This window comes from Pinus tabuliformis, chromosome J, assembly GCF_031772625.1.
Source record: "Pinus tabuliformis cultivar Carrire ecotype Pingquan chromosome J, CPIR1, whole genome shotgun sequence".
In the NCBI taxonomy this organism is placed as follows: Eukaryota; Viridiplantae; Streptophyta; class Pinopsida; order Pinales; family Pinaceae; genus Pinus; species Pinus tabuliformis.
In genome coordinates, this window is record NC_142295.1 from 1,613,595,198 (window position 1) to 1,613,667,286 (window position 72,089).

The following is a 72,089-nucleotide window of genomic DNA, read 5'->3' on the forward strand; positions in this document are numbered from 1 at the left end:
ATGTGCTGTGGTCGGTAAGCCTAGCCACTTCACGACCTCTGCCAAAATGAGGTTCTTTTGGCTGCTGCTGTCGACAATGAACTGTAGCAGGGAGCCCTTTACCCACATCTGGGAGTGGAAGAGACGCTCCTCCTCCTCTGGATCTTCGGGTTCCTCCTTCTAGATTTTCGTGGTGGCAACGGTGGCATTGGGCTCCGCATCAATAATCTGCTTCCCTTTGTCATACCCCTTCTCAGGTTCTGACTCAAAGTCGAAACCTGTATCTAATTCTGAAACCTTTACCTCAACCACCAGGGACTATTTGGCCCAACACTCACTTGTGTTGTGAGTGGAGCTCTTATGGAATTCACACCACTTTCCCATGTCCTTTTTTGGCTTCGTGGCATTGTTATTTTCTTACAAATTCGGCGGGTTGTCTTAGGCCACCCTGCCTTGGCTTTGTCCTTTATTCTGCGGTTTGGGGGCACCTTTCACTTGCTTCGGATTCGTAGATCCAAAGTCTCACTTCTTCTATTTAAACTTTTGCTTGAACCTGATGGCATATCGGTATGCAATGCCGAGCAAGGAGATGTTCAAGAATTCTATTTCTTCCTAGATGTACTTGTACAGAAAACCATGGTATTTGAGTACCAAATGCTACTATGAATCCTTGATACCCAACTTTGTGTGAAGGGTATGGAAAATATTGGTGAACTCCGGCACGTCTTGGTCCCTTCCTTGCTGCAACGTGGTCCACTTTATGTATTGATCCTCATAGCTTCTGACAGGGTAGTATTGCTCCTTGATGGCATCCCGGAATGAATTCCAAGTGGGTGCAGCCGAAAATAGTGAGCCTGTAATTTCATCCTTATGCTCGCAGTAAGTTTCCCACCAGTCCTTGACGTGGGGGCCTGCTTTGAGAAGAGAAAAAATAATCTTTTCCCGACTAGAAAAATCATGAACAGAAAATTAATACTCTAGTAGATTTAACCATTTATCAACGACATCTGTGTCTATCTGATCCTCGAATACGGGGATTTCAAAATTAACTTGTACCTTAAACGGTGTGGCATTTCCATAGTAGTTGTTGGAAGCCGATGTGTCGCCCCTAGGTAGCCGCTGAAGGATCTGGGCAAAGTTGTCCATCATCACGTTCCTTTGTCACTTGAGGGCTTCTTCGAGCAAGATTTTGATAGGCTCTCCTACCCCCTCATCTTTCTTTTCATCCGCCATGGGAGGTCGTCAGGATTTGCAAGGATGGTCGTGCAAAGGTTCGCCAATTCAAGCCCTAACTCCTTGTATCCCAACCTCATTGGGGACATGCAAAGAAAAACAGAGAAAAAAGCAAACTGTTCTAATACCACTGATCCAGATTTAAATAAGAACGCAACAAAATATAGAGATAACCATATACACAAAGATGCATCGGAAATAATACTTCATTTCATTACTGTAAAATACTGAAATATGATTACAAATAGAAATGGAAATAAACCAGCTAGGGCGATGGTAGCTTATCTCTGAGAAGAGATGTGGAGGCTACATGCCTCTGAACTGTGTTACAATGAGGCTGGAAGGCCTATTTATTGTTGAGAATAATGGAAAACCCTAAACATCCAAAAACCTAACCCTAGAAGATGAAACACCAAACTATGGGCCCCGTTTGGGTAAATTGGTACATCAACTTCCTGGGGTCGTAACTTTGGCATACAATCTTTGTTTGACGCACATAGTATCTTGCTAGAAAGATCTATCCGAGAACTACAACTTTGGGAAGAGAAACATTGAACCCATTTTGTTCCCAATTTTCCCAAAAAAATTCGTTTAGGGCCTCAAAACGGCTCCGGATGTTCACGACCTAAAAAGATGCTAAAAATAGTAAACTATGCTACAATTAAGGAAACTGAAAAGCCAAAAGAAACAATGGTGGGGGTCCAAGTGGACTTGGCAGGTGGCCACCAATATCCACCTGGATCACAACTTCAATTCCACTAACTCTAAAATGCTTATCCTATAAGGTTCCTTAGATGTTGGTGTTTCTCTCAGCATCAACTCAATAGAAAATTCCACTTCCCTATGAGGTGGTAACTCTAAAATCTTTGCTGGAAATATATTCTGAAACTTTAAAAAAAACTAGATACCTCTTCAAGAATTCATTATCCTCAACATCCTTCCCTTTGCCACCTACAAACAACACATTTCCTTTCCTACTACTGTGTGTTTCTTGCATAATGGTAATAATTCTCACAAATGTAGGCTTCTTCTTACCCTATAATATTCTCCTCTCTCCATCATCATCTAGGCACTCAATAGACTTATCATAGTAATCTACCTTAGTCCTATGAATGTACAACAAATTCATGCCCAAAATCATACTGTATGATTCCAATAGAAGCACATTTAGTTGCATTGATGTAGACATACCATTTAGCTCAAATGCACAAGATCTCACCCAATGGTGAAATCTTTTCTTAGTACCTATAGCCAACTGCACCAACCAAGACTCTGCATGAACTTCTTTATTCAAGCAACATGTATCCACCATGTAAGGACGAAGTAAATATAGTTAGATCCAGGTTCAATCAAAATTGAAACAACTTAATTACAAAGCTTACCTTCCATCTCGATAATACATGCCTAATGATAAGCCTGCGTATTACCCAATGTTGGATAAATCCGAGGAATACCCGTTCCAACATCCTGAACTATCTATGCCTCCTGAGCACTATAAATATGAGGTATGCCACCCTGATGTTGTGGAAAATCTCTCCTACGATGATCCTTGCCACAATTCCATCACCGCAAAGGCTTCCTTCCTTCACCCTTGTTCTACTCCTCAAACTAAAATCCTATCCTCTATCAACTACATTGGATTTCTTATATCGCATTGCATTCTATTTGTTACCTGCATCCTAAGGTCTTCCTCGCTTCTTATCCCATTTTCCTTTAGTATTTTCATTACCTTTCCAACCCTTCTTAGGTTCATATTTACACTTAGACTACTCATTACAATGCTTCAACTTACCAATTACTTCCTCCATTTTCTAAGGCTCATCATACTCAATCTAATCCTTAAATGATAATGGAAATCCACTAACAAACCTTTGAACCTTTATCTTATCATCCTTAATATATGGTACATACCTCAATAGCTCTATAAACTTGGTCATGTACTCTTCATCTGTCATAGATCCCATCTTCAATTCGTAGAACTCCTTAACCTTACCATCATAGTATCTCTCTAACAAGTACTGCTTCCTGAAGAGTATTTTGAATTCATTCCAACTCAACTCCTCTATTCCCACCAGATGTTTTCTTTTCCCTTAAGACTAAAAATAGTTATCCTAGCCTTCATATTATTTGTATAATCATGTGGCTCAAAGAACTTCTTCATCCCAAGCAGCCATGCTTCTGCATCTTTTGGTTTGTTTAGTTCTCCATCAAATGTAGGAGGCTTGGATTTCTTGAAATCATCTAGAAAGTACTCCTTCTCACCCCTGTAAGGATGATAATGATGATGACCATGATGTCTCTATGATCCAGAACTAGAATAGGACCCATAACCACTACCTCTCCTATCAGGTGTATCCAACCATATGCCACCTCTAACTATGTCATCCCTTTCTGAACTATGTTCTCCATGAGACTTGATACCATATGCCCCATTTGTCCTTTCCTCCTATCCATAACTGATATGTTAATGTCCCTATCTCTGCAAATTTGATAAACTTTGAAGGATCACTACATTGACCTCTGCTTTTTTTTTTGGTGCTCTGGCAAGTCTTTCCTGTGACTGAATGATTATGTCATTATCTACCTTGAAACTTCTCATCTCTACCTTTAAACTTCTCAAGATGTTTTCTATGTTAGGAGAGTAATCATCTTTGTTCTTCTCATTTGATCCATAAGGAGAATCATATGAACTATAATCCATGATTTTGCTTTCATCTCTGTTCATCTCCTTGTAAACATACCATGTCAAATAAACCAAACATAAACTTAATCAACATACCTCAATGAAGTTCAGCGTAGGCTATCTTGTCTGCACAAATCAATCTAAATTATCATTATATATATATATATATATATATATATATATATATATATATATATATATATAGATATATATATATATATATATATATATATATATATATATATATATATATATATATATACATCAACATATCATTCATCTCAACATACCAATATCATTAACCTCTACATGATGACACAACTGTGACAATGACCATCACAATGCATGCAGAACAAACACATAGATAACTAACATGCATATATGAACATCATTCATCACAAGATACCAACATCATTAACCTCTACATGATGACACAATTGTGACAATGACCATAAAAATACATTCATAACAAACACAAAGACAACTAACATGCATATATGAAAAACAAATTTCACCCATCCAGTTCAAGTGTTTGAACCTAGAAGCTCTGATACCATGTTGTTGTATCACATATCACCCAAAGAGAATGAAACTCTCCCTAATACCACCCTGTAATCATCCCCTCCCACATTTACCCAATTTCACTAGCCTGCAAGGCTAAAAATGAGATGAATAGTTACTATGACATGAACCAACATCCAATCTTCATTTATGAAAGTGGGTTCAACAATTGACTTCTCACAAACATCACTCGAGGCTACAGGACACTCAGGGACCAAAGGATCACCCTAGATGACCATACCCTGAGCTGGGGTTTCTTTTCTCACATATTAATCCCCAACCACTTGCACAAAAAGGCAAGTGTGTGGTTATAGGGATCCAACTACATGCATGACACTTATTCCATGTGGTTGTAGCCAAAAATATCTAGTTCAAAGGGTGCAGTCCTGAGATCTGAGCCACTTTTCCAAGCTAGCCTCTAGAACACTACCCAGAACTACTTGTAATTCCTCATAATGATAAATAACATAATGAAAATGGGTTGAAAGTGTTAGAATTTCCAACATTCAAAGGGGTATCCTCAATATGTGGTGCCAATTAGACCTCACACAGTTTGGTATAGGAGCCCCACCTGGAATACAACCTTGTTTTCAGTTTCTTAAAGGTTTTCCTTGGTTTTAGCTGACAGCAAGAGTGAGAATCACATATGTGCCTTCGAAAAGAAGGTAGGTGTGCCTAGTGAATGTTCTATTGTAGGTGTGTCAAGGTTCTTCTACTTGTTACACTAAAAAATGTCACCTTGACTACTTACAGTTAGTATGGCTCAAATCAACAGTCATGCTACCCTCTTAGGCAAGTCTCATGCCTCTGTTATCCATCTCAAACTCAAAGAAGAGAGAAAGTCTTGTAAAAACTATGTTTATCTCTGGGGTCACAGGTTCTCTCTAGCCTTACCTGCGGGGACGCTGACCATGTTCACAAAATCTGCGTCCATGGACGCTCTGTATGTTAAGGGACAGGTGCGTCCCTCTGTAAAAGGAAAAATGCGCGAGTTTTATCTTGAAAAAGTTACTTGTGGTTACTTCTAGAACATTCTAGAGGTCGGTTTGATGAAATGGATGCGCCTCCAGTTGGTTCATGTATCTCTATTAAGGGGGAACTTATCCCATCAATAAGGGAGCTATCCCACCCAAAGAGGGGGATGATCCCATTGATAGTGGACCTGAATAACCTCTTTACAACACTATAAATAAAGGCATTGAGCCAGAAGGAGAGGAGGTTGGAGCTATACATTTTCTTTGGGTAAATGCTGCAGGATTTAGGTCTTCCATTAGAGCCTTTGTGAGGAGAGATTGTCTTCACTTGATTCTACTTGGGAGAGGGTGAGCTTTGTCAAAGTAGAGGAAAACCCTTGATGGACCCTGGGAGGAACTTGCACAACACCAAGGCCAGGTTGTAAGAGTTTCTTTGTTTCGTTATTAATACAAACTGGTTTATTTTTCTCAATAGCTTGTGTTAATGAGTTATTTCATGTGTTCCTTGGTCTGCATGTTGAATATATGTTTTATTATATGAAATGCAAGTGCTTGGTAATTGTTTGATTGTTTGTGGTTGCAGGAATTGACTTGAAGGAGGAGCTCATCCGGATCGTCAAGAACGGACTTCAACAACAGCGTTTTGGAATAAGGTAAGCCTAAACACTTGTAGTTTTCATGTTGTAAAAGGTGTATTTAGAGAAAGATCACTCCATTTTGTCTTGTTTGTCATTAGAATGTCTTAGACTTCTAGGAAGGTCAGTCGTGTCCGCACCCTTGACAAATTCCGTGTGACAAATTGGCGACTCCGCTGGGGAATCCATTAATGAGAGAGTCTTTTCCTTTATATGAACTTTGCTTTGAGAAAATCATTTTTATTTTCTGGTTTTTGACTGTGAGAATTAGTATTTGGGTGGCTTAGCTTTAGATTTAGTTAGATTTGGTTTTTCTTCATTTTTCCAGAAGGACGCACCCTCTGAGTACTGCACAGTGCGTCTTTGGACGCGCTGTTGCCGTTTGCACAGAGCGGGCCCGCGCCTGTTCTAACGGGTTGCCTGCGTCTTCCTGTAAAAATTTAGGAAAACTCCATTTTTGCTTTAATTGCTTTTAGATTTTGGTTTTTCTTAGTGTTTTCTGCCCAGATCCTTTAGTACCCTGTCAAAAATTTTCACCTGAACTTGTTTCATTAGCATTCCTGCTTTTAGCTTTCATCAATTGGGTGTTTTGAGTCTCTTTTTGAGAAATTCTTAATTTGATTTCCTTTGGTCATTACTTGGAGGTTTCTCTCAGTCTTTTCACAATTTTGCATCTTTTTGCTTTTGTTTTTGCAAAAAAAATTTCCCCCTCATTCGCCGGGGGGGGCTAAATTGTGTATGAGTGTTAATCGCCTTTGAGTGTTTTTATGTTTTGATCTTTGGAACTCTCACCCAATTTTCTCGACTTGCACTTGATTGGTTCTTAGATTACATTAGACTCATCTTGTGTTTGAGAATTCTCTTGCATAGATCACATTTGCATAATTAGAGTTCTCAGTTTCAGAATATGAATGAAAAATGTGCATAGATTACATTTGCATACTTTTCATGTGAATTGTGCATAGATTACAATTGCATAGTTTACATTCTGAAAAATCAATCATAGATTTAGATCAGCTTTCTTTGATTTGAATTTATACAAAAAAAAAATAAAACAAAAAATGGTTTGGAATTGATTTGCATTAGTTTTTCTTGATAAAATTAGTGCATTAGAGAATTTGTTAAATTTTCTCTTAATGATCAATTTTTTGCATTGTTGGAAGTGAATGGAAACTCTCTCCTTACTTTAGTTAGGATTCATCGAATTGAAAAGATTACATTATCATATTCGATTGCATTCAGTTGAGTCGGGTCATAACACCATTGGTTTCATCTCCATTTACCCATTTGAGTAATAACAGCCTTAATAACACAGCGCTTAATTAAAATTCATCTAGTAATTTTTACATTTCTAGGGCTCTGAAACACCAACATAGCTTAGGCTAGGGTCTTGGAGTAGGTGAGTACTTAACTCTCCAAGACTACAAAACCAAACAGATAGTTTATCTTGAGTAGAATAAATCCAATTGTTTCAATTGCACTCTGGGAAAGCTCCTCTTAAAGGAGAAGCACGAGCTCGTGTCCGAACCAGTGAGGGGATCATTCCCCCCTCGTTGGGAACGACGCCAGACAGTACGTATTACAAACGGTAAACCTCGGATTAACCATTGTCGAGGAGCCAGGGGTCACTTATCGGTAAACCTTGGATTGTTGTCAAGGAACCGGTAAGGGGATTGAGCTTGCTACTCTGCCCTTGCGTGCTGTCGGAGTTTAGACTGTTCCCCCAGGTGTATTTGTTACTGTTGGTGACCTTAGTGACCATAATCTTTAGGGTTCTACCGAGGTGACGGTGGAGGGAAGGTCCCACTGTACCTGGAGCAGACGTCGGTTATACTCACTTGGATTTTCCGGGGGGTTCACTTCACTTCGAGACGGTTAAAGTGGAGGAACTTGGTCCGGTCTATTCATTAAGCAGGTTGCCGGGGTAACTGTTCCACCCACCACTTCTGTACTGAATTCGGCGATGTTGGGCTTCATCACCAACTAGTGTTTTCGGTCCGGAAGGCTACTGTTTGTGTATGGTTTGACTCCTAGATTTGATAGCGCGTGTTAATTTGTTTGTTTTTACTTTTAGAGACCATAGGTGTGAGTTGTGAATTTTAATTGTTAGGTGTGAATTGTGAATTGTTAATTTTAGTTTTAAATTGTTAATAAAATTCACTGAAGTTGAATATAATGGCAAATGTTCCGGAATTTATCAACCTAGGAACCCCTCCTAATGAGAATCCTAGTACTTTTCCTTACTTTGGAAATGTTGGTCCTCCTTATATGGCTACTTTGTCATTACCTGGATTTACAATAGGTTTACCGATATGGTTATTTTCAACTTCGTTGGCCCAAAATACTCCAATTGTTCTATCTCAACCGGATGCTTCACCTCAACAGAGTTCACCATCTCAACATCACCAACCTTCTGTTGACCCTTTACCTTCTTCGCCTAATCTTTCTTCCTCCATTTCTTCCTCTTCGCCTGGTAAAAGCCTTGATGTTAGTAACCAGGAGGCTAAGAAGAAGAAGAAAGGGAAGAAGAAGAAGAAGAAGAAGAAGAAGCAAGATAAGAAAGAAGTCAACCAACCAACCATGGTTGTAAGTGTTAGTTGTGTTGAGGAAAATTCCGACATGCATCGTAAACCCAAATACCCTTGCAGGCTTTGTAAGGGTGACCACTTCCTTGTCAATTGTCCTGGTATTCCAAAGGTCTTGGAAGTATGGTCAGAAAAATCTCATCAACTTTCCATTGATCCATCAACCAGTGATAGTCAGGTTCCTGGGAAAAAGGGTAAAGTTAGGTTTCCTTGTAAGTTATGCAAAGGGAGTCATCAAACTCACATTTGCCCTCACATGGATGAAGCCTCAACATTGTTGGAAAACCTTACTGTTCCACAGCAAGAATTTCCAACTGGTTACCGTAAACTTTCTCCCAACCTACCGTCAACTGACGGAGTGATTGATCTAAATTCAAGAACAGTCGATCACACTCTCCCATTGGAGAGTGAAACTCATGTCACTCAGGTTGATGATCCATTAGTTGATCAAGTGGTCGATTCAATTTCACATTCGGTCGATCACACTCTCCTTTTCGAGAGTAAATTTCATACCGCTGATGTTCTTCTTGTTACATCAGATTCTTCTATGCCGGGGGGCATTTCACCTGTTTCTACAGAACCCCCTCCAAGTACTGAGGTCTTTTCCTTTGATTGGAATAGACTGACAGAACCTCGTCTTCCTTCCTCCATCCCTTTCCAAATCATTGTCAAGGCTGGTGGTAGGGACATACATCGTACTCAGGTAGATGAAGGTGCTTCTGTTAGTATTTTATCCTCAGCTGTTTGGAAAGCTTTGGGTTCCCCTCAGCTTGTGCCTATTACGCAGAATCTGAAAGCTTTTAACAGAACAATTAGTGAACCTTTAGGGATCCTTCCTAAGTTTTCCATTACATTGGAAGGTAAAACTGTCTGTATTGATCTTATGGTAGTTCGAGGTCCCTTGGATTTCAATTTACTCCTTGGGCGAGACTATGTTTATGCAATGAAAGCTGTCGTATCGACACTCTTTCGCGTGATGTCTTTCCCTCACAATGGCAGTATTGTGACTGTAGACCAGCTTTCGTTCCCTAGTCTTGTCTCAACTACCAATAATATGACACCCCTAAATGTTCCTGATTCTAAAGTGGTATCTACCCTGCCACGGGTTAATTATGTGGCAACCGGTCCCATGATTTCAGTTACCGATGTAAGTGAGCCTCTCACTGTTTGCTCATCTTCCTTTGATTTAGCTCCGGTAATTGACATGGAAAACTCTATGGGATTACTTGAACACGATGTTCTTATCCCTTTTGAGTCCCTTGACATGTGTTCCTTCCCAAGAAGTATTCTTCCTTCGGATGAAGACCTCTTGGAAGCCATGATCAAGGTGTGTCCATTGACATGTCTTTCCTCCAGTTGGAAGCCATGATCAATGTTACGAGGATAGTTTTTTCTTGTATCAACCTCGTTAAAAAATGAAATAGGCTAGCATGAGGACAGTTCTTTTACTGAGTCAACCTCATTTAAAAATGAATCAGCTAGATTTTAGGATATGTAGGTAGATTGTAGAAAGTAGGGTTTGAGGACAGTTCATGTTACTGAGTCAACCTCATTAAAAAATGAATCAGGTTTGAGGATAGTTCCTGTTACCGAGTCAACCTCGTTAAAAAATGAATCAGGTATGAGGATAGTTCTTTTCTTGTGTCAACCTCTTTAAAAATGAAACAACTCCCTTTTCAAGTTAAATATTGAAAGTAAACCTTCATTTCATCCAGTCGGTTGAATGCAATGAAGCCTGGGGGGCATGTACCTCATTTCGCATCATTATGCTGGGGGCATGCGAACTTTTTGAGCATAGTTCCTTGTCTTGTGTCAAGCTCGTTAAAAAATGAAACAAGGGTAGGTTAAGTAGGTAGATTGTAGAGAGTAGTCATGAGCATAGTTCTTTGTCTTGTGTCAAGCTCGTTAAAAAATGAATCAAGGTTTTTAGAGCACAGTTCCTTGTCTTGTGTCAAGCTCGTTAAAAAATGAATCAAGGTTTTTTAGAGCATAGTTCCTTGTCTTGTGTCAAGCTCATTAAAAAATGAATCAAGGTTTTTAGAGCACAGTTCCTTGTCTTGTGTCAAGCTCGTTAAAAAATGAATCAAGGTTTTTTAGAGTATAGTTTTTTGTTAGGTAGATTGTAGAAAGTAGTTATGAGCATAGTTCCTTGTCTTGTGTCAAGCTCACTAAAAAATGAACCAACTCCCGCAAGTCTTTCCAATATGTTGAAAGTAAAGCTTCCTTCCATCCACCTCATTGAATGCAATGAAGCTTGGGGGGCATGTACCTCGTTTTGCGTCATTATGCTGGGGGCATGCGAACTTATAACAAGCATAGTTTTTCGTTTCAAGCTTGCGTAAACATGAAACTGAATTCGAGCATAGTTCTTTTCATGTGTCAAGCTCGTTAAAAAATGAAACAAATCCTCCTCTACTTGAGTCGAGAGATTGACTAGATCTCATAAATGTTAAGTTGTATATTTAGGTTAGTTGTTTCGGTGTTTTGCATAATTTTCTTACAGTTTTAGGTCAAAGTCTTTTAAATGATCTCGTCACTAAACCTTCATTTCATCCAAATGGTTGAATGAAATGAAGCTAGGGGGGCATGCACTCTAGCAGTTATGCTTAGGGGGCATCAAGCACAGTTTTATCTCTGTTTCAAGCTTGTGTAAAAATGAAACTACTTTGAAGCATAGTTTTTCTCTGTTTCAAGCTTTTGTAAAAATGAAACCTATCTTGAGTCAATTTTAGTTATTTTCAAGACTCGTTAAACTCATGAAAATACCGAGATTATTTTGCTATCTTTCATTCTCGTAAAACAAATGAAAATGCCGAGTTCTTTCCATCTTTTCTTGCTCGTAAATAAAATTGAAAGTCGGCCATATGAGTACATTTTTATCATTTTTTCGAACTCGTTAAAACTTACGAAAAAGTGAAAACCATGAGTACATTTTTATCCCTTTTTCGAACTCGTTAAAACTTACGAAAAAGTGAAACCTTGGAGTTCTCTTTTAAGCCCTTTTCAGACTCCTAAAACATGAAAAGATCGCCGAGCGTTTCTTTTACACTCGTTAAAACGGAATTAAAAGACGGTCCCCTTTTAGCTCTTTTCTGACCGCAAAATCAGGAAAAGATTGCCGGGTTTTTGTCGTTTCGAACTCGATAAGGAAATAAAACGACGTGTCCTTGATCGCTTTTTACTTTTCAGGTCAACGACACTATTATGAAAGTACTCCTTGGTCGCAAGATCAAGCGGTTCCCCCAGGTATTATTTTATACTTTTTCGGGCTTGAGGGACACAAATATACGAAAAAAGTTCAACGTGGAGTCTCCTTTAGTTTTTTCAGACTCTCTAAAATTGAAAAACGCCGAGTTTCTCCTATACTGGGCTCGTTAAACTTTTACAGTAGAGGACCTGTTCAATTACAAACAGGAACGAACCACTCCTTCCTAGGGTTCGAATTTAAACTAGGTTGGACTCGTCCGAAGGATGAGCTTATAATCAAGCATATGTTATCCTCCTCAAGCTTGTTAAAAATAAAGAGGTACTTGCCAGAAATGGTGGGGGAAAAGAGAGAAGAATGAACCTATTTGTCACCTTTTGTCTCAGAAGAAACTTTATTACCACTCTTGAACACGACACTTTTCATTCACCTGGGTTGGGAAATCTTTTACCTCACAGTTGACCAAATCACTTTGAAAGTCTTTAACCGGGTTTCAGGGATTAACTTTGAGTTATTCGTCACCAAGCCATCTGTTGTGTCGTTATGTGTTCAAGAGGTCTGCAAGCAAAACTTTCATCTGCAAAATACTTGTCATCCATTTGATCATCCCTGAGTCAGTCCTTACAGCAACATTTCTTCAACTTGAACAATGATTTCGTGTTGCGGGCTTGCCTGCAACGGGTCGCTTTCTATCGACATCGACACATTATCTAGAAAGATGACTTAGGAATCGACAGTACCTTGAAGTCTGCATGCATCAATGGCAGGTTTCTCGCCTTTGACGTCAGTTTACATCATTGACTTTCGATCAAAGGATTCCGTGAAGTGTTCGACATCAAAACATCTATTCACATTTCACGGGTTGTGCTTGGTACTTTGAGAACCATTGACATTACTGGTGGTTTCTCTCACGCTTGTTAACAGTTTACATCATTGACTGGTAATCAAGTGGTTTCTATCATGTTCGACATCGAATCATTTAATCACATGGCTAGAATCGTACCAATTCGGGAAGTAGAAGTGAAGACCCTGGATCTAGTTTCTACCATCCAGGCTGCGAGGAGTTTTGTATTCATTATCTATGTAGACTAATCATAAACAGATGGCTGCGTCCATACTGTGTCTACAAAAGTCTATTGAAATGATGTACTGCAAGATCATTCCTGTATCAGAATAGTTAGTCCATTAGTTAAAGTTTTGAATCTGAGTATGGGAATGCCTACCTCAGTGATGATATAATCTTATCCATGTATTTTGTGTTGAAAATTGCAGGTTCCAACCAGGCCATCCACAAGACAATCCTTGAAATGATAAAGCGCTTCACCCTTCCTAGAATTACAAAACCCTACTCTATTCCAGGCTTCGCACTTTAGGGGGCAATCTGTTACACTAAAAAATGTCACCTTGACTACTTACAGTTAGTATGGCTCAAATCAACAGTCATGCTACCCTCTTAGGCAAGTCTCATGCCTCTGTTATCCATCTCAAACTCAAAGAAGAGAGAAAGTCTTGTAAAAACTATGTTTATCTCTGGGGTCGCAGGTTCTCTCTAGCCTTACCTGCGGGGACGCTGACCATGTTCACAAAATCTGCGTCCATGGACGCTCTGTATGTTAAGGGACAGGTGCGTCCCTCTGTAAAAGGCAAAATGCGCGAGTTTTATCTTGAAAAAGTTACTTGTGGTTACTTCTAGAACATTCTAGAGGTCGGTTTGATGAAATGGATGCGCCTCCAGTTGGTTCATGTATCTCTATTAAGGGGGAACTTATCCCATCAATAAGGGAGCTATCCCACCCAAAGAGGGGGATGATCCCATTGATAGTGGACCTAAATAACCTCTTTACAGCACTATAAATAAAGGCATTGAGCCAGAAGGAGAGGAGGTTGGAGCTATACATTTTCTTTGGGTAAATGCTGCAGGATTTAGGTCTTCCATTAGAGCCTTTGTGAGGAGAGATTGTCTTCACTTGATTCTACTTGGGAGAGGGTGAGCTTTGTCAAAGTAGAGGAAAACCCTTGATGGACCCTGGGAGGAACTTGCACAACACCAAGGCCAGGTTGTAAGAGTTTCTTTGTTTCGTTATTAATACAAACTGGTTTATTTTTCTCAATAGCTTGTGTTAATGAGTTATTTCATGTGTTCCTTGGTCTGCATGTTGAATATATGTTTTATTATATGAAATGCAAGTGCTTGGTAATTGTTTGATTGTTTGTGGTTGCAGGAATTGACTTGAAGGAGGAGCTCATCCGGATCGTCAAGAACGGACTTCAACAACAGCGTTTTGGAATAAGGTAAGCCTAAACACTTGTAGTTTTCATGTTGTAAAAGGTGTATTTAGAGAAAGATCACTCCATTTTGTCTTGTTTGTCATTAGAATGTCTTAGACTTCTAGGAAGGTCAGTCGTGTCCGCACCCTTGACAAATTCCGTGTGACACTACTGTGGAGGGAAAAGGAAGTGAGCCTCTAAGAGAGAGGTAATAGTACCACCCTAGTAGAAATGCACACAAATAGGAAATATTTTCCTAACATCTAGTGGAATAGTCCATAAGGATGTGGAAATCATTATAAACATTACAACACATTCTCAATATGATAAGCACTCAAATAACCGAAATAGTTCAACTAATATAGTACATGTGGAAATAAACATGAACCATAAATATTTACATAACAGTCTTACAAATATTCATAGTCCATGCATGAAGAACATGTTGGCCATCATGCTTCAAATACCAAGTAAAATTCCAAATACACATGTATACGACAAACACCACTATCTCCAATAGTGGAGCATTGGAGCCACTACTTACTCCCCGAAAGAAATAACTTGTGTATATATTGTTGAAAAATGCAGCAATAAATTCTCAATTTGATTTTGCCTTGATTAAATTAAGGAAATTCTAATTTCCACATCATTAGACAACTTGGATGATGTTAACTTGTGGGAAATGGCTTGTTTCACTCAGATTACTCAGTTAATTTGATTTAGGAGCATGAAGTTCAATTGTATGTAGTGATTCCTAAATTTTAGGAGCTTACGTTGAGTTAATTTTAGTTGTAATTAGTTAAACTAGTTCTAACTATTAATATAACTAGTTGGTGGTCAGTTAAGTAGTGGGACATCAGCCTAACTTAGAGATCATCTAGTGAAATGATCAATCAACTAATAATTAGCTCATGCATGCAAATTTCCAAGGAAGTTAACCAGTAGTTGTAAACTAGTTGAGTGTACAGTTGTTGCAAGACGTTAGGCGGACCATCCTTGGGAATTGCACAATGAATTAGAGGAATTTCCTATTTAATAGGGTCTTAATTACTTAGGAATAGTGCAAGAAAATAGGGTCTCAAATAGAGGCATAAATTTACTAAGTCTGGGTCATATCTTCTCAATGAGCATAAAGATAGGTTATGCACTTGCAGGGTGTGCTCAGTTGAGCAAAGCAATTGTAACACATCTCTATTCTTCTTATTTAATGCATGAAAACATTGGGACTTTTAGCAGTTTGATTTCCCTAGGAAAAATATTGTGTTCATGTGTGTTATTTCTTATTGCATGTCTGAAATTTTTGTTCTAAGTTGCAAATTATCTTCCGCAGAGCAATAAAGTATATTTGTGTCTTGAGATTTTGATTAAAATTTCATGAGTCATTGCAAATATACACCATAATTTCTATATAGTATCAGAGCAAGATTCATATTAGAAAAATTATTCAACCTATGTATTGTGTTTTGGATGCATGTTAGTGGTTGTCTATTTTCCCTAAGCGTTGTGGACAAGTGGCAGTCTTGTCACAACAAGTGGGTTGTATTTTTATACCCTAAGGATTGGCTTTTTAAGCAGCCAAGAGAACTCAAGTGGGTTGGTTTCTCTTCCCTAGTTCATTGGCTTGGTGTTTGAAAAATCATAGATAATAGGGCTCATTTTATAAGTTATAGATCAATCAAGAAGTGACCATATGTGGGCAGATCTAAAATCCATAAGAAGAGTAATATTGGTAGTTGATATGTCACGGAGATAGGAAAGATCTAGAAGGTTGAGCACTATTCACAAACATAGTTGTGAACAATGAATTTCGTATGCAATGTGAAAAAATTTGAATACCTCAAGTACAGTACACATGAAAGGAGCCATGGGTGTTGGGAGGTAGATTGATGGAGCCCTAATTCAGGGCAGATTTAGAAGACCCTATGTGCAAACTTCTTAATGTAGCTAGGAGGTTTGCTAGTGGGTAGATCAATGAGCCAATTTTTAGTGACACAAAATGTAGGAATTTATAGGGTAAGTTCCTCAGATATAACACCAAAGGACACTGCTCACAAATAGATCACAAATCAATACACGAGTATTCTTGACATGGTTAAAACCCTAAAAGAGGGAAATAGTCCATGGCTTGCGCCAACGCGGCCACTTCAGGAAATTTATTAATAAAAGAAAGAAAATTTACATAATCTTTTCTCATGAATGGTCACACTACAAATGACCCTCCATTCTCTTTAAATAGAGATCATGGACCAATCGGGTGCTAAGCCCCAAATCAAGTGTTGGTAATACCGAGGACAGAATGAACCATCAGATCATTTCATGTCTAGAACATATCACGACCGTCAGATTGTAAGTTACAAATGTACATAGTAAAGAAACACACTTTACCTAACTCTACACTAGACCAAGTTATACTTAACTATTTCCTATGTGTCAGAATATCCTAACATCCCCCCTTAAGAACAAATTGGGATAGGATTGAAGAATGTACAAATATGACATAATAGGTGAAGGAAGGATGCATTAGATCCTATCCCCCCTTAGTGACAACTTCCTGAACTCCAACCATAAATCAAAGTTTAGTAAACTTCGCCTCTGTGAGAGACTTTGTAAAGATGTATGAAACTTGATCATTGGTTGAACAATATTGCACTTCAAGAACATGGTCATGAATGAGATTTATGACGAAGTGCATGTGTAGTTCAATGTGTTTTCTACGCTGATGTTGGACTCGATCTTTGCATAGTTGAATGGCACATTGATTATCACACCAAAGTGTAGTCAGATGATACTGCTGAAAGCCAAACTCTCACAGGATCTAACAAAGCCACAGAGCTTCCTTACTAGCTTCTACGGTGCCACGATACTCTGCTTCTACTGAAGAAAGAGAAACGTCCCTTTGTTTCTTGCAAGCCCATGTAATAGGTCGAGAACCAAGAGTGAAGACATAACCTGTAGTAGACTTCCAATCATTAGAGTCACGAGCCCGATCAAAATCAATGAAACCAACCAATAGCGGAGATGCTTCTACACTATAATGAATCCCAAACTAAATTGTACCTCGAACAATACAAAGTATTCTTTTAGCTTCTTTCCACTGACTTTCATGTGGGTTTTTGATGCAGGAGCATCCAGCACTCCTCGTCAAAAGGAGGAATCCAAAGCGAAGAAGGAGGATGTGGACCATGGAGCAAAATAGGGATAAATCTGTTTAAAATAGAGTAAAAGATGGAATGGATAAAAGTCTCGAGGAGAATTATTAAATGTAATTTGCCATGTGTGCATTATTAATGGGTTGTTAGAGGAGACCAAGGAGAGGATTGATCGAATCCTTCATAGTGATCCGATCCAATATTCCTGTAACGATAAACCAAATGTGTTCTATATATATGTAATGAGAGAGATATAGAAGGAAATAGAGAAATAGATAGAAACTGTGAAATCAGAGATAGATGCAATGTAGTCAAGTAGGAGACTGTTCTAAGGTTGAAATGCCTTAGCTTTAATCGTACTGTGTATATAATAGATATGTGTTCTGGGTCTGCGTATTATGTCTCTTTTCAATTCTGTTTTGTATATATGTGCCGAGGGCTTAAATCCCAATTGTGAGTGTTTTTCTCGACCATCGATCACGATAGGATCAATGACGATCTAATGAAATATTGTTATATGTGGAGTCATGGTGTGAATATAGGTTGTGCTAAGGAACTGGCTTTAAAGCACAGATTCCATCAAAACAGCGAGATCAAGCCAAGGAAGAACATCGAAGAGATGAAGTATCGACAAACTAGGGCCATTGGATCTTATAGATCAATGGCCAAGATTTTATCGCATCAGCGGAGCCCTTAGGCTGTTATCAGACCTGACCATCATCGCAGAGCGATCAACGATAAAGCGATGGATCTTGGACTATCGAATCGAAAGTCCAGATCGACGATCTAGATGCGATCGACGATCGCATATCAGAGAGGAAAAGAATGAGCAATAATCGAATAAAAAATTCCGATACAGCGATAGCAATCATGTGTTGATTGGTGATCGGAAATGTCAGTAGTCGGATGGTTGGAGCAGCATTGGGGAGAGATTAAAGGGTGGACCCGATGGAGTTTATAGTGGCGGGTCTATTAGACTTGAGTTCCGGATTTGTGTTCCGGCGGAGTTTTTCCATTAAATCCTTTGTATTGCGATTAATGTATGGTCCCGGGGTTTCTAAAGGAAATCCCGATAGACTTATAAACTTTGATAATTGAATGGTCCATGATTTTAAAAGGCTTAAGGCCAAATGAATGCTTCTAATAGGCTTTGTGGTCCATAACCCACAACCCTCAAGATCAATTTTTTAAGGAAAATGGATTTTGATTAACCCCCAAATTCTCTTTCCATTAGTTTTGCATAAAACGATCAATAAGGCCAACATCAAAGGAAAGGTCAGGATGGGTATGGGTCAGATACAAAAGTTTTCCTACAAGCTGACAGTATAAGGTAGCATCAACTTCAGGGGAAGTACAAGTGACTAAAATTTTGGCTCCATATTGAAAGGGAGAAGGGGCTGGCTTACAGTCTTCCATGTGAAAGTGTTGTAGAAGACCACATGCATACTTGGACTGGGAAAGGAAATACCTTCCTTGGATTGCAAGACTTGAAGACTAGGAAAATAATGCAAGTGTCATAAGTCTATCATTTCAAACTTATTTTTAAGGCTGGACTTCACATGGTTTATAAGGTTGGCATCACTACCAGTAAGGATAAGATCATCAACATAAAGAACAATAACGATAAGAGACTTACCCACTTTCTTGGTGTTGACAGTATTGTCAGAATGACACCTTGATAAGCCAATATCTAAAAGAAAGCTATCCATTTTGGCATGCCAAGCCCGAGGGGCTTGCTTGAGACCATAAAGGGGTTTCTTAAGCCAACATACAAGGCTGGAGTCTGTTTTTATAAAGCTAGTAGGTTGTTCCATATAGATTTCTTCATGCAAGTCCCCATGCAAGAAGGCAGATTTAACATCCATCTGATGAACTTCCCATTTGAAAGAGGTAATAAGGGAAAGAACAAGGCGGATAGAGTTCATTTTGGAAACAGGGGAGAAGGTTTCAGTATATTCAATGCCTTAACTTGTGAGAAGCCCTCAGCAACAAGACGAGCTTTATGTTTATCAACTTTTCCATCTGGTCCATACTTGGTTCTATAAACCCATTTGCATCTAACAAGTTTCCATCCCTTTGGAAGAGGAACAAGATCCCATGTATCATTTGCCAATAATGAACGATATTCTTCATTCATAGTTGTGTCCCACTCTAGATGGCTTGAAGCTTCTGCAAAGGTGTCAGGATCATAATTCACTGAAGCTTGATCCAGTAAAGAAGAGGCTATATTGAATTGAGAATGTGTACGTCACTGATCTGTAGGATCACCTGCAAGAGCACCTACTGCATCCTAAGTAGCACAGACCCATTTTGGAAGCTGAGGAGCTAAAGGAGGATCTTGAGAAGGTGGGGGAGGATTTTCATCCTTGTTTTCATCATCTGAAGAAGAAATATTCTCAGAAGTAGAATGGATAGAGAGAGGTGGAACATCTGTCGAACTAGGATAGTAGGCTGATATATTTTTAGCAAACTTTACATCTCTTCTAATGATAACATTTTTAGACTTAAGTGGAATAAGTCTGTGTCCTTTGAAATATTCAAAATATCCAACAAAAATACATTTTTCACTCTTAGGTTCTAAATATTTATGTTTCTCATCTGGAACATGGGCCCATGCTTCACTTCCAAAAACACGAAAGTGACTTACATTTGGTTTAATTCAGCTCCGTGCTTCTTTTGGAGTGATATTCTTTAAAACCTTAGTAGTAATGCGATTTACTATGTAATTTGCACAGCTAATTGCTTCTACACAAAAATTAAGACTACATCCTTTAGATTGAAGCATACAATTAGCCATTTCCTTTAAGGTACTGTTAGCACCTAAATCTGCCTTAGGCTGAATGGAAGGCAAAAATTAGGGTAACCACAAACCACGCTTAGTCTGGCAGCTAGCCCTACCAGAGCAAGAGAGGGCTCTCTCCGAGTCACACTCAGCAAATGGATAGGCAAAATGGTCTGAGATGACTTGCAATGCAATATTTACCTTAGGCTAGTAAGTGAAAAAGGATTTTGGAAAAGATTTTTGAAAGTGGTCGAGCTTCTGGGAAGTATATGGGACTGGCGCTTAGCAAAGAACAGAGAATTGAGAATGAAGGCACAGATTATTCCGTGAGGCAAGGTAGGCGGGAAGCGCAGCAATTTAAACTTAAGGTGACACGGAATGGAAAGATTTCCGAAGATATTGAAAAGGGCATAGTCGCATGAATCCTTTTCAACAGAAGAATAACACTGCACATGAAATTTTCCCACAGGAAGAGCAATATAAATTGAATTCTACCTAATCTCACTTAGAAAATTTCACTGAAATGAAACATGAAATGAATTATGGAACATAACAAGATACATATGGAACATAATAACACATTTGATACACTCACAACCACAAGAATCTCATGAAACAAAGCCATTGCCTTTCATTAACTCTCTGTCAAAAAATACACAGTGTAGAAACAGAGTTTCTTTCCCATAGTCTCCCAGAAGTTACAAGCCAACCAACCCTTTACAAATAACTTGCATACAATATATAGAAAGTGTAGAGAAGAGATGGAATGCCCATGGGTTGGGAAGTTACTCAAATCATTTCGAAAAGGATATGGAGAGCCAACCATCAGCTACAGGTGCAGCGCTCTTGAGCATGACATTTGGTTGTCGTGACCCTTTACATTCTTTTGCCACTTGGATAGATGCCCACCTGGAGAGAAAATTCTTTAAAAGGCACCCTTGGTGCCAAAAAACTGAAGAGTAAATGACCGGGCCCACTTGGAGAAGTTGCGACCCGAAATTTTGCGAAACGGGAGCAATTTGGCCGTTTTTTCCCCTGTGCGCCGCGCCAAATTCCCTATGTGTCGCGCCACTTCGGAGCCTGTTTTGAGGCACTTTCACGTGTCCAAAATGTGCGCAAGTGGGCTTGTTGGAAATCCTATCCTGTCTACTTTCCAACCCAACTAGAATTTCTGAATATGAAGCTCATTTTCCCCTCCAAAACTTCATTCTCCCAAGATTGCTTTCTGTGCGTCCAAAAAGTGGCAGAGAGGCCATTTTTGGGTTTTTTTTTACCTTTAGGAGACCCAAAACTTGTCAAAATTTCTTGATTGGACACCAATAGATGTATTTTTCGATGCTGAATCTGAATATGCAAGCCACTCCTCTATTAGAGTGCTATAATTTTAGCGTCGCGCCAGTGGCGCGGCGCACAGGGAGGAATTTCCTGTTTTGTGCCCAAAAATTTTGCATGTGACCAAAATTTGCCCAAATTTTTTGGAATTTGGGCTGGAAGTTCCCTATGAAGTGCTTTGCTATGCCAAGGAAGCCTCAGCCAAGATTTGAAGTCGATCTTGCTCCTTTGCCTCCTTTGCCTCTTTTGCCTATTTTCTTGCTTTGCTTAATTTTGCCTTTAGGCTCCTGATTCTTGCCTTGGAACTCATGTTGCGGGCCTGGTAGTGATAAGTCATGTGCATAAGCATGTCTCCCTCCCTGTTTGCTTTGTCCAACAACCTCTCCAAATGCATGTTGACCCTCTCAAGGTTGGACTCCTGGTCTTCATTGATTTCTTGCTCCAAAGAGGTGAGTGAAACCCTTCTTCTTTGAGCAACTTGGCGCTGCTCACGGATGTTCTACAGCTCCATGATCATCTGTTGGTCCTCAAGCTGTTTTTTTCTCTGCTCCAGGTAGTTCATGTTCCACTTGGCCCTTTCTAGATCAATGGTCAAGTCTTCAATCTCTGATTGCTGCTCTTTGATGATCTCTATAAGCTCCTCATTGGTGGGTTTTGCATCTAGCTCATCATCTTGGAGGAGAACAAAATCGATCTCTTGCTCGCCTGATGGCCCCTCCTCCTATACTGGTTCCTTGCCCTTACCCTGCTCCTGTGATGCTGATGGTGGAAGTGAGGCCCCTTCCACCTCGGGTGGAGATAACACTCGCTTTGCTGCTGCAAACAATGGTCTGGTGCCTTTCGGATAGCCTCTCTGATATGTGATGAAAACTGGCATGGTGGCAGTCTTATGACTCTCAAACTGATGTGAAGGACTTCCCATCTCAGGCTCAAACTGATATGAATGGCCTCCCACCTCATGTTCTACCTCTAATATCACTGGTGGAGCGCTGAAGAAATCACGGGAGATGAAGTCCTCCCAAGCAATACCCTGCAATCCCAACTGATGGTCCACCAAAATCTGGATGAGAGAAAAATGATAGACACTGTTTAGCTGCTATCGTGGGGTCTTGCACTGCATGAAGTTCTTCATCTTCTCAATGTTGTTGCAGATGAAAAATGGGAGGCTCATCATCTTCACCCTGGTGAAGTGCATGAGCAAGCGGATGTGATAGGCATAAAGGCGAGAAAACCTCCCCTCGCAACTGAAATATTTCATGATCAATCTCATGAGTGGGGCATACTCATCCCTCAAAAATCTGAATGGAAAAACCCTGGTGAGCTGGCTCAAGCAGCTGTTCTTGATGTAAGGCTCATAGTGATGCCTCTCCACCTTCTTTTTCTTATGCCACTGCTCCCCAACATTACGTATCCCCATTGCCACTGATATAGCCTTTGGTGTCAAGGTGAAAGTGACCCCAACCAGGACAGATTGGCCTCCTTGTAGATGAAGTGCAAAAAGGCGGGCCAACTCATGATGTATTCTGACATTTGCCACCCTTTGGCAAAATTCATAACATGCCAAGTGCTAGAAACAAGACATGGCAAGTGGGCATGCCTGTAGCTCTGTGAGGGTGTTGGGCTCGTCTCTGAGATGTCTGCCACTCCGGTGATGTCTCCTGTGGTCCCTTTCTCTTGAAGATGTGTCACTGTGTGTACCCCCCTCATAATCTAATGAATTTTCTGATGCCATCGCTGCTGCTTGTACCCTGAGTTTAGTGTTGTCCTTTGAATCCAATGACACTGATGAATGCTCTGAAAATCTGTTACCAAGGGGACAATAAAATAGGGGAGTGTTAGGAGAGGAATGATGAAAAGGGGAATAGGAGTTTAAAGGAGAAATTTATCAGGGATTTTGGAGTGTTTGGGGTATGGTTTTGATGGGGTAGGGTTTGGGATATTCTTAGCTATAGGAATAAAGGGGACAAATAAATATGATTGCAATATAGCTAGGGTGATGGTAAGTGGAAAATGCTACAGGGAAATTAGTTGATCAAGGTAGGACAAGAGCTTATTTAGCAATTGTATTACTGTAGCAAAAACCCTAGCTTTTTTTCCTCCTTTATGTCATATTTGGGTTTGGTTAAAAAAAGTTTGCTTTTGATTTCATGGTCACCAAAACATATTTTTCCTTGAGTTAAGGATCAATGGTTAAAATATTTATGGGCACTTTTGCAATGTTGAGAGCCAATTTACAAAAATTTGGGAGATTTGGTGCTTTTTTAGGCTCACAAGCCTGTGCACCGCGTGCTTTGCCCAGTGCGCCGTGCACCGGGTATGCGCAGCGCCAGTGCAGTGTTAACACTGTGGCTGGGCTCCCAGTGCGCCGTGCGCCCTGAGTGCACCACGCCACCTTGGGTGTGCACCGCGCACTGTGAATTTCACCCGAATTTGCTTGAAAAACAGGGGGAGGGGCTTAGTGGAGTTTTCTAGGGGGTTTTGCTTGGGAGACAAGGAGGAATGGAGGTGAAAATTATGAAGAGTGAGGGGACAAGGGGAGGAAAGTGACCTTGGTGCTAATCATTACAATCTGGCAACCCCATCAACCATTTTTCTTGTTTCTTTTTCCACGGAAGGCCATTGTGCTTTTGGATACCTTTCAAACATCTTACAAACCCCATATTAATGACACAAGTGATGGAGAAGAGGTGTCGATCATGGCCTACCTCTTGATTTGCTGACTTCGCCGAGATTTGAGATGAATTGCAATGTTTTTTAGGCACCTAGCTGTGTGCGTCGCACGCCAAGCCCAATGCACCGCATGCCCTGAGTGTGTCGCACCCTTGTGGATTTTGCACTGTGGGCTGGCTGCCAATGCGTCGCGCCCTCCGTGTGCGTCGCGCGCCCTGGTGTGTGTGCCGCGCCACCTAGCAATCCGCCCTCCTTACTCGAATTCCTCCTCCTTAGCTCTCTTTTCTTCAACAATGCCTCTCTCAAGCTTTTTCATAACACAATGACTTAGTCTTGGGTCAAAACAAATATATATAGGCTTTGAGAGAGTTGGGTTTAATTTTTTCCTCTTTGAAAACCCACTTTCTAATGTTTGAGTTTTGCACTTTTCATTGACTTTTAAAACACTCTGTTTTTCCTTTTTCTTTGAAGTTTTGGCTCTCATGATAAAATTTTCGGCGTTTCTTTACGGGGACTATGTGACTGGGCCTCTGGCTTTGAAATCCATGACTGCATCTGAAAATGTCAACTATTGATTTTTGGAAAATCTTTTCATAGTTGACCTTGTTTGACTTTTCTTCAAAACAGAGTTTTGAAGAAGAGTCGATGTCTCTTGCGGTGATGATGAAGCTTTCTGCACTGTAGGTGTATAAAATCTCCCTCTGGCCTACATGACTTTGTTCTGGACATGCTTTTCAAAAACCACATTGATGGTTTCCTAGACCCAGCAATAAAAAGGACTTTGACCTGTAATATGACCAGACCTTGGGTATCCTTAATTTTAGTGATTGTGGTTCAAGACTTGAACCAGCAGGGGCCAGACATGAGGGAAAATGAGTAGCATGACTTTCTTCATCAAATCATGACATGTCCCTAGCGAAATGTAGCTGAGTGGATGGAGCGAGACACCTAAATTTGAAATGCACAAAGAGATTTGATCTCTGACGGAGGGCTAACCAGACCGACTCTAACATTGGCTCCAATGGGGGATGGTAGCTCCTTGGAGGTGCCAAGAACAGCAGATCTCTGGAGGAGCTAGACAGTGCCTCTTTGTCCATTGGGCTATGGAGTCATCATTTTGATAAACAGCACAAGACTCTGACTTATTTACAAAACTGAAGTAACCAAGAAATTGACTCAAACTTGACAATTGGAATAACTCAAAAACTGACTGTACATACTGAAACCAAACTGAAATAAAAATGGTATTTACAATGACAGTGGAAGCAGTGTTAATAGATCAACAATGATACCGCTTGAGTAGCCGACCATTGATCAGCCCTCCAGGACAGTCTTCCCCATTCATTTCTTTAAGAAGAAAGGCATTTTGACCCCTGTATGCTGCGATCTTGAAAGGACCTTTCCACAGATTTTCGAACTTTCTATGCTTGCCTTTCTCTTCATTCCTTGCATCCCACTTCAGCACCACATCATCCAACTGAAATTTGTCCGCTTTAGCTTTTCTGTCATAAATTTTCTTTATCATCTCCTACAACTTGGATATGTTTTTGAAAACTTCTTCTCTTGTTTGCTGCAAGTGGATCATTTGATTCAGTCTTCTCTGCATGGGATCTTCCTTACTGCCGGCCTCCTGAAGAAGTTTGACCACCGGGGCAACAAGAGAAGCGGGAAATACTGTGTCCACTCCATAAACCAACTCAAACGGTGACATACCAATAGACTTTTTCTGACTGATTCAATCTACCCAAAGTGCATGAACCAGCCTCTTGTTCCAGCTCTTCTTATTAATTTCCAGCAGCTTCTTGATGATGTTGACCAAAGATTTATTCGAAGATTCCGCCAATCCATTGCCTTGCAGATGATAGGCAGTTGAATGACCCAAAATTATGTGATATTTGTGACAAAATTCTACCATCCTTTTCGATTTAAAAGCTGCTGCATTATCAGTGATTATTTTGTTTGGACAACCAAAGCGAGACAAGATGTTATTTTCAAGAAATGAGATGATTACCGTGTCCGTCGCTTGTCTAGTAGGTGCTGCCTCAATCCATTTTGTGAAGTAGTCTGTCGCTGTAAGGATCCACCTATGCTATCCGGAAGAGGCGGGATGAATTTCCCCAATGAAATCCAACCCCCACTGCTGGAATGGAGCGCTCACTTCGATTGGCTTGAGTGGCAAAGGCTGTAGTTTCCTTTTTCCTTCGAAAATTTGACATTTATGACAGTGCTTTACCATCTTATGCACATCAGCAAACAAAGTAGGCCAGTAGTACCCCGCTCTAAGGATTTTGTTTGCTGTTGACTTCCAAAAAAGATGTCCACCACACTCTCCTCTGTGGAAGTCCTCCATGACTTTCTTTACCTCCTCTTCCACCAGGCAATTTAACAAAATACCACCAGGATCTTTCCAATACAGTGCAGAATTCAAGACACAAAACTTGGCAGCCTTCAATTTAAGTGTTCTCGCTTTGTTTCTAACCATGCCAGGTGGTGGTGATAGATTTTTCAGCACATATATTATATCATAATACCATGGGGACAAAGCAAACATTTCAGATACCTGAACTGAAGTTCCTTCATCACTCTCATCGGACATGGCAGCGATCAGATTTATGTCCAATGCATGCAAATTTGACTCAGCCATTAGCTTCGCCAATCCCTGTCCTTTGACCAGCTTTGTAGGCTTTATCTCCACATCATATTCAAGCAAGGCTGTGATCCATTTGACCCTTCTCCCTTCCGGATTGGTCTGCACTAAAACATCTTTCACAGCAGTATTAGGAACATAGGCCAGAATGTGAGAATGTAAGATATACACCCGGAAATCCTTCAATGCCTTCACCAATGCCAGGGATTGCTTCTCAATGATGTTGTACTTCAAAGCTGCATCCCTTATAGCCCTGCTGAAGAATGCAATGGGTCTTTCATGATCATCCCTTCTCTGCAACAATACCGCTGCCATAGTGTGCTTAGAAGCAAATGAAAACAATATGAAATCTTGAGTGTAATTCGGGCTGACTAGAACTAGAGCTTAAGAGAGGGCCAATTTGACCAAGTTGAAAGATTTTACAGCCTCATCTGTCCATTTCACCTGGCTGTCCTTCTTAAGCATGTTGGTCATTTCATTCAAGTGTTCCGCAAGATTAGGCACAAAGCGATGCAGAAAATTCATCTTACCATTAAATGACTGTATCTCCTTTTTGTTCCTAGGCAGATCGATTTGCTGAATTGCTTGGACACGTGTTGGGTCTATGTGGATGCCATCTTTTGAGATGATATGCCCAAGTAATTTTCCTTCCTCCATGGTGAACAATCTCTTCTTAGGATTCAGAGATAGGCTATATTTCCTGCATTTTTGAAAGACAACTTTTAGGTGATGCATATGCTCTTCATCAGATTTTGAAAACACCGTCAAGTCATCCAAGTACACCACCAAAAACACATCCTTCTCATTTGCAAACGCCAAGTCCATTGCACACTGAAATGTGGCACCTGCATTCTTCAAACCGAATGGCATTTTGGCATAGTGAAATGTTCCCCATGGAGTTGTGAATGTTGTATTATCCCTATCATCTTCATGGACTGAAATTTGGTTATATCCTGAATAACCATCAAGTAGGGACATACGAGATGCCCCCACTACTCGCTGAAGTATATGGTCCATCTTGGGCAGCGGATAGTTGTCCTTCAATGAGACCTTGTTTAGATTTCTGAAATCAATGCATAGGCAGATCTCATCGGTCTTCTTTCGTACAGGCACTAGGTTAGATATCCAATCTGAAAATCTGATAGGCACAATGATACCTGACTTGTACAACCTATTTACCTCTTTTTCGATGGATGGCAGCAACTTTGGATTGATCCTTCTCAGATTTTGTCTAAATGGTTTCTGATTGGGCTTGATAGGTATGGTGTGCTGAATGATGTTCGTATCATAGGTCTTTAAATCTGAATAATCCCAAGAAAATACATCTGCAAATGAAGCCATCAAACTGATATATTTTTCCTTGATCTTTGGCGGTAGTGTCTTGGACAATTTTACCAATTTTGGATTTGCTGTTGTACCGATGTTGACTTCTTCTACACCTTTCTCCGTGGGTTGCAAAGTTGGCTTGCGGGCTACATCATCCTGATCGAAAAGTTCTTCTAGGGGTATCAAGCCTTTAGGAATGATGTTGTTCTTTAGCTGCAATAGGTCCATTTGATTGATTTGTACTTCTTCTGTACCATTCCCTTTGTTCTCGTCATTTTCCACATCGATTAAGGTTTCTTTGAACTTGCCTTTGTTGAGCAGAAAATCCTTAATCTCCTCATCATCTTGGAACACTTGCCAATGTCGTTGATTGCCTGGAATGGTTGGACGGTGCTTGACATGGATTTCAAATTTATTGCTGGAGTTCATGGGGATCTTCAAGTTGCTCGCTACCTTGGCAAGAGCATCAGCAATACTATTTTGTATTCGTGGCACACATGTCAAGGTGTATTCGGAAAATAGCTTCAAAATGTCCAAAACTACATTACGATAGGCCCGCATCCTAGGATGTTTTTCTTGGCACTCACCTCTGACCTGCTTTATCACCAACTCGGAGTCACCATATACTGAAATCCTCTTTGCATTCAGCTAGCTAAGAATCTTCAGGCCAGCAATCAGAGCTTCATATTCGGCTTCATTGTTGGAACATTCGAAGGTCAGCTTGTAGGAGCAAACTCTCACCTGCTAGGTACTTTGTTTGGGGCGGAGAAAGGACTGCATACCCAAATACCAATACCAGCTCCATCATTTCCTACTGCTCCATCAAAATCCATGGTCCATAAGCCTTCTTCTTCCTCTTGCAAGTGTTGAAAATCTTTTTGCTGTCGATTGTTTGTTTGCTGTCCATCGTTTGTTTGTTGTCCATTATTTATTTGCTGTCCATCGTTTTCAATTGATTGCCCAATCTTTTGTTGCTTTTCTTGTCTTTCTTTCTTCAAAATCTCTCTAAAATTTCCTGTTATCTCTGGAATGTCGTCTGCTTCTACTATCTAACTATCTATTTCATTTAAACTATCTGAAAATAAAACAAAAGACTCTAAATATATATGTACATAGTTTATAGGATGATTTATCGGTTTCTCCTTGCTTGTGATCATATACTTCATCTTTTGTTCCCGATATAATTTCCTCATTTGTCCAAACACCGAGATTGTTGCATAGGAGAAATCTAGCGGTAGTGTCCCCTTCAATTTTGCCACCCAAGACCTGGAAAGAAGCATACCAAACCTTGGAGGAATGTCTACTACCACTACGTCCATCAGAACATTTTTCATAGGAAGCTGATCCAAACTCACAACTAAGTCTTTGATGAGCCCTATGCACCTTACTCTGCTGGGGTTGAATGAATAGAGATCATGATATTGGCAGGTGATGTCTAGACCAAGCTTATTCATGGTAGCCTTGGGCATGAGATTATGAGAGGCTCTGGAATCGAACATGGCATTGTGTAGCACAAAGTCATCCAATCGTAAACTGATATAGAAGGGTGGCACTTCGCTCTCGGGAGACTCACAATTTGTCGCTGGCCCAAAAATCATTTCAGGGTGATCATCTTCCACGTTTACCATGTCGGAAATTGGGTCCAAATTCAACATTTTAGAAATCTGTCCTCTATAGTTGCTGTTCTTCATGATTTCAATCAAAGGGATGGATACCTTTAGCTTAGAAATCTCATTCTCTAGGCTGAAAGCAGGAGTTCTTTCTAGCTCTTTGACTAGGATCTCTTTCCTTTCCTTGTCTTTTGAGGTGGCCGATTGCTGTGATTGTTCTGCTGATTTCGATTTGCTATTCTTCGGAACAACCGCCTCCTTTCCCTTTCTTTGTGTAGCTAATAGATCTTTCTTTGTTGTTTCATCCTCCTTCTTTTTCTGATTTTTTTTAGCCGGTACATCTCTTTTTCAAAGGGAATATCATTGTTGTTGTGTGGACAAAGCATTCATATACCCCCTTTGATATTCTTCTGTCTCTTCTTCCAACACGATTTCATTAGCTAGGATAAAATCGGTGTCTTGGTGTGTAGCTGAATTCACTGCACATTCTTCTTCTTCGGTGATGTAAGTAGGCAGCTCATCTGGAGTAAAGAGATGGTTTTCTTCACCTATTACATTCCCTTCCTCATCTGATTCTGGTCCATGTACAAAATTCTGCTGCAAAGGTGTTTCTATCGGTTGTTGTGCTGTCTGCTCTTGAGTCCGCTGATCTCTTTGTCTAATTATATATTGTGGCTGTTGTTGGCCACGAAAGTTAGGATTCCTAACCTATGGCTCTGGCTTGTCAAATTTTACCCTTTCGAGCATCTGTTCTACCTTCTTGAGCGGCTGATCCATTGAAGAAGATTCTTCTTTCACCGTGGTTTTCTTCTCTACTTTCACTCTTGCTCTTTTGGACAGCAGGTTAGCCTCAACGCTGACTGCAATTTTCTGCATATCTTCCATTGTATCTGGTTCTCTCTCTCTCAATTGGTACGCCATGTCAGCATCAAAACCATCCGGAAACTTCATCATTGCGAGTCCCACTGGTGGCTTTAGATTGTCTGGGATATCATTGTAGACTACATTAAATCTAACACAATAATCTTGGACCGACTCACCGGCATTCCGCTTGATTTGTTCATACTCGGCCAGAATTTGAAGGCGATTCTTTTTTACTTCCCACCTGTTCAAAAATTGTCTTTGTAGCTCCACCAAGGTGGTGATACTTGCAGCCGTCAAACCTCTAAACCATTTCCTCACATCACCTGCAAATGTTTGTACAAAGAGCCTCATTGCCACGTTCTCCGCATCGATTTCATGAAGTTCATAGAAATCTGCCATTTTATCCACATGTTGTTGAGCTATGATACTGTTAGGAGTGCCATCAAAAAATGATATTTTACTTTGATAGTCATTTGGCATGTCATCTAGGACTTGGGGCAGAACAAGAGGAGCAAAATGGGCAGCCATCATTCTCGGTGTATTTGGCCTTGGAGGTGTTGGAGGAGTGTGCACAGTTTGCAAGGGGCTTGCACTTGGAGTTTGGGGTTGTGTGGCAATGTAGTTATCGATTAATCTATTAGCTCTTTCCGTCTCAAGGTCGACAAGAAAATTTGGATCGGGGACGATGTAATCAACAGCCTTTTCGGATTTAGATTCAAACAATGATACCTAAAATCGTTTGTCAAACTCAAGCTCCTCAAGATACTCAAAAATGTCGGGACATGAAGGGGATTTGAACACGGCAGTTATGGTGTTTTCTTGACGAAGGAGTCTTGGGATCAAATTTGGATTTTCGTAAATGTGAGGACGGTCCGGGTCTGGATTCTCTCTGGTGTATCGTCTTGAAGCCAACGTGCTATTGAGAGGAATTACAGGACACAACCAACTTACTCAGTCTTTTCAATCCTAAGCTCATCATCCGGAAGCCTAGAATTCTTATGAAATAAGGGGATTTGATTTTCAACTAGTTCCCCTGTGGAGTCGCCACTATGTTAGCACCTAAATCTGCCTTAGGCTGAATGGAAGGCAAAAATTAGGGTAACCACAAACCACGCTCAGTCTGGTAGCTAGCCCTACCAGAGCAGGAGAGGGCTCTCTCCGAGTCACACTCAGCAAATGGATAGGCAAAATGGTCTAAGATGACTTGCGATGCGATATTTACCTTAGGCTAGTAAGTGAAAAAGGATTTTGGAAAATATTTTTGAAAGTGGCTGAGCTTCTGGGAAGTATATGGGACTGACACTTAGCAAAGAACAGAGAATTGAGAATGAAGGCACAGATTATTCAGTGAGGCAAGGTAGGTGGGAAGTGCAGCAATTTCAACTTAAGATGATGCGGAATGGAAAGATTGCCAAAGATAGTGAAAATGGCATAGTTGCATGAAACCTTTTCAACAGAAGAATAACACTGCACATGAAATTTTCCCACAGGCAGAGCAATATAAATTGAATTCTACCTAATCTCACTTAGAAAATTTCACTGAAATGAAACATGAAATGAATTATGGAACATAAAAAGATACAGATGGAACATAAGAACACATTTTCTACACTCACAACCACAAGAATCTCATGAAACAGAGCCGCTGCCTTTCATTAACTCTCTGTCAAAAATACACAGTGCAGAAACAGAGTTTCTTTCCCACAGTCTCCCAGAAGTTACAAGCCAGCCAACCCTTTGCAAATAACTTGCATACAATATATATAAAGTTTAGAGAAGAGATGGAACGCCCAGGGGTTGGGAAGTTACTCAAATCATTTCGAAAAGGAGATGGAGAGCCAACCATCAGCTACAGGTGCAGCGCTCTCAAGCATGACATTTGGCTGTGGTGACCCTTTGCATTCTTTTTCCACTTGGATAGATGCCCACCTGGAGAGAAAATTCTTTAAAAGGCACCCTTGGTGCCAAAAAACCGAAGAGTAAATGACCGGGCCCACTTGGAGAAGTCGCGACCCGAAATTTCGCGAAACAGGAGCAATTTGGCCGTTTTTTCCCCTATGTGCCGCGCCAAATTCCCTATGCGTCATGCCAATTCAGAGCCTGTTTTGAGGCACTTGTAGGTGTCCAAAATGTGTCGAAGCTGGCTTGTTGGAAAGCCTATCCTGTCTACTTTCCAACCCAACTAAAATTTCTGAATTTGAAGCTCATTTTCCCCTCCAAAGCTTCATTCTCACAAGACTGCTTTTTGTGTGTCCAAAAAGTGGCAGAGAGGCCATTTTTGGGTGTTTTTTGACCTTTAGGAGACCCAAAACTTGTCAAAATTTCTTGCCCGAACACCAGTAGACATATTTTTCGATGCTGAATCCGAATATGCAAGCCATTCCTCGATTAGAGTGCTAGAATTTTAGCGTCGTGCTAGTGGCGCGGCGCACAGGGAGGAATTTCCTGTTTTGTGCCCAAAAATTTTGCCTGTGACCAAAATTTGCCCAAATTTTTTGGAATTTGGGCTGGAGGTTCCCTATGAAGTGCTTTGTTGTGCCAAGGAAGCCTCAGCCAAGATTCGAAGCCGATCTTTCTCCTTTTCCTCCTTTGCCTCTTTTGCCTCTTTTCTCGCTTTGCTCAATTTTGCCTTTAGGCTCCTGATTCTTGCCTTGGAACTCATGTTGCGGGCCTGGTAGTGATAAGTCATGCACCTCAGCATGTCTTTCTCCCTGTTTTCTTTGTCCAACAGCCTCTCCAAATGCATGTTGACCCTCTCAAGGTTGGACTCCCGGTCTTCATTGATTTCTTGCTCCAAAGAGGTGAGCGGAACCCTTCTTCTTTGAGCAACTTGGCGCTGCTCACGGATGTTCTGCAGCTCCATGATCATCTGTTGGTCCTCAAGCTGTTTGTTTCTCTGCTCCAGGTAGTTCATGTTCCACTTGGCCCTTTCTAGATCAATGTTCAAGTCTTCAATCTCTGATTGCTACTCTTTGATGATCTCTATAAGCTCCTCATTGGTGGGTTCTGCATCTGGCTCATCATCCTGGAGGAGAAAAAACTCGGTCTCTTGCTCACCTGATGGCCCCTCCTCCTGCACTGGCTCCTTGCCCTTACCCTGCTCCTGTGATGCTGATGGTGGAAGCGAGGCCCCTTCCACCCCGGGTGGAGATAACACTCACTTTGTTGCTGCAAACAATGGTCTAGAGCCTTTTGGATAGCCTCTCTGATAGGTGATGAAAACTGGCATGGTGACAGTCTTATGACTCTCAAACTGATGTGAAGGACTTCCCATCTTAGGCTCAAACTGATATGAAGGGCCTCCCGCCTCATGTTCTGCCTCTGATATCACCGGTGGAGCGCTGAAGAAATCACGGGAGATGAAGTCCTCCCAAGTAATACCCTGAAATCCCAACTGATGGTCCACCAAAATCCAAATGAGAGAAAAATGATAGACACTGTTTAGCTGTTGTCGTGGGGTCTTGCGCTGCATGAAGTTCTTCATCTTCTCAATGTTGTTGCAGATGAAAAATGGGAGGCTCATCATCTTCACCCTGGTGAAGTGCATGAGCAAGCGGATGTGATAGGCATAAAGGCAAGAAAACCTCCCCTTGCAACTGAAATATTTCATGATCAATCTCATGAGTGGGGCATACTCATCCCTCAAAAATCTGAATGGAAAAAACCTAGTGAGCTGGCTCAAGCAGCTGTTCTTGATGTAAGGCTCATAGTGATGCCTCTCTACCTTCTTTTTCTTATGCCACTACTCCCCAACATTAGGTATCCCTGTTGCCACTAATATAGCCTCCGGTGTCAAGGTGAAAGTGACCCCGGCCAGGACAGATTGGCCTCCCTGTAGATGAAGTGCAAAGAGGTGGGCCAACTCATGATGTACTCTGACATTTGCCACCCTTTGGCAAAATTCATAACATGCCAAGTGCTGGAAACAAGACATGGCAAGTGGGCATGCCTGTAGCTCTGTGAGGGTGTTGGGCTTGTCTCTGAGATGTCTGCCACTCTGGTGATGTCTCCTATGGGCCCTCTCTCCTGAAGATGTGTCACTGTGTGTACCCCCCTCATAATCTGATGAATTTTCTGATGCCATCACTGCTGCTTGTACCCTGAGTTTAGTGTTGCCCTTTGAATCCAATGACACTGATGAATGCTCTGAAAATCTGTTACCAAGAGGACAATAAAACAGGGGAGTGTTAGGAGGGGAATGATGAAAAGGGGAATAGGGGTTTAAAGGAGAAATTTATCAGGGATTTGGGAGTGTTTGGGGTAGGGTTTTGATGGGGTATGGTTTGGGATATTCTTAGCTATAGGAATAAAGGGGACAAATAGATATGATTGCAATATAGCTAGGATGATGGTAAGTGGAAAATGCTACAGGGAAATTAGCTGACAAGGTAGGACAAGAGCTTATTTAGCATTTGTATTACTATAGCAAAAACCCTAGCTTTTGTCCTCCTTTATGTCATTTTTGGGTTTGGTTAAAAAAAAAATTGCTTTTGATTTCATGGTCACCAAAACATATTTTTCCTTGAGTTAAGGATCAATGGTTAAAAGATTTATGGGCACTTTTGCAATGTTGAGAGCCAATTTACAAAATTTTGGGAGATTTGGTGCTTTTTTAGGCTCACAGGCCTGTGCGTTGCACGCTTTGCCCAGTGCATCGCACGCCGGGTATGCGCCGCGCCAGTGCAGTGTTAACACTGTGGCCAGGCTCCCAGTGCACCGTGTGCCCTGAGTGCGCCGCGCCACCTTGGGTGTTTGCCGCGCACTGTGAATTTCACCCGAATTTGCTTGAAAAACAGGGGGAGGGGCTTAGTGGAGTTTTCTAGGGGGTTTTTCTTGGGAGACAAGGAGGAATGGAGGTGAAAATGATGAGGAGTGAGGGGACAAGGGGAGGAAAGTGACCTTGGTGCTAATCATTACAATCTGGCAACCCCATCAACCGTTTTTCTTGTTTCTTTTTCCACGAAAGGCCATTGTGCTTTTGTATACCTTTCAAACATCTTACAAACCCCATATTAATGACACAAGTGATGGAGAAGAGGTGTCGATCATGGCCTACCTCTTGACTCGCTGACTTCGCCGAGATTTGAGATGAATTGCAATGTTTTTTAGGCACCTGGCTGTGTGCGTCGCGCGCCAAGCCTAGTGCGCCGCGCGCCCTGAGTGTGTCGCGCCCTTGTGGATTTTGCACTATGGGCTAGCTGCCAATGCGTCGTGCCCTCCGTGTGCGTCGCGCACCCTAGTGTGTGCGCCGCGCCACCTAGCAATCCGCCCTCCTTACTCGAATTCCTCCTCCTTAGCTCTCTTTTCTTCAACAATGCCTCTCTCAAGCTTTTTCATAACACAATGACTTAGTCTTGGGTCAAAACAAATATATATAGGCTTTGAGAGAGTTGGGTTTAATTTTTTCCTCTTTGAAAACCCACTTTCTAATGTTTGAGTTTTGCACTTTTCATTGACTTTTAAAACACTCTGTTTTTCCTTTTTCTTTGAAGTTTTGGCTCTCATGATGAAATTTTCGGTGTTTCTTTACAGGGACTATGTGACTGGGCCTCTGGCTTTGAAATCCATGACTGCATCTGAAAATGTCAACTGTCGATTTTTGGAAAATTTTGTCATAGTTGACCTTGTTTGACTTTTCTTCAAAACAGAGTTTTGAAGAAGAGTCGATGTCTCTTGCGGTGATGATGAAGCTTTCTGCACTGTAGGTGTATAAGATCTCCCTCTGGCCTGCATGACTTTGTTCTGGACATGTTTTTCAAAAACCACATTAATGATTTCCTAGACCTAGCAACAAAAAGGACTTTGACCTGTAATATGACCAGAACTTGGCTATCCTAAATTTCAGTGATTGTGGATCAACACCTGAACCAGCAGGGGCCAGACATGAGGGAAAATGAGTAGCATGACTTTCTCCATCAGATCATGACATGTCCCTAGCAAAATGCAGCTAAGTGGATGGAGCGGGACACCTAAATTTGAAATGCACAAAGAGCTTTGATCTCTAACGGAGGGTTGACCAGACCGACTCTAACAAGTGTGATTCTTCCTTTCAGCTACACCATTTTGTTGTGGAGTATATGGAACAGCATGTTGCATTTGAATTCCATTCTCAGTGAAGAAGTTGATGAATTTGTTGTTAACACATTCTCTGCCATTCTCATATCTTAGCTTAAGAATTTGATGTCCATATTGTTTTTAAACAAAGGCCTTAAAGGCCAAGAACATGTTAAATACTTCACTATTGAGTTTTAAGAAGTATACCCAAGTGCGTTTGGAGAAATCATCATTAAAAGTTAAGAAATACTTGTAACCAGAGAATGAAACAACTAGAAGTGGACCACATAAATCACTATGCACAAGCTGTAACGGGGCTAAGGCATGCCAAGAGGCACGTTTTTCAAAACTATCCCAATGATGTTTTCTGAGTACACATCTGGAACAAACACCATCTCTGCAAGATACCATAGGTAGACTTGTCACCATATTTTCTTTACATATATTTTGAAGGGAGCGATAGTTTAAGTGACAAAATCACTCATGCCAAAGTTTGCTCACTTCATCATTATGAGCAACAAATACCAAGGGAGGAGTTGATGACCTAATGATCTGAATGCGGAAATTACCAAGATATTTTCTAGTTCTTGTACAAAATGGAATGCAAGCAATACTAAATAGTGATTCAGTTATGTGATTTAACTGTTTAGACATGAATTAATTTAAGTATAAATCTATGAATGTTTAGATTTAACTAATTCCACATCAATCACATAATAATATCATAATACCAAAAGTTTGTTATGGAGTTCGTCCCTCTTGGACTACGTCTCTGGGTCCACCTCAGAAATGTGCGTCCGCTGTATTCCTTAAGCCAAGAGAAATATTGCTTACAATGAATCATCAGTTGCACTACTGATGTTGCAGATATGGATCATCTCCTAAAAAGGCTACTTGAATACAGATTCTTATCCTTCAACAACTGAGAAAGGATGAGGATGAATTGCACACTATTACTAAAGAACTGAAGCTTTATGGACCTTTGACTGTATGGTGGCTGAACAGAGTTTGAAAAGTCGAAGTGGATCTCGTCAATCATCAACATACTTCGACACTGAAACTATGCAAGTAAGGATGTCCTTTGCTCCTTCAATAACCTGCAAAAAGAAACTCTCCACCAGTCATATTTGATATGTTCTCCAGAATGTTCACTTCATCTTGAAGTGGAGAACACTATCTCCTTTCCTCTCAAGTCACTCCTTCATCACTCTCCCTTACAAAGAAACATCCTTTTATTTTTATATGGGGAGTTCGTTAAACTTGGAAAATTGAATCCCTTCATATCCTCGAAGAGATATTGATATCCATTGATCATAGCTCTTGTTGGAAATAATACTGAGAGGGGGGGGGGGGGGGTGAATCAGTATTATCAGATCAATAAAACTTTTTCAATGCTCAGAAACATATACGCTACTTTAGTTAAGTGAACCAGCGTGTACACGCTACTGTGTCTAAAGAAAACAGCGTATAACCAGAAAACTTATAATTCAGATAGTTTATCTTCAGTTAAGTGCATCAGGTCATTATTCACCATATTAAGAGTAAACAGATGTAGTATAACAGAACAGATCATCACACAAAAGCCACACACATGAACACCATGATATAAGGTGGAAACCCAATGTGGGTGAAAACCACCTGCTACAAGTCGTCTCTATCTTTCTTTAATATGAAACTTCAGTTTACAATCTTTTGTACTGGTGCAACCTTATACCATTACGCAGGCTACAACCTGCTGAAGGCTTCAACCTTCTCTCGTTCTCCAAACTTTCTTGGAAGGGAGCTCCAACCCCCTTTGCTCTTGTACTAGCTAAGATACTAGTACGTAGGTGCTGGCCTACAATCTTCTTTCCTTCAGGTACCACCTTTCATACATTTTCAGACTGGATATTCCTGAAGCACAACATTACAATCTGAAGACCACAATTCATTCAACTTTCATAGCAGATTACAAAACAACCAATACTCGCATCAACAATCTTTGAATCACTGAACCACTAAAAACCTGTCAAACCCAGTCACTAGAACACAGTGTAGACTACAGAACTCTGCAATAACAGTCAGACCCAGCTGCAACCCAAAAATCAAGCTCCAAAGATACACGCTACTTTAATGAAGGCAACCCGCGTATACACGCGGTTTTACTGAAGACAACCTGCGTACAGATCTAAAAGTAATTTTTCATAACTTGCAGCTGTACCAGATATCAGTTATACCTAGAACATAACATTGCGTCAGTATGCAGATCTAGAAATACGCATAATCAACCATATAAAGATAGTTCATTTCAAACCATTTGATCCCGATCTCTCCTTAGATCTTGTTCTCCATCAACCGATGAGATCTCTCCTTAGCTCAGATCAAGCAATACATCATCAACCAATAACCTGCATACTGGATCTAATACTTCATCAGATATTCAAGCCTTTTCAGATGCACTTGCCTAATCATTTCCTTCTCCTTATATAGCCTTAGGCCTTGTTCAATACCAAGGGCCAAAACCATAGAAATCCAATACCATCATCTTCAAAACTAGGGATCAACACGTCTGTCGAGACACCAAGGTCCAAAACCATAGGCACAACTTCCAAGGAATAACCGCCGTGGACCAAAGATAAGTTTTCCACATACACGCACTTTTACTGAAGCCAACCAGCGTGTACACGCGACTTGGTATATAGCGAACCTGCGTATACGCGACTTGGTATATAGTGAACTAGCGTGTATACGCGACTTGGGCTTAATGAACCTGCGTGTATGAACTTTCTCTTCTTCTTATAGTCTGATCATCAATTCCTTGCTGCTGTCCTTCTGCACTATGATTTCTCATCAGTGTGGTTTGCCATCAAGGACAACACTTGTCTCATAATGCCAACAGCTCTCTCGGGTTTGTTATGACACCTAGTGTCTTTGGATAATGGGGTTGTTAATTGACAGCGCCCTTCTTGCATCCAAAAACCCACTTTAGAACTATATGGTATAATTTTAGCCCTAACGGCTAACTAACCGAGTGGAAGATCTGACTTTCTGCATATGAATAGGCGGAATGCACTAACGGTTAGGCTGGCTACGCTCCGGCGGTTCGGCTCTCACCTGGCGGATAATGGTGTTCTGATCACATGTCAGTGGCTATCCCTGCAGTTGCAGTGCTGACATCTGGCGGATAATGCCTCAAGTCTCTGCGCTCACATGATCTGGTTCTCCTTGCGGTTTGAATCTCCGCTATGATATAGTTTGGAGCCTGATTGTTTGGTTAACCTCCGATGGTCAATACCATAACTGCTCACACGGTAACAGTCTTATCCCTGCGGTTTCGCTAACTATAATCTTGCTAACCGTTAACCTCTGACAATGAACTGGTTATATGACTAACCATCCCGATTTGGTGACTGTCATGGTTTAGAACTGCGACTTACCATAATTGTTAACCTGTTAACCCTGCACTGGTCACATCTCTTCGATTCCCGATGTGGTTTTCCTCCACGGTTTAGGCCTGTAATGTTTTAATTGTAATGTTTTACAATGTTCAATACAATAGGCTGAGAGGGTTTAGCACCATAGTTGATGAGTTAGTACATTGTCTTAATGTATTAGGATTATAGCATAGGGTCTGTCTTTATACCCCCTTACATGGTTTCTCACCTTAGCCTAGGTAGATTTTCATTTGACACCTAGGGTTTGTTCTTAAGATTTTGATTTAGACCTAGAACCTTAGATCTAGGTTTTTAGTCCTTTTTACCTTAGGATTTGTTATCCTTTAGGTTTACAAAGTGGGCTTTAGACATTTGACATTCTTAACACCTTTAACTCATTACAATCATAACTCGTTGTGTTTTTATGTCACAGATTGATATGATGACGTCTTGCTCTAACGTGATACTAATGTCGATACTGGTGTCGAACTGATGTCAAACTAATGTCAAACTGATTTCAATACTGATGTCGAATTGTTGTTGATATTGATGTCGATACTGATGTCAAGCTGATGTCGAACTGATGTTGATACTAATATCAAAACTAATGTCGATATTTAAACTTAAGTCGACGACCATCTTGGTCGAAAACACCTGTTTTATTACATTATCGATAATTACTTATTTCAAAATGACCATCTTGGACATTTGGTAATTTCGATGAAATTTTGAGAATCCAAAATTGGATCACACCTCCCAACAAAAAGAACTTTTGGTTCTCCAAAAGTTTTATTACAATGCTTTTTGAAGAAAATTTTTAATTCTAGAACCTAGTTACATCTTTTCTAGATCTAGACAATTCTTACAAACTCACATAGCATATGGCATAAAATCTGCCCAATTCCATTTGGCATTTGATTGTTCTCCAGCAGGTGACTTGGATACATCCTGGGCTACTGGTGTCAATGTTGTTTCACTTGGAAGGATTGGACAATTGCCTTTGACATGCCCTGACAATTTGCATTTCTGACAAACTTTCTCCTTTGTACTTGTTGAGTTTTCGGAGTTGTGTGCTTATTTTGCAAAATGAAGAAAAAATTTTCCTGACTGCTTCTTTACCTGAAGTGTCTTGTCATCTTCTCATGGCTAACTTTTTGTAGCTCCAATTTTCTTGCTATAGACCTTATGTTTCCAACATTGCTCTACACAGTGCCAAGAACTACTACAAAATGTACATGGATATATTCTCTTACCTATTTCTATTACCCTATTTTGATAAAAGAAGTCACTATCAGAATCATTATTGCTAGAGGATTGCGATATCTTACCTTCTTTATCCTGGAGCTTCTTTGGTAATAGTTCTAGATTCATTGACCAACATTGGTCAGCGATGTGACAAAGATTCCCGCAATAGTCACATTTCATCAAATCACATCCTAGACCTAGATTCTTAGGTATTTCTTGTATTGTGATAGGTAGAATCCTCCCTTGTCTATTTCTTCCCAAGCCTTCAACTTCTTGGTATCCCATGGCTTTCATCATGGACAAGCCTTTGATTTCAGGAACCACAATTGGTTTCTGACTAGAAACTTCATCAAACTCTCTTTTGTGATGATGATAGTGAATCAAACTTTTCCTCAACCAATGATTTGGAAAAAGAGCCAATGGCTTCCATTGCTGACTTTGGTGAGGATGAAAGAGAAGAACTACTTTTATCTTCCTATTGAAGAGAAGGTGTAGGTTGTTCGCTATTAGAAGCTGCATCTTTCATGAGAGGACTGCTTCCTCTTTGATTCCTCCTCAATTCTTCCAGTTCAGATTGCAAGCTTTGCTTGTTGCTCTCTAGCGCTTGCACCATCCTCCGTAATGCAGCATTTTCCTACCTATACTGTTGATTGAACTCCTCCAATTCTTTTAGCCTTAGCTGTTGTCAGGATTTTCTACCCATATTGTACCTAAAAAAGAGCTAGACTGCTCTGATACCACTTGATCTGAATGCAGAAATTACCAAGATCTTTTCTAGTTCTTGTACAAAATGGAATGCAAGCATTACTAAACAGTGATTCAATTATGTGATTTAACTATTTAGACATGAATTAATTTTAAGTTTAAATCTATGAATGTTTAGATTTAACTAATTCCACATCAATCACATAATAATATCATAATACCAAAAGTTTGTTACGGAGTTCATCCCTCCTGGACTACGTCTGTGGGTCCGCCTCAAAATGTGTGTCTGTTGTATTCCTTAAGCCAAGAGAAATATTGCTTACAATGAATCATCATTTTCCCTACTGATGTTGCAGATATGGATCATCTCTTGGAAAGGCTAGTTGAATACAGATTCTTATCCCTCAACAACTGAGAAAGGATGAGGATGAATTGCACACTATTACTGAAGAACTGAAGCTTTATCAACCTTTGACTATATGGTGGCTGAACAGAGTTTGAAAAGTCGAAGTGGATCTCGTTAATCATCAACATACCCCGACACTGAAACTATGCAAGTAAGGATGTCCTTTTCTCCTTCAATAACCTACAAAAAGAAACTCTCCACCAGTCATATTTGATATGTTCTCCAAAATGTTCACTTCATCTTGAAGTGGAGAACATTATCTCCTTTCTTCTCAAGTCACTCCTTCATCACTCTCCCTTACAAAGAAACATCCTTTTCTTTTTATATGGGGAGTTCATTAAACTTGGAAAATTGAATCCCTTCATATCCTCGAAGAGATATTGATATCCATTGATCATAGCTCTCTCGGGTTTTTTATGACACCTAGTGTCTTTGGATAATGGGGTTGTTAATTGACAGCGCCCTTCTTGCATCCACAAACCCACTTTAGAACTATATGGTATAATTTTAGCCCTGACGGCTAACTAACCGGGCGGAAGATCTGACTTTTCGCATATGAACAGGTGGAATCCACTGATAGTTAGGCTCACTGTGCTCCGGTAGTTCAGCTCTCACCTAGCGGATAACAGTGTTCTGATCACATACTAGTGGCCATCCTTGGGGTTGCGGTGCTGACATCTAGTGGATAACACCTCAAGTCTCTGCGCTCACATGATCTGGTTCTCCTGGAGGTTCGTATCTCCGCTACAATACAGTTTGGAGCTTGACTGTTTGGTTAACCTTCGACGGTCAATACCATAAGTGCTCACATGGTAACTGTCTTATCCCTACGGTTCCTCTAACTGCAATCTTGATAACTGTTAACCTCTGACTCTAAATTGGTTATTTGACTAACCATCCTGATGCGGTGACTGTCATAGTTTAGAACCCACAACTTACCATAATTGTTAACCTATTAACCCTGCATTGGTCACATCTCCTCGATTCCCGACGCGGTTTTCCTCCACAGTTTAGGCCTGTAATGTTTTAATTGTAATGTTTTACAATGTTTGATACAATAAGCTGAGAGGGTTTAGCACCATAGTTGATGCATTAATACATTGTCTTAATGTATTAGGATTATAGCATAAGGTCCGTCTTTACACCCCCTTACATGGTTTCTCACCTTAGCCTAGGTAGATTTGCATTTGACACCTAGGGTTTGTTCTTAGGATTTTGATTTAGACCTAGAACCTTAGATCTAGGTTTTTAGTCCTTTTTACCTTAATATTTCTTATCCTTTAAGGTTTAAAAACTAGAATTTAGACATTTGACATTCTTAACACCTATAAGTCATTACAATCATAACTACTTGTGTTTTTATGTTGCAAATTGATATGATGACGTCTTGCTCTGACGCAATGCTGATGTCGATACTGATGTCGAATTGTTTTTGATACTAATGTCGAGCTGATGTCGAATTGATGTCAATACTGATATCGAAACTAATGTCGATATTTAAACTTAAGTTGACGACCATCTTGGTCGAAAACACCTATTTTATTACATTATCGATAATTACTTATTTCAAAATGACCATCTTGGACATTTGGTAATTTTGATGAAATTTGAGAATCCAAAATTGGATCACCTAAAGTTGTTAAACTTATACAACATTGTAGAATCATCAGCAATTCCAGTAGCTAAAATTTGTTTAGGATCTCTTAGGTCCCTAATTACAACATTGTGAGGTGAAAATTAAATGGTTTTACCTTCACCTAAATGAGTTATCTGATATACATATAGAAGGTTGTAGGATAAGGTTGGAATAAATAATACATCATTAAATTGACCATTGTCTAGATGAACAACTCCAGTCCCTACAACACTAAGAGATCTATCATCACCAACAAATATATTTTTGGTGTTACAATCATTTAAAGAAGAAAACATGGCTTTGTTTTCAGCCATGTGATAAGAAGCTCCAGAATCAATGAGCCACTCATGAGAAAGAGAAGAAGAAGACACATTCTGTGCATAACCAGACCGAGATGCTTGACAACCACATGCAGAAAGTGTTATTCCTGTAGATGAAGTTGAAGTTGAAGAGTACTCCAAATGGATGTTACGCTTCTTCTTTGCTTCCAAGGCTTCCATCTTCTTAAAGAATTTGGATTCTAAGTGGCCAACTCAATTACAAAAGTGTCAATGTCTATCATCATTCTTCCCTTTTTTTTTATTTGCCTTATCATTTTGTTGAAATGATTTTTCATTTTGAGACTGAAATTGCTTAGGAGCCTTGTTTAGTTTAGGACCATTCTTTTTAGGATACTAATTCTTAGGATTCTTTGAATTTGGTTGTTTATGGGTAGTTAGGGCTTTCTTAGAAGAGTTTCCAATATTAAGAAGACCAAGACGTAAGATTTTTTCTTGTTCTCTTATTAAAGAATCACAAAAGGTGTCAAAAGATAGTGACTTGTAGTTTTTTCCTTGAGAAATAAATGCTTCTCTAATAGAATGGAAGGTGGAAACAGACATAGAGTAGGCTAGTCCCAACTTAGTAAGAATGGAATAGATAAGGCTACCATCTTCTTTCTTAACCTTAACACCTTCCAAGAGAAGCCTATGGGTCTTGAACTTGGACAAAAAATCTTCAATGGAAGAAAAATTATTGGGGTCCAACATAAGCAACTCATTTTCAAGTTGATGGGCTCTAATTTCATTTTTAATTCCAAAAAATTTAGTGAGTTGTTTCATTGATTCATTAGGGGTATCGAGTTCTGCGATATGGAGTCTAAGGTCTGGAGAAATAGACATCCCTATTAACCCACGTGCTTTATCTTTCCTATTTTCCCATATGTCTTCCTTATCTTCATCTTTAGGTCTAGTTTCTTGGCCTAAGGCTAGTCTATAAAGACCTTTACTTCTAAGTAAATCCACAATGTAAGACCACCATTGGAAGTAGTTGGTACTATCAAGAATAACTGGGCATGGACTATCCATTTTAACAGAAATTGAAGCTGTAAATGCTGAAACTAAGTGTTCCAATGGAAATATCTCGAAAAATTAGACTAATTCAAGAAAAACGGCTCTGAAAATGGCTTCCAAATGAAGAAGTTATGGCTTTTTGAAGAAAAGTTGTTGAAGATGTCGACGAAGTGCATGAATGTGCGGAAGTGAATGATAATGTTATATTTAAAAAAAATCCCCCCCCGGGCCTCCAAAATTAATCTAATTAGCTCACTTTAAAAAACGATTTTATGTGACCCACTTTTATAAATAAGTGAAAGTCACTTTTACAATGGTACTTTATGAGCTACTCACTAAATTATAACTTAAATAAAAGATAAAGAGACTTTAGAACTATAAGTGACTCACTTTTTATAATGGATGAGAACACTCGTACATAAAGTAACTTTAAAACATAAGGTACATGTGCTTTTTGAAAAAGTAACTCAACAAAAAGAGAGACTTGAACCTAAGACCTCTATTCTCATAAAGTAACTTTGGACCAAGTGAGCTAGTTTAAAAGGTTAGTAATTTTTGGAAAAGAGGAAGGTTTTTTTTTTTTTTTGGTAGTCACTGAAGGTTTGGGGTGCATGCTTACTTTAAAAACCCTTTTTCCCTACAAAACAAAAAAACACACAAACCAACATGGAAAAACAAAAAAAACCAAACCTTAGGGCCTGGATCTACCTCAAGCTGAAGGAAGGCAGGTCTAGGGTAACATCAAACCACGCTTAACCTGATAGCTAGCCCTACCAAGTCAAAAGAGGGCTCTCTCCTTGTCAATATCAATTAGGATATTGGCAATTAGGGCTTGAGATGACTGAATTTAATGTAGATTTTAGGCTAGGTATAGTAGGTTAGGGTTTCTGGTTTGATTTTTAGGTTTTGGTTGTTGGATCAATTGGAGAAGGCAGATTGGGTCCGGGAAATCAACTTAGGGATACAGTCATATTCTGTGGGGTGAGGTAGACAAGGGTTTGTGTACTAGAAGTGGATTAAGACATAGATTAAGATAGCTGAGGAGTTGAGGGGGGCATAAAGAAACTAAGAATCCTCTTCAAATAGTTGAAAACATTGAAAACCAAATGCATTCCCAAGACAAAGCATAGCAGTGTATTTTGTCCATTCACCTCGATTCATTTAGTTTTAGAAGAGAAATATGATTTTGGATACATATAAAACATAAGAAAAACTCATTAAAAAGAAGAAATAATACATAAACTCACTGTCACAAGGATCCCTCAAAAATAGTTGTGAAACCTAGTTTTATTCCTTGCCAAACTGCTGATACAAATGTTCAATGAGTTCCACCACTTCCACCAAAGTCCAACCTTTACAAATGACTGAGAAAAGACATCATATAGACCTCAGAACCAACTGAGCTATCCATCAAGGGTCAAATCCATGAGTCATGTAACTATTTCAACAACATCTAAACTAGGAACAAGAAAATAGGCAGTGGAACAGCTTGCCTCTAAAACTAAGGAAACTGATACATTCAGTTTAAAATCACCTTTGCTTTGATGTATCTACCCCATCAAGTGTTTTACATCAACATTTACATCATATTAAATCATTTACCATGCAAAATTTACCAAGAAAAGAATAAAAATTCAACTGCTGAAGAGACTAGGCGAAATTCACTTTTAGAAAAAATTGACAAAATTTGCCTGATGCATAGCGCCTTGAGCCTGATGCGCAATTCCGCTTGAAGGTTGTGGTTGGATGCCTTCCACTCACCTAAATCAGGCCCAATATGGCTTGTTGGAAAGCGTTTCCTGTTTGGTTTCTAGAACACTTTGAATTTTCTGATTTGGAGTTGTTTTGACCCTCCAAACGTTGATTATCCCAAGACTGCTTCCTGTGGGTCCAAAAAGTGGCAGAGTGGGCATTTTTTGGGTGTTTTTTGCCCTTTTGGTGGCCTATATGTTCTCCAAAATTGATGAAATTTTCTGGGTTTACTTATTTTTTGATGCTGAATCGAAATCTATAAGCCATGTGTCAAGAGGATGCACCAATTCAATGCACAGCGCCAGTGGCACTGCGCATCAGCCGGAATTTTCTATGTTTCTAATTCAAAAATTGGAAAATGACAAAAATCTCTCAAAATTTGCCCAATTTTGGCTCAAAGATGCATGATGGGTTACTTTGTTGGGCTAAAGTGACATCGGCCAAAACCTTGAGCTTTTCATCCTTCTTTTTGCCTTTTAAGGCCCTCCTTAATCTTGCCTTAAGGTGCTTGATCCTTATGTTGCATATCCTATTCTGAGTCAAATAATGGTGGGCTTGTTGAAAATAATACTGAGAGGGGGGGTTGAATTAGTACTATTAAGTCAAATTCTTTTTCAATTTATACAAACATGTGTATACGCCACTTTAGTTAATGGAAACAACGTGTATACGCAACTCTGACTAATGAAACTCGCGTATAACTTCCAAACTTATAATTTAATTTATTCTTCATATGTTGATCATTAATCTGTGTGTCAGAACCATATAACAGTAACCAAGAACAGAAAAGTAGAGCAGACAGTCACACAAAAGAACACAAGATATAAGGTGGAAACCCAATGTGGCTGAACACCACCTGCTGCAATATGTCTCTATCTTCTTTCAATTAGAAACTTCTTTTTACAATGATTATGTACTAGTGCAGTCTTATACCAGCACGCAGGCTTCAACCTACAGAAGGCTACAACCTTCTCTCATTTTCCAGCTTCCCCTGGAAGGGAGCTACAACCCCCTTAGCTCTTGTACTAGCTAAGGTACTAGTACGTAGGTGCTGACCTATAGAAGGCTTCAACCTTCTCTTTTCTTCCAGGGACCACGTTTCATAAATTTTCAGACTGGATCCATGAATATCAATCAAACATCAAGTAGATCTGCAACAACCAATCTCCTTTGTACAAATATTGAATCAACCAATAACTTCTCCGAATGCTGTAACTACAAAACAGTACCAGTAACCAGACACCAATTCTAAACCCAGAACACTGCAGCAATAAACAAAAGCAGCTAAATCATATTTCAAGAGACGTACGCTACTTCACCAATAGAAACCTATGTACATATGCAGCTTTGCCAAAGCCAACAACCATATACACAGTCTTCACTTGCTTAACCTGCGTGTATATGCGCCTCCGTTGTGTCAAACCTGCGTACAGATCTATAAAAGATAATTTATCCTTTTACTTAATCAGACATCAGTTATACCCAGATTATCAGATTTATTGATCTAATCATGTGCCAAATATAATAGATCAAAATCACACAATGATACTACTATTCAAGCCTTGAGATCTCGACCCATCAATAGATCTTAACCATCGTGTAATGCTCAGGTTCCTCCTTGATTCAGATCCAGCTATAGCTCACCAGCCAATCACTAGTATTCCAAATCTTGCTCCTCTCAAGATATTCAACACATAAGTCCATACCCTAGCCAAATGATCTCCTTCCCTTTTTATAGTCTCAGGCCTTACTCAAACCATGGTCCAAAACCATTGAGAACTAATACTAGGGACCCAATACTTGGGTTCAACATTTTAAATGCAATACCAAGGACCAAAACCATAGGTTCAAATATGTCGGACTAAATACCATGGACCAACCATAAGTTTTCACACATGTACGCGCTTTTCTTTGCACAAAAGTGTGTGCATACGTATACGCTCCTTCTGATCGGTACACCCGCGTGTATACACGACTTTGTTACAAGGAACCTACATATACCTCATTTTCTTTCATTCTGAGAGCCTGAACTGTGATCTGCCATTTGAGTGAGTTGCCATCAAGGACAACACTTATGTCATGGAGCCAAACATGTTCCAAACCTGTGTCATAATGCCAACAATCTCCCCCTTTGGACTTGATGGCAATCCAAAGTCACTCAAAGTCATTCTCCCCCTTTGACATCAAGGGCAAAGGGTTATGCTCCCCCTGAGTCCATGTTGAATTCTCTGCTCTGATGTGCTATCCAAGCTCCCCCTGACTTGTAGGCAAGGTCTGCAAGAAGATTTTCTATAAAAGAAACATGACTTTATACATCATAAATGACCTTCCTATCACCAAAGACTCATACATACATCCATCTCCCATCCAAATGGGAATATACCAGTTTTGACTCATCCACCCAACCAAGTGGGGATACATGATAAGATAAGAACATTACACCATTCATCCCAGGCATAGTGGGGAAACCAAAATAGGCCGTTACATGACCTTGATAAAAGAAATATAAGACATAGTGACAAAATATCTACAACAAGACTTTGACAGTTATCAACAACAAACATCAACAGCATTTGTTAATCATTATTCAGACCAGCACCCATGTTCTCCTTCTGCACCTGTTCCACCTGAGATCAAACCAACTGTGAATTTTGAACCAAGATCTTCTAAGATAATTCCAACAATGCATTATTAGAAGAATATATGCTCCCCCTGAACCTGTGCCAGATGGTCTCTGTCAGACCCATATCAGACTCTTTTCATCCTGAGCCTAGCCCCACTACTTTCTTTAAACCAACATATACGCGACTATACCTTAATAAACCGACGTATGTACGCGAATCCTCCTCATTCAACTCGTGTACAACTACTTTTCTCTGAAACAGACAGGATTCAACAGCAAGATGATGCATCAACTACCCCCAGCTTCTGTCTAAGGTATTCAAATGTCTCCCTGGGTAGTGGTTTGGTGAGGATATCAGCAACTTGTTCCTTAGAGGGAACATACTCCAATTTGACCTTTTGTTCAAGCACTTGTTCCCGGAGAAAATGATACTTGATCGGTATGTGCTTAGTCTTTGAATGCATGATAGGATTCTTTGAAATATTGATTGCACTTGTATTATCACAAAAAATAGAGATAGGTGGAGTACATGTGATTTGAAGGTCTTGCAATGTTTGCATCATCCAAAGGAGTTGTGTGCAGCAAGATGCAGTAGCTACATATTCTGCTTCAGCTATAGCTAATGCAATAGAACTTTGTTTCTTGTTGAACCAAGATACTAATCTAGGACCCATGAAGAATGTACCACCACTAGTAATTTTTCCGTCATCCATGCTTCTTGCCCAATCCGCATCTGTATATGCATGAAGTGTGAGATCTGTACCTCTAGGATACCATAAGCCATAGTTTTGAGTTCCTTGAAGATACTTGAAAATTCTCTTAACTGCCTGAAGATGAGTTTCCTTTGGATTTGCCTGAAACCTTCCAACTATTCCCACTACATGCATAATGTCTGGTCTGGTACCTATTAGATAGAGCAGACTACCAATCATGGATCTATAGGTTGGTTGATGTATTGATGTCGATTCATCATTTACGCTGAGGCTGCATCCTGTTATCATAGGGGTACATACTGGTTTCGAATCCTCCATCCCATATTTCTTCAAGATCTACTTGAGATACGTGGTTTGTGATAGAAAAATGTCGTCTTTGTTTTGTTGGACTTGTAAACCAAGAAAATATGTGAGCTCTCCAAGCATGGATATTTCAAACTCTTTCTGCATCACCAAGGCAAAATTTTGACTCATGTCTTCTTCATTGCTACCAAAGATGATATCATCAACATACACAACAAGTATTAGCAACTTATCATTGTCAATTTTTATATAAAGATTGCTATCAGTTGATCCTTTTATAAAACCTTGTTGATGGAGGTATTTATCCAACCGATAATACCAAGCCCTTGGAGCCTGTTTAAGGCCATAGAGAGCCTTTTTGAGTCTGCATACAAGTTTTGGATCATTTCCAAGAATAAACCCATCTGGTTGTTCAATATATACTTCTTCATCCAAGTCTCCATTCAGGAAGGCAGACTTCACGTCCATTTGAAATACTTTGAACTTCTAAAAGCTAGAAAGAGCAAGGAACATTCTTATGGCCTCAAGTTTGGCAACTGGTGCAAAAGTTTCTTCAAAGTCTATCCCTTCTTGTTGAGCATACCCTTTGCAAACAAGTTTGGCCTTGTTTCTAATCACATCTCCATTTTCATTCAGCGTATTTTTGAATATCCATTTTTTCTTATGACATTCTTATCTTTTGGTCTAGGAACCAACTCCCAAGTGTTATTCTTTTCAATCTGCTCAAGTTCTTCCTCCATGGCCTTTACCTAGCATTCATCTTTGCATGCCTCTTTTACATTTTGTGGTTCAGTGGAGGAGAGCAATGCTAGATAGCTTGAAGCTTCTGAAATGGTTCTTCTTGTCTGTACACCTGCCTCTTTCTGCACCAAAATTTGAGATTCTGGATGATTCTTCTGAACGTACCTGGATGGAGTCTTTTCTTCTATTCTTATCTGTTCTTCTGGTGCCTCATGGGTTTCTTCTTCATCATGAATTTGATTTGATGTTGATGGATAGTCCTCATCATCTTCGAAATCTTCAGAATTTACCTGCCCAGGAGTGTTTCCTTCTTCATCAACAACTACATCAATACTTTCAACAATTTTTCCAAGTCTTTTATTGTAACACTTGTATGCTTTGTTGTGGGGAGAGTAACCAAGGAGAATGCCTTCATTTGCTCTAGGTTCAAACTTGCCAAGATTTTCATTAGTTTTCTTGATGTAGCATTTGCTTCCAAAAATTTTGAAGTATTTTACCGTGGGAGTCTTACCATACCAAAGTTCATGAGGAGTCTGAGTGCTGTTTACCCGGATATTTGTCTTGTTGAGAATAGTAATTGGAGCAAATGCGGCTTCACCACAGAAGGTTGCAGGAGTTCCAGACTCATCAAGCATATCACGAGCCATTTGTTGAACCATTCTTTTCATCCTTTCCACTACTCCATTTTGCTGAGGAGTCCTTGCAATAGAGAATTCCCTCCTTATTCCATATTCTTCACAAAAATCGAAAAACTCATTCGAGGTAAATTCCCCTCCTCGATCAGACCTGAGACATTTGATTCTCCGATCTGATTCGTTTTCCACCAAGGCTTTGAATTATTTGAACTTTTCGAAAGCTTCATCTTTATGCTTCATAAGTCCTATCCAACACATCTTGGAAAAGTCAATGAAAAATATAAAGTATTCTTCTCCTCGAGGTGACCTTTTCCTAGATGGACCACATACATCAGTATGGACAAGTTCAAGTGGCCTGCTAGTTGATCCTTCCTTCTCAGGGAAATTAGTTCTAGTTTGCTTTCCAAATTGACATGATTTGCATATTGTATTGTCTGGAATTCTGATGTCAAGTATATCACGAACCGCCTGATATTTGCATGCTTTCCTTATCTGTGAGAAGCTTAGATGCCCCAATCGTCTGTGCCATAGCCAGTGTTCATCATTCTTGCTTAGATACCATTGTTGTTGTCCTCCCTTGAGTATATATAAATTATTTGGAGTTCTTATGCCTTTGATCATTGTTTCTTCTATATCAAGCTCATGAACAATGCATCCATTTGATCGAAATATTACTTCATTTCCTTGATCACACATTTGACTGACACTTAATAAATTTGCAGTGGCATGATCCGGATTATCCACAGTTTCGTGTTCATTCTGTCGACGTTTCAAACCCCAAAGGGGGTCCATCATCAGGACTAAATCAGATAGAAGAATGAAAGCTTTTATTGAGAGAAGAGTCCAAGGACCTGGGTATAAATAAACTAAGAACCCTAATTTTTTAAAGAATCCGACACCTTATTTATTTTAATTTATTGTTATTTTATTTTAATTAATTAATTAAATTAATTAATTCAAAAAATAAGTTTTAATTTATTAATTTAAATTTTTATTAATTAGTTTTAATTTTATTGATTAAAACTAATTAATAAAAATAAAAATTAATCTATTAATCAATAAGATTAAAACTAATTAATAAAAATTTAAATTAATAAATTAAAACTTATTTTTTGAATTAATTAATTTAATTAATTAATTAAAATAAAAATAACAATAAATTAAAATAAATAAGGTGTCAGATTCTTTAAAAAATTAGGGTTCTTAGTTTATTTATACCTAGGTCCTTGGACTCTTCTCTCAATAAAAGCTTTCATTCTTCTATTTGATTTAGTCCTGATGATGGACCCCCTTTGGGGTTTGAAACATCGACAGAATGAACACGAAACTGTGGATAATCCGGATCATGCCACTGCAAAGAACTACCACAGAAGCCTAAAATCTAACTTAATAAATTATGCTTTAAGCCATCAACATACATAACATTTCCAACCTTGACCTTTTCTTTCAAAAGAACAGAACCTTTACCTTTTATGAGTGCAGGGGTGTGATTTCCAAATGAGACCTTCTTTTCCTTTTCTAAGGAACTATATGACTGAAGTTTATCATTATCACCTGTCCTATGTTTTGAGCATCCACTATCGATGTACCACTGATTTTCCTGTCCTTCCACATATAAGGCTATTCCACATCTTTATGGTAGTGGTTCTTTCTTTCTCCATGTTTTGGGACTTGATGAAGCTTGCTCCTTCTGAGTTGTTTGTCGAAACCTACTCTTGCATTCAGAATCTTCATGACCGAAGTTGTTACAAATACAACATTCTAATTCATTTTCACGTGCAGAAAAGTTATTGTAGGTCGTTTTCATGATCCCAGTCATACTCCTTTGTTTTTGAGCTTCTCTAGTAATGATTGTCTTGTAGGCAACACATTGAGCTGCTTTGTGACCAAAGTTATGACAAGAGAAACATTGGCCATTGAAGAAACTCCTGCGATTATCAAATCTACCAACCAAACGATTGTAGTTTCTATTGACATCCATTCTTGAGGCAAATTGAGAATGATTTACCTATGGTTGGTTGTAGCTTCTGTTCATCCTTAAAGTAGATTGCCCTCGATTTACCTGGTAGTCTATGTTCATTCTTGAGGTAAATTGTCCCTGACTTACATGGTGATCTGCATTATGCTTTTGTTGTGGATTGTCAACCTGTTCACTTCTCGTTGCTGCATCAAGATAACTTTTGGAGGTGGATGGCTTTTGTGCTTGCTTTTGTGCTTGAGATGTTTCTTCAGTATATCCAAGACTTGTCTTGATTAGAGTAGAACGCTGCACTTTGATAATATCATCTAAAGTTTCAGATCCTTTAGCAAATTTAAGATTAAGAGATTTTTTTTCTCAATATCTTTTCTAAGTCCCACAATTTCACATTCTAAGTTTTCATTGTGTTTTTCTCTTTCAGCAAGTTGGAATGTCAGAGTATCTATAATCATATTCTTTTCTTCTAAACAAATTTTGAGTTTAGAAATTTCTTCATAGATACCTTCTTCATCTATATCCAAGAAATCATCATCATCAAAAGCCATCAAAAGTCTATAATCATTACGTTGTTCATCTTCATCACGAATTGAATATCCATCATTGTCTTCATGAGTATAATAGCTCTTCTTACTTACATTATGTTTTCTGTTCCATCTAACTGGTTCCTTAACTTTGTCAAGTTTATCTTTATGAGGACATTTGGTAGCATAATGACCGACTCTCCCACAAGAAAAGCATTTGAAAGGCAGCTTACCTCTGAATCTTCCAGTTCCCCATTGAAGATTCTTGACAAAATTAGATTCTTCCTCTTCTTCTGACATATGTTCTGACTCATTGTAATCTCCTTTTCCTGAGGCTTTGAATGCAGCTTCTCTCCTATCTGATGGTCCACCTTTTCTCATTTCGTAAGAAGTTAGGATTCCATGCATCTGTGACATGGTAAGGCTCTGTAGATTCTGCTTTTCTTCTATGGCGGAAACTTTTGAATCAAACTTAGGAGACAATGATATTAGAACCTTTTCAACCAAAACAACTTCTTTTATTTCTTCACCCAAGTTTTTCATACAATTAACAATCTCATCTATATGAAGGAAATAGTTATCCACGCTTTCATCATTGTACATTCTGAGATTTTCATACTGAATTCTGAGAGTTTGAAGTTTTTCTAATTTTACCTGATCATCTCCTTCATAGCTCAGAAAGATCTTGTCCCATATTTCTTTTGCGGTTTTGAGCTGCATAACCTTGACGAATTTTGATTGAGATAGACTCCCTAATAGGGTATTGACAGCCTTTTCATTTGTTTCATACTGCTTTTTACTAGTCGTATCTGCAGGAGTTGCTCAAGGAAATGTCTATCCTGTTTCCACAATATCCCAAACTTCTGTACCAAGAGATTGAAGATAGGCAATGATTCTTACCTTCCAATAGACAAAGTTGCTCCCATCAAAAATTGGTGGCCTGATTGATGCTTCCTTTTCATAGTTGCTCATGATGATAGATCTTCCTTCAAGCGATCAAGCTTCTCCTGAAGGACCTGCTCTAATACCAATTGTTCAAAATAATACTGAGAGGGGGGGTTGAATCAGTATTATTAAGTCAAATTATTTTTCAATTTATACAAAGATGTGTATACACCACTTTAGTTAATGGAAACAACGTGTATACACAACTCTGACTAATGAAACTCGTGTATAACTTCCAGTCTTATAATTTAATTTATTCTTCTGATGTTGATCATTAATCTGTGTGTCAGAACCATATAAAAGTAACCAAGAACAGAAAAGTAGAGCAGACAGTCACACAAAAGAACACAAGATATAAGGTGGAAACCCAATGTGGGTGAAAACCACCTGCTGCAATATGTCTCTATCTTCTTTCAATTAGAAACTTCTTTTTACAATGATTATGTACTAGTGCAGTCTTATACCAGCACGCAGGCTTCAACCTGCAGAAGGCTACAACCTACTCTCATTTTCCAGCTTCTCTTGGAAGGGAGCTACAACCCCCTTAGCTCTTGTACTAGCTGAGGTACTAGTACGTAGTTGCTGACCTACAGAAGGCTTCAGCCTTCTCTTTTCTTCCAGGGACCACGTTTCATAAATTTTCAGACTGGATCCATGAATATCAATCAAACATCAAGTAGATCTACAACAACCAATCTCCTTTGTACAAATACTGAATCAACCAATAACTTCTCAAAATGTTGTAACCAAAAAACAGTATCAGTAACCAGACACCAATTCTGGACCCAGAACACTGCAGCAATAAACAAAAGCAGCTAAAACATATTTCAAGAGACGTACGCTACTTCACCAAAAGAAACCTGCGTACATACACAACTATGCCAAAGCCGACAAGCGTATACGCAATCTTCACTTGCTTAACCTGCGTGTATACGCGCCTCCGCTGCGTCAAACTTGTGTACAGATCTATAAAAGATAATTTATCCTTTTACTTAATCAGACATAAGTTATACCCAGATTATCAGATTTATTGATCTAATCATGTGCCAAATATAATAGATCAAAAACACACAATGATACTAGTATTAAAGCCTTGAGATCTCGACCCATCAATAGATCTTAACCATCGTGTAATGCTCAGGTTCCTCCTTGATTCAGATCTAGCTGTAGCTCACCAACCAATCACCAGTATTCCAGATCTTGCTCCTCTCAAGATATTCAACACATAAGTCCATACCCTTGCCAAATGATCTCCTACCCTTTTTATAGTCTTAGGCCTTACTCAAACCATGGTCCAAAACCATTGAGAACTAATACTAGGGACCCAATACTTGGGTTCAACACTTTAAATGAAATACCAAGGACCAAAAACATAGGTTCAAATATGTCAGACTAAATACAATGGACCAACCATAAGTTTTCCCACATGTACGCGCTTTTCTTTGCATGAAAGTGCGTGCATACGTATACGCTCCTTCTGATCAGTACACCCGCATGCATACGCAACTTTGTTACGAGGAGCCTGCGTATACCTCATTTTATTTCATTCTGAGAGCCCGAACTGTGATCTTCCATTTGAGTGAGTTGCCATCAAGGACAACACTTATGTCATGGAGCCAAACCTGTTCCAAACCTGTGTCATAATGCCAACAGGGCCATATACCTTAGCCTCTTATTGTCTCTATTTGCTTTCTTTAGAAGCCCCTCAAGGTGAATGTTAACTCTTTCAAGCCATATTTCTCTATCATGCTCCACTTCTTGTTCAATAGTAGTCGAGGGAACCAGATGCTCTTTGTTGCTTTGCCTTTGAATTTTTAGCATCTCTAACTCCATTTGGCTTTGTTTACCCTCTAACTACTTATTCTCCTACTCTAGGTAACTGATAATATATCCATCTCTAGCCAACTTATCATTTGACATGTGAATATGAGCCTCTTTCTCTTTCAAAAGGTGCTTTGATCTAATGATGGTCTTTCAAGATCAATTACCTGAGTGTGATGAGGTGGCACATCATCATCATGCTCCTCAAGCTGAAACTCCCTCTCAACATCATCATCAAGCTTTTCTCCTAGGACCTTTCCTTTCCCTTTGTCTACCTGCTGCAAATTCCTTTCCCTAGAGCTGTCACTTAGGGTGTCCTCCTCAAAATCAGGGTCACTGTCTCTTTCTGTGCTTGTCTCTATGGGATGATGTGGTGATGATATGGTGAATGGTGGATAATAGATGGGGGGAAAAGATGAGTATGAAGAGATTTGTGAAAGGAACAATAGTGATGAGGTGAGGTAGGGGAGGGAAAGGGATGGATAGAGGACCTATGGTTTTGATGTATGAGCTTAGGGTTTCATAATGGGATTAGTTTATTATGGAAAATAGGGAAAGGGAAAATAGGTTACGGAAAATGGGATCAAGGGGTAGATTTAGGGAAAATGATAATGGGAAAATGAAGACAAGTGAGAAGAGCTAGAAATGGTGAGAAATTTGTTAGGAGACAACTAGGGTTTCATATTTTAATACGCTAAAACCACAATTATAGCATAAAAACCCTATGTGAGATCAAAAGTGAGGTTACTTACTTGATTGGAAGATAAATGCAGTAATGATGGTGATTAGAGGTGAAGTTTGAGGGTTTTGAAGTGTTACTGGCCAATGCGTAGCGCCTTCTCACCAATGTGCAGTGCCTCTCTAATGCGTAATGCCAGTGTAAATTAACACAGGAAAAAACTCCCTGATGCACAACGCCCCTCTGATGCACAGCGCCGAGATCCCAATGCGTAGCGCCATTTTGCAGACCAGTTTTGGAGGCCTTCCCAGTATCCAAATTGAGTGTGTGATAGCTTGTTGGAAAGCTTGTCGAGTCTACTTTCCAAAAAATCTTTAATTTTTAAATTTTGAGTTCATTTTCCCTATCAAAAGTCAAATATCCCAAGACTGGTCAAAATGTGCATAAGGCGACTGCCTAAATGCAGAGTGATATTGCAATCAACGTTTGGAGGTCTTCATCAACTCCAAATTGAGATCATGATAGCTCATTGGAAATATCTTTGTGTCTAATTATCATTTGACTCATCAAGCAAGTCATTTGGGCATTCCATCTAGGAGAAAAATTGATTTTACCAAGGTCACTCCAGAGGTGCAGCAACTCTCCTGAGGCAACGATATTTTTGACATTTCTCCCAAACTATGAAACCTGTGTGAAAACTGAAAAAGGTTTTTCTTCTTGGCTCAGTGATTGAAAAAAAAATCTCTCAATTTTTATCAAATTCATCTTATCTTTCTCAGAAACATCATTTGAATAAAACCTATCCTGATGTGTGGAACAAGGGATTCGTGGAAATGAAGGGAAACAGAGGGGATAAGGGGCTTCTAAATTATTGAGAAAATTTTAGAAAGTAGGGAGGGATGTTAGGAATCAGGGGTGTTATCAAGAAATATAGTGTCTATTCATAACTACTAGTCCCACTAAGACAGGTAGCTATCTTAGAAACAAACAAATTAAATTCACTTGTTTTTCCTTTACGAGAGAGAGATGAGAAAGAAGCAGAGAGTACCAACCTCAGTCTTCCACTTGGCTCCTTGCTTGTTTCCTTTCCCCTTTGACAAAATATCGCCACTACTTCCTTACTTGTCCAGCTTCAAAGAGCACCTGTAGATTCACAGCAGCATAATACCATCAAAGCATAGAGATATTTCACTGTAAACAATATAGAATCAGATATATATTGACCATACAAATGCATATAACAACACAATATTCAGAGATACACAAGAATATGGAGGAAAACTCAAATAGCTTTATTAGTAAAAGTCATAGAAGAGAGGATTACAACCACTTGGTCTGACCCAGTGCCATCCTCCCAGCTTGAAAGCCCTCTTCACCTCACACAAAGCAAGATCACCCAACAATGTCTTCAAAGAGAAACCAGCAGCACCTCTTTGCAAATTACCAAATTCCAACCTTTGGATCTCTTGGATGAGGGATCCATTTATAGATATTTGCAGGGGGGTGAGTCAGCTTCTGGGATTTTGATTAGTGTCATCTCTCTGATAGTTCTTAGCTCCACATGGAGATTTTAGATCTCTTACTCATCCCTGGGCGAACTCAGAGAGGAAATTGTCAAATGAGCAGTTTCTAGAAGATTATCTGGGTTTCCACCTAGCAAACTGCTTGTGCCATTTGTCTACTCTCGCTCATCGTACCCTATAGAAGGGCTTTCCAATATGCATCACAATTTTTGCATGTGGCAGGAGAGATGCATCGCACCTTTAGCACTGGGCAGTCTGTATGGTCCTGCTTTGACCAGTTCTTAGTAGCTTTTCATGGAGAACTTCTAGGAGATGATGTTATCAGTTGACCTTGCTCCTTTAGGGTATGAAACAACACTTTTAGGGACTTAGAAGCCCTTGGTTTATGGACATATGTGATTGGGGTTGCAGTGCCCAAATATTTCTATAATAGTTGCCCCCTAAAGCATGAGGTCATAAATCTTTTGATGTCGGGTGAAATGCTTTATAATGAGGATCTGAAGTTTTTCACACTGGAAGGTGACCTGTAATAAGATACAATACAATATATTATCTTCATAATATTTTCATGATCTAGCTGAGGTGGGCATTCCCATGCTCAGCTTGATAAATTCATTTTCATGTACATATGACAGACAACCGTCTCTGTGCAGACCGATGATTCTGGTAGAGCCATCATCCCTTAGTTTGGATGATTATCTGTGCAGCAATGATGTACATTTGATGTCTTTATTTTCCTGATTATATCGTAGCCCGGATGGATGAAACTAGATCTGAGGTCTTCAAAACTCGTTCAATCTTCGCCCGAAGTACAAGTCGATCCATGTGAAAAGATGTTCTAATGTCGAACATGGAAAGACATCGCCTGATTACCAGTCAATGATGTAAACTATTAACAGGCATGAGAGGAATCACCGATGATGATGATGACCCTCAAGGTACTGCAGTACAATTCATGTGGTGTGAATACATGAGTTGATGCCAAACACCACGCAAAATCTTTCGGTCAAAGGCCATTAGTGTAAACCTTTCGCCGGAAGTGAGAAACTTGCCATTGAGGCATGCAAGCTTCAAAGCACTGGAAGGGTTGTCGCTAGGTCGGCTTCTTGGATAATGAACTAATGTCGACAAGAAGTGACCTGTCATAGGAGGGCATTAATGGATCCCACATTTACGACACGGAACGGAGCAAATGATCTTGTAGAGGTGAAAACGATCTGATGATACAAGGTTCAAGATGGCAGTCATGAAAGAATGAAGCGTGAAGGTATTGTAGCGGATAAGACACAAGTTGGGTAGGTGAATTCTCTGAGCGACTTCTCTTGAACATATCGGCGACACTAAAATGGATTGGTAGTGTTAACCCCAAAATTGGATGGTACAGTGGACCAATGGTGATATGACCGGTGAACGGAATAACCCAACCCGACTCAATCATGGTGATGGAGTGAAAGTGTCATCTTCAAGAGTGACCTGCTACCAATAAAGTTTCTTCAAGTTTTCTTCCCAATTTTCCCTAGTCATTTCTGACCAATACCTCTTTATTTTTGTCAAGCTTGAGGAGAATAACATATGCTTGTTCTATAATTTTCCCTTCGGGCAAACCCATCGCTATATTTTAATGAGCCTAGCAACAGTGAAACTCACTCTTGTCTAAATGGACAAGTTTGTCGCTATTGTTTTAATGAGTTTAATGACAAGGATAACTTGGTTCTTTTCAATTTTAGAGAGTCTAAAAAGAGACGGAAAGAAGACTCCAATATTCCTTTTTCGTAACATAATCCCTTAAGTCTGAAAATGTATAAAACAATGCGAAAGGGATGACTTTTCGATAGTTTTTAACGAGCCGAACAAGACGAATGCCTGATCTTTTTGTGTAATAATCCCTCAGGTCCAAAAAGATTAAAATCTAGAGGAAGGATAGCACTTCCAATCATTTTAACGAGCTGGAGAGGCCAATCACTCGGCAATCTTTTCATATTTTACGAGTCAAATGAAAAGAGCTTAAAGGAGGCTCATTTTTGAGGAACGAGTGATGTTTTCAGATAGCAGCTAGTTCCAGGTAAGGTTTGGAACTTTCCAATCACGAAAGTGTAAAAATGTGGCTAATAGGATCACTCATCGCAGATGTTCCTCAAAAGGGGTAAACAATCAAATGGATGTGAATGATCGGCAACAACAGAGTGGAGGTGATGGTAAGAACATGACCAAGGCTCAAATGTTGATGATAATGAATTCACAATGGTTATTTACCGGAGATGGGTTAATTTTTTAATGAGCTTAAACTCTTGTGGAACATATGCTCATTGCTAGGTTTAATTTTTAATGAGCTTGAACTTCGCGTAAAACTGCTCGTGATAATGGTCATCGATATTTGATTCACCGTTGACACTATGTTCTTTTGACGGTTGTACTACCTATTCAATTTCTCCATCAAATCGATTATAAATGAGGACATATGCTTGAAAAATGAGTTAAAAACCTAATACCCTACTTAAATTATGTGAAAAGTAACTTAAAAATAGTTTTTTACTCCTCATTTTACCATTTCATTCGGAGTTGTGACTGTTGGAGCTCTGGAGGTGTCTCCCCCTTTGATTTTCACCAGCTGATTCTCAGAGATTTTGTGGACGATTTTTGGTGCCGTCTAGACCAGGTAGGAGCTAAACCTAAGCTCTTCAATTGCATTCTTTCCCTTTTGAATTCTAAGCATGTTTTCCTGCTTTTCTGGGCCCCTAGGGTTTGAACATTTCGTTCTTCCCCCATCACACTTAGTGTATATCGAAAGGTGCGATGCATCCTAAGCTATCCACTAGCTAGAATGTATGCATCACACTTTCTACTTAGCTAGGGTGCGATGGGCGCAAGGAGGAAAACTTTTGCAATGATTTTTCATAGAAATTTTGCGTATTTTTTGCCAAATCAAGACCCTAATTCTTCTCTTCTTTGTTTTTCAGAGATTCATCAGAGAAAAATGGTCATTACATGGTGTGAACACGAGCATGAAGAAGAGAGCATGGTTTCCCTACATGAACTGGGTACTGTAACTGCATTTCGGAACTGTGGCTTGCTCAAGTTCTTCTGCATTTCTAGCATGAGGCAACAAATCAATTTGTTGCAATATTTCCTCAATGCATGGGATCCTACCAACCAAGTGTTCCAGATAAGAGGTAAATCCATCCCCATGACTGTTGAGGACATCTACTTTATGACCGGCTTATCAAGGTGTGGTGCCCCTCTCTCACTTTTAGGTGCTGCCCGTGGGGGTGAATCCATGAGGGATTATATTCGTTGATACTGTAGGGAAGGATCTCAACCAAGCAGGGATGGTAAGATCAGCATCCGAGATGTCACCAACCGACCTTTGAGGACTATTTTATTCACCTTTGCTAGATTGGCTGGCAGCGCTGCCCTTCACTTGGCCAACAGGTCCTATATGCATTACACCTTGGAATGCCTCGAACCCAAGGTATTCAACTGGTGTGATGCAATACTTCAAATTATCAAAGAACACACCAAGGTGAAAAACGAAAGATCCAAGAACTTTGGCTATGGTTCTATTCTAACTGCTTTTGCCTTGGAGAAGATCCCACTGATGTAGCCACAATACATTTCACTTGGCCTACCACCACCGGCCGAGCCACGAATGCAGAGATGGGTCGACCTTATGGCTAGACATGCTGGTCAACCGCAGGTTTCATTCTCTGATGCCTTCTTTGAGTGGTTCAACCATCAGCAGATGGTTTATGCCGAGTATCCATATGTTGGGATGGATTTCCGGGGTGACCCGGATTTGGTGCTGCCGGCTGGCAAGCAGTGGGGTGTCATAGGTAAAAATCTCTGACCACATCTCTATTTATTGTTTTCATAATGTTCTCGTGTTTTTTAAATGTTTATCAAGACTAATCAAAACTCATATGACTATGCAGATATTGGGCCAGTGCAACCACCAGCGCGTCTGAGAGGAGCAGCTGCCGTTCCAGTAGGAGAGGCTGTAGGGAGGGCCATTCTTTGCGACTTGGATGTATCTGAGACCCTTGCAGTGTTGCAGGATCAGATCGAGGGTCTCACCCTTGGTATTCTGAATGTGAGGACCGATGAGCTTCCTCTGAGATTACAGCGCCATACCACTGGCATGCCGAGTCGATGGACCAGGCTCTTACGCATGATTGCACAGGCGGTGAGTAGTTATCATGAGCACCATTAGACTAGGGTGCCCCCTTACATTTTGAGTTTTTGGGTCATATGACCGATTTTGTCCTGGACACAGAACACTATGTACAAACTATAAACAGTTATATATATATATTTGATTTTCGGAGCTTTATTTTGGTTAAGTTATATTATCCTGATGCAGTTTATGGATAAAATGCTTTTTGAGGAATTTAGACTTCTGTGATCCATAATATTGTAAGATAATCTTCGGCAAAATCACATAGCGAATCTTTTGTCGACGCGTTTCGAACCAACTAGTGTGGTTCATCGTCAGGACAAGTTGAAGAACCAATCTAGCTTAGCGTGAATAAATAGAGTGTGCAGAGATCCCAACGGCTACATTTCTAACGGCTAATTTGACCAAGAGACCCTGGTCAAACTACTAAAAAATTATTATTCAATTAATATTTCTCTAAAAAGCTAAATATAGGTAAATATTTGGTAAATTTTAAAATAATTAGGTAAATCTACTGGTAAATTTAAAATAATTAGGTGTATTATTCTTATTATGTACCTATTTTAATTAAGATGGTTATTATATCCCTTAATATATCATATTTAAATATTATTCCAATGTAAAGGTACCAAACCCTATTTTTCTACTAGATAGTTGTGTGATAATTAATTCAAGGTCTTTGGTAAGTTAGATCTATACCAAATTTAATATTTTAATTAGATTGGTCATTAAGTCAATCAGCTAAATAACTAAATAATAATCTAAATCTTCTATTATTATTATTAGAGAATTAGCTATATTAGGTGAAAAATATAACTAATATTATGGTAAATCATAATTACCTAATAATAGTTATTCCAAGGTGAACTATTATTACTAATAATTTAAGGTCGATAGTTTATTATTAAAACTAATGTTATTGGTACCTAAAACATTAAAAATATTTTTATTCCAAATTTATTAAGGTTAATAGTGTCATTATTATCTAATATACGTTAGGTCTATATCATATTTATTATTTAAATAGATTGGTCAATAGATTAAAAGTTTATTACATAATCTAAATCATCTTGATAGATCTAAACAGTTTGTTCAACTATAATTCCTAGAATCATAATCCAAATTCTATTCTTACTTATAATCCAAGGTTGATGAGTTTATTACTAAACTACTATTCTGGTATCTTTAAATCTACAGGTTAAACCACTATTTATTAAAAAGAATATTTATTCCAAATTTTTATTAAGGATAATCATATCAATACTGATAATTATTGATATTTATAAGGTTTAAATTTTTTAATAAGAATTCGTTTAAGGGAAACTTAATTTTTAAGGTTAACCTAGGGATACTTAATTAATATAATACTAATAAGCCCCATATATACAATAATAGCTCGAAACAAACTCAATCGTTCCAAGATCATAGGACAAAACCGACAAAAGAAATTAAAGGAGGTGGAAGACAAAAACCCTAAGACCTAACAAAAGGAAAAGAGAAGGCTAAGAAGACAAGGCTGGGACCCAGCAACTGCTAATCTTCCAGCCATCATCCCTATTAAGGTTGACCGGCCTTTTTTCGATCTCCAGGGCCTCCCTAAATTTGCGATGGTGAAAGTGCGCAATTTTGGCAATGACTTGAGCCTCCTCTATACACACATGATGCATAGTCTTTCCCGCATGCTCAGCCAGGGCCGAGGACTTGGTCCTTCCATGTCTTAAGTCAGCCGAATGCTCGCTAATCCGTTGATTAATAGAGCGACCAGTCTCACCAATATAAGGGGTCCCACAGGAACAGGGAATGACATAGACGCCCTTCATGTCCTTAGGGTCAATCGGGTCTTTCACCGACCTGAGGGAACCACGGATAGTGTTGAGAGGTCTAAAGGTCGCGGCCACATCGTACTTCCTCAGAATCCTTGCAATCCTGTCCGTGGTTCCTTGGATGTACGGAAGGTTCACACCCATGATATGATCCTTGGAAACTTTACCATAATATTAGTTATATTTTTCACCTAATATAGCTAATTCTCTAATAATAATAATAGAAGATTTAGATTATTATTTAGTTATTTAGCTGATTGACTTAATGACCAATCTAATTAAAATATTAAATTTGGTATAGATCTAACTTACCAAAGACCTTGAATTAATTATCACACAACTATCTAGTAGAAAAATAGGGTTTGGTACCTTTACATTGGAATAATATTTAAATATGATATATTAAGGGATATAATAACCATCTTAATTAAAATAGGTACATAATAAGAATAATACACCTAATTATTTTAAATTTACCAGTAGATTTACCTAATTATTTTAAAATTTACCAAATATTTACCTATATTTAGCTTTTTAGAGAAATATTAATTGAATAATAATTTTTTAGTAGTTTGACCAGGGTCTCTTGGTCAAATTAGCCGTTAGAAATGTAGCCGTTGGGATCTCTGCACACTCTATTTATTCACGCTAAGCTAGATTGGTTCTTCAACTTGTCCTGACGATGAACCACACTAGTTGGTTCGAAACGCGTCGACAAAAGATTCGCTATGTGATTTTGCCGAAGATTATCTTACAAAATTCTTTTTCTTTTACAAATGTTGCAAATGTCTGTCTAACACATAATTTGCTAATGAATCGGTTAATGTGTTTAAGCTTCTCGAAATATGTTGATATTGAATAGAATCGAACTGCCTTTCCAAAATCTTGACCCTTAGGAAGATACGATAGATGGCTGGATTCCGAATGGAATAGATGCCTTTAAGCTGTAGAATGACGAGCTGTGAGTCTAGCCTGATGACAAGTCAGCGTATGCCATGCGCGATGGCATCGGAGAGGAGTTCTATCAACGTGCTATATTCAATGATGTTGATCGTTGATTGACCAATGCACACCCCTGTGAAACTCACTAACTCACCACTTGGATCAAAGATGGCCCAAGCTATAGAAGATAGGTTTCGCATACTACGACTCGTCCCGTCGGAATATCCAACAAATGATTCCAGTGGGTTCGACATCTGCAACAAAATGCAAAAGTGGATTACCTAACCAAAACGATCACTCTTAATGAAAAAACATGTAACAAAAGCATATGAAGAGGTTACCATGTTGAGTCAAGCATAGTAACACTTAAGGTACAACACATTTCGGGGTTGTGACAGTGGAATCCTGTCATAATCTACTAGATCGTAGGCTCCTTTTGCTAATACACACTTTAAAATATAGGGACCCATCCATAAAGACTGGAACTTACCTGCTCCCAATTTATCGGATTCCTGATCATAGAGAAAGACCAGGTCACCTTCTAAGAAAACGCGGGGTTTGACATTCTTATCAAATTGCACTTTGACTCGTTTCTTATGCGCTTCGTTAGCCAAGGCAGCATCACGATGAGTTTCATCCAGTTGGATTAATTCTAAGAAATGAGCTTCTTCCCCTGAAGTTCCGGGGAGGAGTTCAACTGCGAGCTTGAGAGACGAAATCTCACACTGAACTGGTAAGATTGCTTCCAAGCCATACACCAGTTGAAAGGGTGTAAACCCAGTCGTATTTCTCACCGATTTCCGGTATGCCCACAAGGCTGAGTACAGGATTAGGTGCCAACTCTGTTTATGGACTCCAATCACCCTTTGCAGCATGCATTTCAGGACTTTGTTGATCGCTTCAACTTGCCCATTCAATTGCGGATAATATGAAGTAGAGCTGTCATGGGAAAGTCCTAATTTGGCGGCCAATTCAACCATCATGTGATTGTGGAAATTTGATCCATGATCTATGACTATAGCTTGCGGAACGCCGAACCTTGCGATTACATGATTGAAAAAGAAAAGAGCGGCCATTTCACCGCTGTTGTTTAATGTAGGCAGCGCCTTGGCCCATTTCGTAAAATAGTCAACCGCGACTATGATATACCCATGCCCCCCGACCGAGGTGGGGTTACATTGCATGAAATCTATGCCCCATTTGGAAAATGGCCCAACAACAACTACTGGTTGCAGAGGTACGAGTGGTATTCTGGTTTTGCGGTCAAAGATTTGACAAGCATGGCAACTTCTGACTGCAGTTATGTAATCTTTGCACATTGTTGGCCAGAAGTATCCTACTTGTAAAATATTTTGTGCCATAGAATAACCAAATTGGTGCCCCCCACATGTGCTTGAATGACACTCATTCAGAACTTTTTTGGCCTCCTCATGGGTGAGGCATCTTCACAGAACTGTATCGACACCACGACGGTAAAGCGTATCACCAACAATCATGTAGTCTTTTGCTTGGTATCGAGTACGTTGTTGTTCTGAGTGAGAGGTATTAGACCTATATGTTTGGGTTTAGAGATAAATGATTATATATCCATACCACGGATCGCTTGAAGATATCAAAAACAAAGATTCATCCACGATTGTTGCTTTGGATGTTGAATTGTTGGATAACGATGGGAAATCACATAGTAACTCTGCAAAAACTAGAGCTTTCTTTGATTTGTATTTTACGAATTCCAGATCAAACTCTTGCAAAATTGCTATCCATTTTGAATATTTTCCCCCAAGCAACTCTCGCGACAAGATGTAAGTCATGGGGTTGTAATCTGAAAAAATGGTAGTTTTTCGAAAGAGGACATAGTGTTAGAATCTCTGTATTGTTTGAACAGCTACGAGAGCCAGCTTTTCAGCATATGAGTACTTGCTTTCTGTTTCATTTAATTTTCTACTTAAATAATAAACAGGATGTTCAATTCCATTGTCTTTTTGAACTAAAACCATTGCGATGGTCATATCCGCTGCAGCCAGATACAAGTTAAAGTCTCTTTGATAATCAGGAGTGTACATTAATGATGCTTTTATTAGGGATTCCTTTAGAGCATCAAAGGAAGCTTACGCGACCTGATCCCAGTTGAAGGGTACTTCTTTTTTCAAGAGACGCGTATAACCTTTAGCAAGTTCAGCATAATTTGGAATGAACCTCCTTAGAAAGTTTGCTTTCCCTTGGAGTTTCTGAATCTGAAGAAAATTTGAAGGCGAAGGAAAATCGATGATTGCCTGAACCCTACACGGGTCGAGACGAATTCTGTCCTTCGAAACTACAAAGCCAAGTAAACGACCAGAACCGACGCAAAACACACACTTGTGTGGATTGAGTCTTATTTTGTAGTGTCAGCAACGTAGAAATATTGCTCTCAAATGCTGCAGATGATCGGTCCGCTTTCGCGAGTGGGCTGGAAGATCGTCGAGGTATGGTCATGTTCTTGATGTCATGGAAGGCATAATTCATTTCCCTCTGAAAAGTTGCCCCTGCGTTCTTTAAACCGAAAGGTAGCTTATGGTATGCAAATGTGCCCCACAGACAGATAAATGCAGTCTTTGACTTGTCCTGTGGGTGGATATTTATTTGATTGTACCCGGAAAATCCATCCATAAACGAAAAGATTTCGCATCCAGCGCATTCATCAATTATTTGGTCGATGAAGGGTGTAGGATAGTTGTCCTTTGGACAAGCTTGGTTTACATCCCTGTAATCGACGCACACTCTAATTGTTCCTTGCTTTTTCATCACAGGAACAATGTTCGATACCCAATCAGTTAGCGAAATTGGGTAAATGAAACCAGCATGGAGAAGTTTTTCAACTTCTGCCTTAATGGCAACGGCTTTCTATGGGTGCACCTGCTGAAGCCGTTGTCTTACTGGTTTGACATTTGGATACATCTTAATTTCGTTTTCAACTATGCTTGAGTCAATGCCTGCCATTTCTTCATATGACCATGCAAAGACATCTCTAAACTCGCGAAAGAGAGAGTAATATATTTCCAGTTCTGAAGAAGAACAATATTTGCTAACATGAATATTTTCTATAACAATTGGTTTTGTCGAGATATTTATGGCGATAGTTTCTTCAATATTGGACAGATTTCTCTCGGAATCCACTGTATTTACAATATTTGATAGAAAATCAAAAACTGATGGATGATTAAGGTCGTTGGAGTAATCTTCGTTGTAATCCGGAAGATGGGAATGATGGTGGTAATATTCCCATGGTGCCCCTTGTATGTTCATTGACTGAACAATTCCTTCGTCTGTAGAATGTACATGCAACCAAGGATCTGAAGAGGTACCATACTCCTTAGACCTATCTACCCAAACGCTTGAGGAGCGTTCATTGGGATTTTCCTCCCATGCTGAGAACATTGATTGCTACAATATTTCTATTGGGCTTAGAGGCAACACCTGGTGACGATCCATGCTAATATCATTTTCAGACATCTTCTAAATGGAAGATACCGTATTGCAGGTTCCCACCGTTGCCACTTCCGCCACGTTGTTTGGAGGTGATAGGGAAAAAGTACCCATCAATGTAGGGTCTTTTAGTAGGCCTACTCCGATATTTTGAAGCGACTAAGAGCTTCCGTGGATCATCAGAATGCTTCCCGTAACTTGCGAACTGCTGGGGAGGAATGTCTGTTGATCGACGATTGTAATTACCCCTTGGAAGGGAAATGCAATCTTTCTGAAGTATGTCGACACAATGGTAGCCATAGCATAAATCCAAGGCCTTCCTAGTAGGATGTTGTAATCAAGGTTTCCATCAATAACTTCCACATCAATTTCTATTGTTTTCCCCCCTAGTTCGACTTGCAAGTTACTTAAAATCCCGTATGCAGTGTATGTTCATCCATCAAATGCTTTTAACATCGTCGACGATCATGAAAAAGGTGGTGAGCCTAAAGTTTTCCAGTAGCTCATTGACATAATGCATGTAGATGCCCCCTCATCAATAATTGTTCGATGAACAGTTTTGTTGAGGGATTTCACTTGAATGAGGAAAGCGAGCTGAGCTGGTAACTGCGGGTCATATCCTTTATGATTAAAGGCCACAAGATTAGAATCCGCTAGGTCAATCCCACCTATTACTGATAATAAAGCTTGCTTTTGGGAGGGGCAATTTTGCAGTACCTCAAGTGTCGACATAGTGGATGGCGATTGGGCCAGGTCCTCTACTATATTATAATTTTGTGTCGCTCTGGCATGAGGATTAAATGTTGATTTATGTACAACTCCCTTTGGTGGCTTTATCGTTAGCTCAGGAATGATGGGTGGCACATCTTAGGTCGAAGTTGTTGTCGAACTACTAGGTTGATCAGTAGCCTTGTTGTTCGACAACTGTGGATTCCCGTAATCTTTATTCCTTGTCAATATCAAAGCATCATTTTGATGTTTTGAATGGACAGCATAAGGACTTGGGATGGGGAAGCATTGTCACTAGCAACCAGAATGGTTCCTGGGTTTGGAAACGGATCAGTCAATACTGCTGAGGTTTTTGAATTCTTAAACAATTTCTTAACTTCGGCTTTATATGGACAATCTCTCGTCCAATGACCCTCATCGCATATGAGGCATGGCTGAGTAGGTTTCTTTTGCCCATAAGGGTTTGCAGAAGATTTTTCAGGAGACGAATCATCATGTTTCTTCTTTTTTCTCTTCCCTTTCTTCTTGCCCCTTGGTTGCTTCGATTCTTTGCCTTTGTCGGTTGACATGGCATTAACCTCCGAGGCTAAAATTTCTTCATTTGCATTTTGATCAAAAATCTCACGAGCTTTCTTAGATGTAGCCTTTGTCGATTTCGTGCTCATCGTACCTATCACGTAGTCGCCGGCGTGAGAGTCTTTGTTTGATTTAGGAGGAGGAGGAATGGAAAACTCTGGTCTGGGAGCATCGAGGATCTTGTCGTAGAGTGTTCCAGACTGAGTATAGATCAAGTCTAGATATTGTGCACGAGCAATAACTTGCTCTTCAGTGACGACCCCTCCCTTTGCCACATCTTTTGTAATAGAAGGTAACAATGACTTAATAAACCATTCAGCTAGTAGCTGATCAGGAACATATGTTTTCACCATTCTATGATGACGTCGCCATTCATTAATATGATCGGATATGTGAGTGGTCGTTGTTTTCTTAAAATTGGTAAGAAGATCTGTTCCTATTTCATACCTTATTGGTAGTTGAAAATGGGTTAAAAAGGTTGTGGCAAGGGCGCTAAAGTTATCAAATGAAGATCTAGGCAACTCAATATACCATTTTGTTGCCGAACCAGTTAACGTTCGCTAAAAAAGGCGAAGCCGAATCGAGTCATCATTGAGAGTGTTGGATGAACACCATAGATGAAAGGTCATCACATGATTCGATGGGTCTTCACCTGGATTTCCATTAAATTTAGGAATATCTGACGGAAGTTTAAGAGGAATCACCGGCCACCAAGGGGCATAAGCAATTGGATCGTCCTTTAGCCGATTTAGTTCTGGTAACTCTAGAGTCGCCACAAAGGGAAACTATTGATTCAGGTTCGGCGAAGCGTACCCAGGATAAGATGGGATCGCCTGAACAGTCGGTCTTTGCATAC